A 72,089-nucleotide genomic window follows, 5' to 3' on the forward strand; every position below is an offset into this window, starting at 1 on the left:
TCAATGAAGAAAATACAAGTGACTAAAAAGCAGTGCAAAACATAAAATAATCAAAATGCAGACAAATATTTATGTTCAACTATTTACATACAGCTGGAAATTGAAAAGTTATTTGCCAGAATCATTTGTCTGGAGGGGATCATAACATGAGTCCTGCTACTGTCCGGACCATTCGCACTGAATTTCACCAGTGCACCTCTTCTTGAGGGGTACAGATATGAGAAGTGGTTGGGGAGGTATAAGAAAAGGGCTGCAGAAACCAGGCATCTGCAGTATAATATAGCAGGAGATAATATTGTGAGGGGAGGAGAGAGGTAAGGCAGAGGTCTCCTCACTGTCTGAACCAGCTCTTTTATCATCTGCCTTAGCTTCTGCTCTTCCTCCCACTCTTCAGTTGGTACACGCAAGCAGCACAGACTGCCAGTGCTGCTTGGCTTCACTCCACAGCTGCCTGGAATGATCTCCCCACTCCCAAATAGCATGTGTTCGCTTTGCTGTAGCATCCCACATGACTGTAGCTTACTATTCATTACTCCTACATGCTGGCTTCCATGATGGTTTAGCCATCCTTTTAAAGGTAGTGTTGTGGCAGTGTGTGCACTCATCCACGAGTGTCACGACCCTTCAGTCAAGAGTGGGGAAATTGCTACTGTTCTGTTCCCAGCTAAATGCACATGAAGGCCTTCTTCTACCAGGAATAACTTTCCTTACATGATCACATGCTACTGTCTTGACCAGTGCTAATGACTGCTGGGCTCTATATGCATGCTTATATTTACCCTTGCTGCCTGTGTGATGGGAGACGGGCAGACAAGTTCAGTCTGGGGAAAAAATGAAGACAACTTGCTGCTGACAGCTATGCTGTGCCTGCATGCTCCTAAAATACAGGCAGCTCTGGCTGTGGGATCAGGGCTCTACTCCTTGGATGAAGACCAGTAACTGGTCCACGGGGAAAAGAATGAGAGAGAACGATGGTTTTCTGATGACCTACTCTTCGTAGATTCCCAGGACAGATGGAGCAGAATAGGACTACAGGGACTATGAAAAGCAGTAGAGACTAATGGCTCCATTGGGGACAGCTTTTACTTTTAATATCTAATCTTTGTTTTAAATGACATGACATTGAGCAATGTCATTCTAGGTCAGAAAAACATTCTTTGATCAAGCCAAGAATGACCCATTTTGGTTTTACACATCATGTCCTTAGAGGACCTGGCCTTTAGTGAAATCAGTAGTCCAAGTAGGAAATATGCGATGTTGGTTCTCTGTTGTGAGCTCAAGTTCAGTTCTAATTCCCCTGAAGGGCATGAGGAACACGAAGTGGCTGGATGCACACATCCTTTCATCAGTTCAGGCCTGAGGTAGAGCACACACTGCAGGTCAGTCACAGCAAAAGGGTTGGTTAGACCATGGGCAGGCAGGCACAAGATCACTGCTAGTACTGTGCTGACCTTTGGCAAAATGACCATAACCTGGATACCCTCCAGTAACCTGCTCCATGCTGCAATTCAGCTATTGCCCTGGGACTTCTTGTACCTCCAAAGAGGTCAGCTGTCCATAGGGAAGAATGCCAAATATCCTGCTATAGTTCTAGAATACAATGGGAAAATCAAAGTGTGGGGCTTTGGAAAGTAGTCATGGTTCTCATAAAAAAGGCAAGATGCTCACCAGCCTATGAGTATTCACTGTTGCACACGTTAGGTGACCCCTAAAATTTGGCTTGCTCACACAGCACCTCCTGTAAGCTGGCTAAGCTGGTTCCGCTCAGAAAAGGGTACAAGTGTACCTGCTGACAGAAGAACTGGCAAAGCTTCCCCACACCCAGGAAAAGACTAAAGCTTCCTGTTCAGACTATTTAAAACAAGTATATATTAGCTCGACACTTTGCATGATGGAAACACAAAGTCTCTGATTCAGCAATCAATATATTTAAGCTGGATTGATTATCTAGTGGAATTGGGACTGCACTGATTGTGGGGAACATTGCAGCTCACGGTCTTCTTATACTGAAAGGCCTGTTTATCACACTTCCCTTTCTCCTAAGTTAAATTTTTTTCTACATCATTTTGTAAGTAAAACTCTCTGCTGTAAAACCTAGAAAAAGGTTCTTCCTGTTTGAAGTTGTTCCAAGAGGTGATGTTGAGTAACTCTTAGGGCAAAGTTTACCTAACAGACTAGATGTCTTCTGCCTAAGCTTTCAGCAAGACTTCAAAATTGTTACAGGATCTAATCTGCAACTTGCACTTACCCTACCATAGAGTTCTCTTACTACTACATGAGTTTCTAGCATTTCTTCAGTCTTCTGTGTTGCTCATTTTGCACAGCTTCTCCATCCTTGCTTTCTTCTAAGTTACACTTGCATTTAATCCTGCATAGACTACTCCATTTCATGAAAGGAAACACTTACTGACAAGTGTGTCTGGGGCTTATTTGTTACAGCTTGGTTTTATTTTGAGGGTCCATCCTCCATGAAACTGTGATCTGTTTTATTGGGATCAATAAATATAACTTGTCTACTCAGCATTCAAACACTTTGGATTGAAAAAAACCTGACGGATTTTCTGAGCACAGGTCATCACCACCTGACATCTGCATAAACATTGTAAATTCCACAAGTGATACAAAATTGAGACAACCAGGACTTGAAGGAATAATACCAAGTCAGTTCCTTACACAAGAGTTCTTAAACACAAGTACAGTACACACACACACAAAGTTCAAATATATGTTTCTGAAGTTTAAACTTTTCTAAGAAAATGGCCAATTCAGATTGAGATAATTTTCTTTGCTAAGAAGACAACTATTTCAGAATTATTGAAAACCACTGAATGAAAACAGTTCCAGAAGACTAGGAATTTTTTGTTGACAGATATTCTTATCTAAATAATGTCACCCATTCTCTACTAGAACTTATTTTTCAAATTAAAAATCAAGTCAATGCATTTATGAGCTACATCTTGGACCAGCATTAGAAACAGTTAATTGCAAGTAGGTAACTCTTACAAAAAAATTAAATTCTACTTTTTGTAAAGCACTGTGTAGATAGGACTTAATGCAGTTTCATTATTGCCTTGAAACTCATACAAGAACACAGATTATTCCCTTTTAACTGTGCACAAATTATTACCAGAGAAGTGTCACAATGCCCATGAAGAATCAGCAAACACATAGGAAAAGATATTATTTTCAGCCAAACCTTCATTTGTGCATGCATTCATTCATTCATGTCCAGCTCAAAGAGGTGCAAATATGCAGTTGCCAATGCACGCAGCTTTTGAACTATCAACACAACTGAGCTATGATATATTGAACCATGGGTGAATATTGGAAAACAACATGATTTAGTTTGCTGTCACCATCAGTGATCTGTATGAATGATCATGACTAATACTGTAATGTACTTTTGTTGATCACACAACAGCTGCCTTTGTGTTTTTTTGAACTATGAAGTATTTTACACTTCATAGCAACAAAAAAGTTGAAAGTGTTTTGTTTAGAAGCCATGCTTTTATGATTTGTCCCATTTGCATACCATCATATCTGACAGTCCTTCACAAATAATTGAGAAACTTCTGCATAAATTAGAGCAAACCTTGAAGCAATTATTGCTTTCTTTACTGATCCATGCAAAATCAATTCTTGTATACACACAGGATTTTTCCTGACTTGTTGACAGAATACCACCATTGTAATGACTGCCAGTGTTGGTATGAGGATATGTGTAAAGCCATTAAAATACATAAAAGTGTTAGCATTCTACCTCAGCCTTCAAAAAAACTCTGGACAGTGTGCCCCACACCCACTATATAAATACTCATGGGGAAAAAAGATCACATTTGAATACCAAAAAGCTATATGGCCAGTTTTATTCTCACAGCAACTTCTTTTAATCTGACCTGCCTCAACCTTTTTTATATCTTTTTTCTTTTGATTAATTTAAATGAAAGCTTAATTTATTTAGAAAGCATGTAAAGAAGTTCAGGATCCACTGCTTTTAAAAGTGTTGCATCAATGCAGACTGATATCCTGCATATGGGATTTCAGGGTTCAACCATGCCTCTGCAACAAAGGTTCTTCAAACAGCTGCTCCCATTTATTTGCATAATTTGGATTGGGTTCTTCAAACTGAAGTGTCAGCATTTCTGAGGAAGTATTTGAAAAGTCTTTTCAACAGTTCAAAATGGTTGAAAACTTTCAGGAAGCCCTTTTAATTGTGTTCACCCATGGAAGCAGGATTTGGTAACCATGGTTTAGAGCCACATCCTACACACAGCCCTTGTTAAACTTTTATGCAGGATACCTGAGAAGCCATACACTTGGCAAGGGATGTATCTTGCCAACATGTGAAGGGAGTAAGGGAGTAAAGTCGTGTTTTTTCTGGGCTGAGCCCAGCCTGGCTGTGGCTGTCCCCTCCCTGGCAGTGCTCAAGCCCAGGTTGGGTGGGGCTTTGGGCAGCCTGGTCTAGTGGAGGGTGTCCCTGCCCATGGCAGGGGGGTTGGAACTAGACGATTTCAAGGACTTTTCCAACGCAACCCAATCTATCACTCTGAATTTAGGGAACTGAAAGGCATGGGAGCTAAACAGGCCTCAAATTTGAAGGCTTTGTTACCTTCACATACACATTTCACCTTCCAGACAAGACCGGCTGCGCTGACCCTCTGGGCTGGCGCAGCGGTTGAGAGACGAGAGGCCAGGCGTCTCCTCCTCTGGGTACGCAGCACCCCCAACATACGGTTACCAAACGGGGGCGGCCCTTGTCCGAGCTGCCGTCTCGCAGCTGCCGGGCCGGGATGCCCGTCTCTCAGGGGACGCACCCTGCTCCCGCCATGGCTGCTGGCACCGTTCGCACGCCCTTTCCACCTGCCGCGCCAGCCTTGCCACGGGCAGAGAACACCAACACCTCCTTCCTCACAGCTCCTGGTGGGGGCTGGTGCTGGTAAGGGAGGGTGGTGGGACAGACCGCCCCCATCAGCCACGGCGGAGATGTGCACCCCGTGAATGGGCTCTCCCAGCCCGCCTCCCTCCCCGCCCCAGGAATGGGCTCTCCCGTGCCCCACTCCCGCCCCGGGAACGGGCGCTCCCCCTCCTTTCCAGGGCTGTCCCGCCCCGTAACCTCATTTCCGGGGCGGCCATTTTGGGAGGTCGGCGCTCCGTGGCTGGACGGTGGTGGAGGAGGGGGCGGGCTCGGGCCCGGGCCGCATCTGCTGGTGTAGCGCGGCGGCGGGGAGGGGGCGGGCAGCCCGCGAACCGGCGAGCGTCGGGGGCGCCGCGGGGGAAGCAGTCGTCAGCCGGTGATCGCAGTGCCCACCTGCCCCAGCCATGTCAGACTTCGACAGCAACCCCTTCGCCGACCCGGACCTCAACAATCCCTTCAAGGTGAGGCTAGGGACGGCGGGCGGCCGTCAGCCTTCCTCGGTGTGGCGGTGGGGGGGGAGCCGGCTGCGTGGAGCCGGGGAGAGGGAGGGACCGGCCCTGTCCCTTCTCTCGCTGTCGGCGAGGGAAGCCGCTCCCCGCGGCGGGGGGCGGGGAAGGGCCGGCGCTTCGGGGCAACGCTGGCCTCGGCGGGGGCTGGCGGGCCGGAGGTCGATGACCGGTAGCGCCGGAGGGGCCTGCCCTCGGCGTGGCTGGGGGTATGACGGCTCGGGGGTGGCTCCTGGGGTAGGTGGCATGTTCGGAAGCCCGAGAAACGGGCGCTGCTGTTTCCCAAGTTCAGATTTGCGTGTTTCCTTCTGCTGCTAAAATAACACAAACAGCCTTTCCCGGCCGTTATTTTCAAGGGGGACAGAATTCTTGATTTTGGCGGCAGTTTTGTGTGTGTATAATAATACTACAGCCTGTTTTTTTTCCCTTCCGTTTGACCCAGATACGTAAGGTTAGTTAATTTACCCTCTTCTCTTTCTCCATAGCCTCTTCCCAGCCCCCATCAAGGTACCTGCTCCATGCTATTTCTGAAGCACGCAGGATACACTGATGTCTAGGCATGAGTTATGCCCTGCATCTCACAATGCATTCTAAAGCTTTTTATCTTTTGTGCTGTTGACTTGTCATATAGTTGAGAATTGTTTCTTTAATTGCTGTTCTGGCTTAAACTCTCAGGATCAACTGACCTCCTTGACTGCTTCTCCTCCTTTCCTTTCTTCGCCATTGGAAGGCACTTAAACTAATTTCATGTGCTACTTACTTTAATAATCTTACAAAACTCCTTTTTTTTTTTTACCTCACTTTTATTTCACGCTGACATTTTAAAACATGCACATAATAAATATGTGGCTGTGAGTTTTGAATACCAGCTGGAATAATTAGGCCTTTTTCAAAATTGAGCTGTCACATCTCAAGCATATTTCCGTACAGGTAGCTGCTGGAAGGATAGTGTTACAGGCATTTATTCACTGGAGTCTGAATCATTAGTTTGGTTTTTAGGGCCATAAAATTTAGTTGATAGAATTCCTTAGGCAGGACACTGTGTCTTTACATAATGTTTTACACAGTGTGGTGACCTTCGCAGCTCTGCCATTGAGGTTGCAGCTAACAATAGTTTGGACTGATACCAATGACAACAAACACAGTTTTTTAAAATACATTTTGGCACCATGCACTGAGAAATTGTCATTGTTCTAGAATATGCCTTCAGCAATGAAAACATATGATGCTTTTCCTCGCTCTTTCTAATAGTTGGAAAAATAAAATCTAGCAGAATTTAGTGTATAGTGATGCCCTGAGTGGTTAGGGGTATTGAAAATATTACAGTTGCCCCTGCATGGCTTATGAGTCCAGGTAACTTGTCTAACGTAGTGTGTCTGAGACCTTAGCTAGGGACTTACCTCAGTCACACTTACAGTTTGGAGACTGCTTGAAGTGCAATAGTTCATAACAATCCCTCTTCAAAGGGGGACAGCTGCCAGGTGGAATCCGTGCTCTATGTCTCCTCTGTGTGGATCATGATAAAAGGACTTCATAAAACCTACTACTTGAAGCTCACCCTTAAATGTGCTTCTGGGTTTCTTTTACTTGCGGAAGTGTTTTAGGAAAGCTGTATACTTTTACTTTTTTCAGAGGCTTCTTCCAATTCTTTCAGTCTTTGCTGACTTCCATCACATTCCAGTACCCACACGAGGTAATTTTGCATAACTTTACTCATCCATACATCTACTTGAAGGGGCAGAAGGCCTCATGATAAGCCAAACCTTGATTGCCATCTCGCTGACAAAACAACTTTTAAATTAGTAGGTATTAATGCATGTTTGCATTCAAGTTTTGTCTGACTGTGTTTTAAAATACTTTGCACATAGAACCAGTATTTCCAGATAGACCCTAACAACCTAACTCAAGTCGATTGACTACCTTATTCATATGTATTCATTTTCATTTGGTTTTGCTTGATAATTTTATGTATGATATGATTAGTTGTTTTCCTTACTCTTGAAGCCACTTCCTGTGCTTGTGTAAAATCACAAAGTAGGATGGCAAAGAAAAGCAGGGGAGCCTCATGTGGAAGTGTTCTTGCCAAAGTCTAAAGCTAAATCCTTTTTCTTAAATATTTTGGGTTTATCAGTTGTCTGTGATCTACTTGTGAGGCTTCCTATAAATATTTTCATGCCTTTCAATAAGAGAATTTCAGCACAGATTCTTACTTGAAGTTGAATCAAATAAATATGTTCTCTGGGGTGATAAAAGTAAGGCAGAAACATCTAGTTTATGCAGTATTTGGGGTAGTTAATTATTTCAGAAACTTAAAATTAAATTGTGTTTCTGATTTGGTATCTTCTGGAAGTAATGAAATTTAGATTGTAAGAGGGAATATCTTGTTTCACATATTAGCTAGCTTGGAAAATGTTGTTGACTGAGACAGTGGCTGCTTAATCTCTGGAAGATTCTTTTGAAGAGGAAAAAACTGGAAAGGCTGGTACACTTTTAAAGTAGTAGTATTCCTCTGTGAGTATCAGTCGTCTGGATGCTGTACCAACAAACCCAAGAGATGTTTTGATTTGAGAGACAAGAGGCAATAAAACAGATAAGCAACAGTAATGTTAAAAAGCGTTAGATCAGTTAAAGTTACGCAGAAGAAAAAGCATCCATGTACCATACGACTGACGGCGTAATAATCCTGCTGTAATTTGGTGTAGCAGCGTTGTGAAGAAATAAGCATTTGGTAGAGTCTCAGGTATCGTAAGTGAAAGCAGACTGTTGGTGAAAGCTATTTAATGGCTTTCACTGAGAAACCCTTGTCACAGCTTGTGAGCATGAGTTCACACTTGGTAGAGACAAATGTTGCAGTCCTGCAGCATCCAAAGAGGGTGAGCAGAGCAGGTCCAGCGATGGTAACTGCATTCAGCCAAGTAACTGGACTACCAGCCAAGTCCATGGAGGGAAGGCAGATCTGAGCCCAACTTAGAAAGTCAGGTTGGGGTCAGGATCAGGTCTAGCAAAAGTAACCAGGGTTGGCCAGCAGTCTGATGGTGACTAAGCAAATCTTAGTGATGAAGGCAGGTTTGGGCATCCTCCAGGCCTTGACAGTTTATTCTTGAGTAGATTAGAACAGCATGAAATACATTGTGTATGGGTAAACAATGGCAAATTTCTAGTGCATCTGTGGTGTGTGTGGTTTTCGTTTGGGTTTTTTTTTTTTTTTTTAATGCCATAGAATAGGGGATCTTCTAGGCTTCTATATTGAGGGATGGTATGGTGTGGTGGTTTGACCCTGGCTGGAAGCCAGATGTCTGCCAAAAGTGGCTCTATCCACTCCCCTTCTCAGCTGGACAGGAGAGAAAATACACATCGAGAGGCTCAGGAGTCGAGATAAGGATGGGGAGAGATCACTCAGCAATTAGTGTCACAGGCAAAACAGACTCAAGATGGAATAAAAAAAATGCATCTAATTTACTACCAACACCCTCGCCAAGAAAGTACCCCATGAAAATCTTAAAACACCTTCCCCATTCCTCCCTTATTCCCAGGCTCAACTTGATTCATGATTTCTCTCCCTTCCTCCCCTCCAGGTGTCACAAGGGGAGATAAGGAATGGGGGTTTCTGTCAGTTCATCACAAGTTGATGCTGCTGGCCCTTCCTTCTTAGGGGGAGTATTCATTACACTCTTCCCCTCCATGGGAGTCCCACCCACAGGACACAGTCCTCCACAAACTTCTCCAACATGAGTCCTTTTCCACAGAGGTTCAGCTCTTTATCAACTGCCCCTGCATGGGTCCCTTCTATGGGGCGCAGTCCCTCAGGCCCAGATAGCTCCACCCTGTTCTCCCCCAAAGTCACAAGTCCCACCTAGCAAACCTGCTCTGGTGTGGTCCTCTCCATGTGCTGCAAGTCCTGCCACAAGCTTGTTCCAGCGCTGGCTTGCCACCGGGTCAGACTGTGTTTCTGCCTGCTCCAGTGTGGGATCCTCCATGGGTTGCAGATGGAGTCTCTGCTCCCTGTCATCTTCTGTGGGCTGCAGGGGACAACCTGCACCACCATGGTCTTTTCCACAGGTTGTAGGGGGTTCTCTCCGCTGGCACGTGGAGCACCTTCTCCCCCCACTTCACTGACCTTGGTGTCTGCAAAGTTTCTTACATCATCTTACTCCCTTCTCTGGCAGCAAAAAGTGTCTGCTTCTGGTTTTTTCTCCCCTCTTAAATACAATTCACGGAGGCACTGTGACTGCTGCTGATGGCTCAGCCTTGATTAGTGGCAGATCTGTCCTGGAGATGGCTGGTATTTGCTCTGTCAGACCTAGGGGAAGCTTCTGACTGCTTCTTTTAGAAGCTGTCTCTGCATGTCTGCCCTGCCCCTGCCAAACCTTGCCATGTAAACTAACAACTGAAGTCTGACTACAGTGTCTTCAAATCCGATGTACAGTTTAATTTACTGTGAAACAATTCAGCTCTTCATCCACAGTAACAATGTGTTGTGATTTGTTTGGGTTTTTTTTTTCTTTCAAACAAGAGCTGTGAATTTTGTAGGTCTGTGTGGCTTGGCTGACAAACTGTAGAAGGTTTGAGAGGAGGCTGTTAGAGTCATCCAGACATATGAAAGGGTTACTTCGAAGTGCATGGAATCGATACCTTAAAAACTGGCTTCTGTTACGCATTCTGTTGAGTCAATTCATCCGATGTGTTAAAAGCTGGTTGCAGGTACTACACTGTAGAAATGATGGTAGGACTGAAAACAAAGAGATTTCTGCTTAAATGTGAATGGTAACCTTCAGGTAAAAGCCAAACCAGTAAATGATAATGAAGATGTGAACAGACAGCCCAGTAACTTGTTCAGTTATAGTGTGGAAGAACAGAGTCTTGAAAGCCCTCAAATGTATGTAATGCTAACTACAAGAGTAGTTTCTTTGGGTGATTAAACTGTGGTTAGCAGTGAGTTGTTGCTCCAAAAAGACATGGATTTCTTACAGGTTTGTCATGTTTGTCATGATGGTCATTCTTTGTAAAGGATGGATGAGGTGCTCTGAAGTACCTAAATTTGGCACTAGACACCTTGAATTGCTTCCACAAAGGTCACAGGATTACTTGAGTGACTAGGGTTAAATAAAGCTAGATCTTAAATTCCTGCAGAGGTAATTCCAGTGTATAATTTGGATATTATACTTAATCTGACTCACGTGACCACAAATTAATTTTATATCTGGTTTGGCAGGATGTACAAGCTGTAGATGTAGTGCTGAAGCCAATAGTGCAGATAACTGCTGCCTTCTGTGGCAGAAGAAGCTTTGCAATTTACACATAGGTTGCCCAAGTGATGCTAAAGTGATAGAAATTTGCTGGAAGAAAGGGTAGTCTTACTTATATTTGAAGTATCAGGACCCTAACTAGCTGAAGTGTTGGTGTAGTGGTTTTGTGTTTTAGTACACAAAGGTTTTGTATGTGTCTATGTGCATAATGGAGGTTTTAATTTTGTATGACTATTAAATAAGACAAATTAAGTTGCCTACCATTAAATTAATAAATGATGTAAAAAGTTTCTTCTGACTTAATTACCTGATTTCCCCTCATGACTTCAAGGTTTATAAATTCTTCATAATCTTGCATAATTTAATGCTGAGTGTCATGGTATGGGAAGGCCTTTAGCAGTTCTAGATGGTAGTTAGATCTCAAGAGTACACTTCATTGGTTGTGTGACGGCACTGTAATCTCAAACTGTGAAGTATTTTAGTAGATATTCAGTATCAGTTACAGCTGCATTTTCTCCCAGGTTTTCAGTGAATTTTTACCACATAGTACGTTATTATTATTATATATTGAGGTTTAATATAACATAGTGGAACCCAACACACCTGTCAGAGCTGAGGGAGGAGGGCGATTTAAGAACTGCTATGAGATGGAGATTATGCTTTGTTAGGCATCTGACACTCCATGGCAAGATGGGACCAGTGTGGGCTTGAGAATGAATTTGGCCCTGTGAGCCTGTGAGTTTCTGTTCAGTTTCTGATGTGGGAAATTCGTCTTGCTTAGTAGCTCAGAACCTTTCATGGCTCCATCAGATAATGTGGTGAATAATGGGGCACTGCTTAAGAGCCAAGTGTAAGAAACTTTAGTTGGCTACTTTTGTGTTATCCTTTTGAATATCATTTTGTGAGGTGAGTGGGGAATGAGATGTTCAATTTGAAGTTGTGAAAGAACTGTTCTAGTGGTTACTAAGATTTTTAATTTTTTTTCTTTTTTATTGGAAGTACAGAAACAGTCTATGTTGTTGCAAAGTCATTAATTTTACCAGGTGTTACAGGTGTAACCTTTGAGGACAGCCCTTGTACTAAGTAGGTTTTAATCACAGGTTAAAATATATTACTGTAGGTGCAGGATACTAAGACTTCCTTAGTACTGTTAGATGGAAACTTTTCATACTGCTAATTCTCTGTTAGGATAGTGAAACATGAAATACCAAGTTACTGTTTCTGTAACTTTACTTGTTATTGAGTGCAGAATGATGAAGGAAAACAACATGAAGAAACAGCAACATTTGACATGGAATCAAACATTAATAACTTTTTAAAACTTATTTTCCATGTGCAGATGCTTATAGCATCAACATGAAGTCTTCGAGGTGTTTAGATGTCTGATTTATACCAAATGTTTACCAAATGCATGCAGATTGCAATTTCAGAGGCCTAATCTGGCTGAATGTAGAGTGTTATGGGATGGAAAAAAATTCTTCCTGGGCAGCCCTTCTTTTCAAAGTGTCAGGGCCCAATTTAAAAACTGAAACACAGGAGGAAAAACGTTTTGATATCTGTTGCTGGTTTAATATTTTTTTCCTCTTAATTTTGTTCTTAAGAGCTAAGCTTTGTCAGAAATCCCTGCCAGAAATGCTCATGAGGCCATACTGAAAGCAAAGTGTGTCACATGGAGAGTTTCAACTAAACCAGCAATAGCTGTGCTCTCCAGACCTCATGTATGAAAAGTGGGATGACCTTTTTCATCAAGAAATCAAAAAAACCCAATAAACATAGTTTTTTGTATTTTTCATTGCACCTTTGCTTAATTTTCTAAGTGAGTGGTATGATTTTAGTGAGTATGCAACAGAGCTGGAAGTACAACTGCTAGTATAAAACTACTCCCAAAACTCAGGATGAATTCTCACTGAAAAGTGTGCAATTAGTATTACTCATATTTAGAAAGGGGTAGTATGAGGTCCACATAGGGAGTAACTTGTGGTAATCAGTCTTGAAATGAGAAGAGCTTAACCTTTTTGCATAGCAAAACAAAGCCTTTCAGTAGGCATGGTAGGGATGGTAAATCCTAATTGATCAAGATTGACATGGCTAGGTTTGTGAATCTTACTTTATGATTTCCCCAGGGTGGAGTCACTTGTTTGGATTCAGACCTGATAGGACTCTGTCTTCTGTTCAGTATATGCCTAGGGTTTTTTGAAGGTCTAGTACCTTTGCTGAGCATGTTGAGTAGTATGGAGGATAAAATGGGGGCTGTGCCTCTCTTGCTTTCTGGGAACTTACAAGTGCAAAAAGGAACGGGGGAATAGTGGTAAATGCTGAAAAAGTCAGCAGAATGAAGGCTGATAGATGTCAGTTACTGGTAGAACAGTTAGGTTTGTTCAAGTTATTTGTGGGGGTATTGAAGTAAAAGACAAAAAGTGTATGGTGGCAGAGCTGGAGGGTAGTCCAGTGAGTGTTACCTGGTGATGGATGAAGGAGGTGCAGGATAGATACTATGAACTATGAGTATTATAAAGGGTCTACTTCTAAGAGATTTGTGATAAGGACTGTTTTCTTGGCTTGTATTGAAACTGCTCCAGTCATTATGTGATCATGCTTGAACTTAATGTAAAACTAAGATCAGAAGTGAAGGTAAATTCTGTCAGTTCTTCATGCAGCGTTAGTTTTATGCTTTTTCCAAGCAATATTATTGTTACATTCTTTTCATCTGCATACTGCTGGTATTGGTCTTGGAAGAAGTAAGCTTAGCTGATGGTATTTCTCAGAGTATTGTTGAGTTTTGTGTGCTATATCAAAGCATCTTACTCATGGTGAAACAATTCTGGACTCATTCCCAGTGAACAGTAATACAGAGAATCATTACAGATGTATCTACTTCTTCGGTCTTTAATTTGCTAATCTCTTCTGTACTAATGAAACATGGTAGTTGATGACTAGTTTTGGTCTCCTAGACAACAGAGGTCTATGTTCCTTTTGAATTCATTTTTAAAAAGCTCTAAAAACTTGTATAGGCTGGATTATTCTCACCTGTAATTAACTGAGTTTCTACATTCTCTCTGTTAACTGGGTATTCAGAGTGGGGTTTTTCAATGTATAGCTGAGTGATTTGACCATAAAACTTGTAATAGTTCTGTATACTCCCTAGCAAGTGTGAGATATAAATGTATCATGTTTTCTGTTTGTGTTGGTTTTGAATTTTTTCTGACATCCATTCTTGATGTAAATACTGTGGTGCTTCTTGTACCTGACTCCTAATAATTCAGTGTGATGCTAATGTTTATTTCTGAGGTTGACAGTATAGGAGAGAGATTATAAAAAGCAAGTAAAATAAAATATTAGATGGTAAATAGATTGTGCTGGTTTCATGAAACTTGAAAATGTCATCTGAAATGAGTGTGTGTGATTTGAGTGCACCAATACTTCCAGTAGCTTTGTGTGAAAAATGGCCTGTTCTTGCATTGTGTTCAGTGGTTGGTATTGCTTATGCTTAAATAAAGAGATCAGAAACTCAGGGGGCTGACCTAGCAGGATTTGGGGTGAGATAAGGCTGGAGAAGGAAGTGTGAATTGGAAAGAGGAAACAAGGAGTTATGCAAGACAAGAGTTATGGGGATCAGCACTTAAAGGACGAGGGACTGGGGCTGTCTGGGTGGCCAAGGAAGGTCAGGTTGTGTTCAAGGAGTTAGGGCAAGTGGCAGTGACTTAGTGCAAGGGCAGGTCCAGTTCTGGCAGAAACACTGGTCCATGAGGACAGCTTTTTCAGTCTGAGATTAGACCAAAATTTTATAGTTGTTGCATTCAGTGGCTGACATCAGATATTTAAAGTCTGTCCCAGAAATTTCCTGTATCTGCAGAAGTTAACCCAATTTCAGTTAAAGCAGGCAGCAGGTTGGGATTTCTGGATATTTCATGGTTCCAACAATGTTGCTGCTCTTTGCGTTGGTGTCTGTGTATTATCACACATTGTAACGGTAGACCTATTGTTTCACCTTGTGGCTTTCTTCTATTTCTTCGTATTAGAAAAATAACACATTTTATTTTTATTATCTGGGTAGAATGTCAAACATAGAAAAATCACAGAATCACAGAATCACAGAATCTTAGGGGTTGGAAGGGACCTCAAGAGATCATCGGGTCCAACCCCCCTGCCAAAGCAGGCTCCCTATCTCATATTACACAGATAGGCATCCAGACGAGACTTGAATATCTCCAGAGAAGGAGACTCAACCACCTCCCTGGGCAGCCTATTCCACTGCTCCGTCACCCTCACTGTGAAAAAGTTCTTCCGCATGTTGGTGCGGAATTTCCTATGCTCTAGCTTACAGCCATTGCCCCTAGTCCTGTCCCCACAGGGGGGATGCGAGCATAGATTTAGTTATTCCAGAAGAATATTTGAGTTTATAGAATATACATGTCATGCAACATAGAAATTTAATAGCGTTCATAAATGCCATTTTTCTTTGAGTATATGGTCCTGCCCAGCATTTATTGTTTGTGCTCATTATTCAGACCCAGATTAAGTCCTAAATTCAGTGCTTTATTATTCTGCAGCAGTGAGTGTGAGTGCTTCATGTTTTTTCTTGCTGTATTTAGACGAGTTGGCATTTGCTCTATTTTTAAGATGAGATGCAGTGAGTGTAAGGTAAATGATTCAAAGTAATTCTTCATGTTCCTTGGGATGTCAGGTCTAATCTTTTCAGAAATATTGTAAGTAGTGTTTTGAAATGTGAAGTGCAGCTCCTGTTGGCATCAGTTGTTCTGTGCACTGTAGGTGTTCAGAACAATTTGAAGTCTAGCAGCAAACCACCTGGGCACCCAGACTATGAAGAGTTTAATTTCTTTCCATGCTGAGGATAGTTGTAGCATTAGAGAAGATTGCAGTGAAGAAATATGGGAGAGAGATGGTTCTCCAGGCTAGTACTTGCCTCCTTCAACTATGAAGTTATTCTTCTTGTGATCTCTGATTTACTTCTCCTTGAGTATTCCTGCTTGTGAAAGAAATCAGGGCCTTAACATCTGTTCAAACCCAGATTCTGTAACTGAGGTTTTCCTGAGAGCAGAATTTGAATGCTGCTTGCCACATTGGGGTTCAACTTGTGCATTTCAATACAAAATTTCTTTCTTTAAAGTAGGTAATGGAACTTTTCTTATATAGAGCTGATATTAAATGTCTTCTGAGTCACTGAGTTTGTTTCCAGAGCTGCTGCCACTTATGCAAGTAGTAGCAATATTGGAGGGCTTCTTGCTCTACTCACTATGTGTACTTAAGCATACAACTTCGTTCTACTACTAAGACTTTTGATGTAGTAAGTTTGTTTGGCTCAGCATACACTTCCCATTTGTCAGTATTGGCATGTCACAGGAGCTCTGTGAAGAGATCTGGGAAGCTTCTACCCGTCTTCCCTAAAAGGCTCAGAGAAAAAAGGCTTTCTTTTAATCAGATATTTATTATTTTTTGCATATTGTATTTCTAAAGACAGATTACTCTTCTGAATTTGACTTGGTAACTCTTTCCTGCTTTTTGGAAATCTGTCCCTGTTCAGTGGCTGCCTCATAAGTCTGATATTGTAGTTCCTCAAAGAATTGCAGTTATTTTCCTTCATGGGCACAACTGGAGTGAGGTATTTGTTAGGGATACACTCCTTAAGCACAGTAGTTTAGTGTTGAAGTGTTCTTTTCCACCAGCTAATTTAACTTAAAGTACTGAAAGCTATTTGAATTTTAACAATGTAGGCACACTGTTTCACTATGTGTCTGATGGTTAGCTATCACTAGTTTCCTAAGTGTCTATGCGTGGAAGTTTTTCTCTGGAAGAGGGAATGATAGCAGAAGAATACAGGGATCTAGTCAGGTTGTGCAGAGATAAAATTAGAAAGGCAAAAGCCCACCTAGAACTCAGTCAGTCCACTGTTGTAGGGGATAACAGAAAATGGTTTTTATAGCTACATTAACAACAAAGAGAACTAAGGAGAATCTCCATCCATTATTGGATGAGTGGAACATAGCCACCAAGGTGAGGTACTTAATGCCTTCTTTGCCTCAGTCCTTATTAGCTGGACCAGGTGTCCCCAGGTCATTCAGTCCTCTGAGGGGAAAGACAGGGATGAAGAGCAGAAGAAACTGCTCATAATTGAAGAGCAAACAGTTAAAGACTTTTGAAGCCACCTGGACACAAGTCCATGGGTCTGGACAGGATCCACCCCTGAGTACTGAGGGAGCTGGTGGAGGAGGTTGCCAAGTCACTCTCCATCATTTAACAACAGTCATGGTTAACAGGGGAGATGCAAAATGACTGGAGGCTTGCCAAAGTGACGCCTCAGCTGGAAGGAAGATCCAGGGAACCAGAGGCCTTTCATCCTGACCTCAGTACCAGGGAAGGTGGTGGAGCCATTCATCTGGAGTGTGCTCACATGGCATGTCCAGGATAGGCAGGGGATCAGGCCCAGCCAGTGTGGGTTCATGAAAAGCTGGTCCTGCTTGACCAATCTGACTTGCTTTTATAACCAGGTGACCTGCTTAGTGGATGAGGGAAAGGCTGTAGATGTTGTCTGCCTGGACTTGAGCAAAGCCTTTTATACCATCTGCCACAGCATTCTCCTGGAGAAGCTGGTGGCTCTTGGCTTGGACAGGTGCACTGTCCTTTGGGTAAAAACCTGTCTGGAAGGCTGGATCCAGAGCGTTGTAGTGAATGGAGTTAAATCTGGTTGGTGGCTGGTCACAAGTGGTGTTCTCCAGGGCTTGGTCTTGTTTAATATCTTTATCATTGATCTGGATGAGGGGATTGAGTGTGGCTTCAGTATGTTTGCAGACAGCACCAAGCTGGGCAGGAGTATTGATGTGCTGGAGGGAGGAAGGCTCTACAGAGGGAACCCAGACAGGCTGGATTGATGGGCTGCGGCCAATTGTATGAAGTTCAACAAGGCTGAGTGCCAGGTCCTGCACTTGGGTCACAGCAACCCCGTGCAATGCTACTGCTTTGGGGCAGAATGGCTGGAAGGCAGCCTGGCAGAAAAGGACTGGGGGTGTTGGTTGGCATCAGGCTGAACATGAGACCGGTGTCCTCATGTGGCCAAGAAGACCAACAGCATCCTGGGTTGTATCAGGAATGATGTGGGCAGCAGGATTAGGGAAGTGATTGTACCCCTATGCTTGGCTCTGTTGAGGCTGCATCCTGAGTGCTGTGTTAAGTTTTGTGCCCCCACTATGAAGAGGCCATTCAGGTGCTGGAGCGCGTCCAAACATGGGCAACAAAGCTGGTGAAAGGTCTTCTAACACAAGCGTTACGAGAAGCAGCTGAAGGAACTGGGGTTCTTTAGCTTGGAGAAGAGGCTGAGGAGAGACTTCACCCCTCTGTAGATGTACCAGACAGGATGCTGTAGTGAGGTGTATGTTGGTCTCTTCTCCCAAGGGACAAGTGATAGGACAAGAGGAAGTGTTTGCAAGTTGTAGCAGAAAGGTTTAGATTGGATACTAGGGGGACAAAAGTGTTTCATGGTTTCCTAACTCATGTTAATGTGTAAAGGCTAGAATAAACGTACAATGTGTGTGTAGGGTGACATTAATTTTTACTCAGATTGTAAGGCACTCTATTTCACATTCCCGACCCACAACAGTGCTGGGTAAGGGACCAGTGTTTTCAGCTGCTACAGAACAGTGCTTGCACAGTATCATGGCCATGTCTGTTTTGCACTGTACTTCCATCTTGGAGTAGGCTAGGGATGAGCATAAGGTAGTGAGGGGACATAGGCAAAACAGCTTAGGATCATAGAATCTTTAAGGTTGGTTAAAAGATCATAAAAAATCCAGCTGATCAAAGATCTCCATACCATATACCGTTGTGATTGGCAGTGACATTGGTGGTGCTGATAGTGGTGGTGGGCATACTCTAAAGTAAAAATTGCTCAGCAGCTGGCTTGGCATCTCTGGGAGGTTGTGAATGACTGCCTTTGCATTACTTGTGGTTTTTCGTTGCTTTTTTCTTTTTTTTTTTTTCTCCTCTCTACCACTTCTCTTCCACTTAGAAAACTGTCTCAATGCCCACAAGTTTTGCCCTTCAGACTATCTCCCACTGTGGAGGTCACTGCAAAGAATGGGGCTTAGCAGATAGCTTGGGTAGACTGCCACAGTAAGTTAAGTTTTCAGCTGTACACAACTTTCTACCATCTATATAGAATTATGAAATTGTCTTTGGTTTATGGTCATATTTTTTGATCTTGTACTGACAAGTCTAGTAAACTAAAGCCTAATTCTAATTTCAGATTTAATTCTTCTCTTATTTTTTATGATTGTTTGAAATAATTTGTAATTGACTTTTGACAGCAAATATTCTCCACACACAATTTCCCTTGCTTTTATTGTTCATCTGCATGATACTTTGTGCCCTTCATTTGATTGAAAAAAAAATATTCAAAATGAAATAATCCCTTGATGTATGCAAGACCTGATGAGATTTTAGCTGGAACAGAGCATTGAAGTCTAGGATGGTAGCTAAAAATATGGCAGGCTTGTGGGAGGAGATTGTCACTAAGGTGGCTTTATTGAATCACTGGTTGAGGGATATGTCAAGTGTAGGGAAGCTGATTTTTGAATTGCATGTAGCATTTTTTGTATACATATATAGAAAGGGTTATTCTTGTTCAGTCACCATTAAAATAGCAGCTAAATGGATGCTTTAGCCAAAAGCTAATTTTGCAAAAAAACCCCTTCCTTTCATCCATTCATATGTTCTGAAGATGCAAAAAAAAAAAAAAAACAAACCCTTAAAGCACACAAACAATTTAGTGGGACCAGGCGTCACATGGAATAAGTACAATTTTTCTTCATATGATGTGAATGTGGTTTATGCTAGTAGACACTTCAGCTCTTCTGCAGATCCAAGCCTGCCTGTCTCTAGCACGAAAAAATATTTCATTTCTGAAATAGTTTTCTCAAGCTTAACCTCAAGCAGTGTTTCTTACTGTAATAGTTCATTGGAAGAAAAAAATCACGCTCTTTTAAAATTAATTTTACTAGTTCAGGTAGAAGCTGAACCAGGGGTACTTTTTTGCACTAATGGGACACTGTTTGCTCAGCTTCAGTTTTGCAAAATGCTTTTCATATTCCTATTCTGGGTAGGGAAAAACAGGAATTTAGAAAGCTTTTTTCTTTTGTTGTACCTTTTGGATTTATAGTTGTGGAGTCCAGTGGCCGGTGTAGCAGGATACAATTTTCTTACTCTGAGAGCTTCTTTTTTATATATCAAATGTATGACAAGTGGAGTTTCTTTTGGACTGTGTTAACATGGTTTATAAGAAGCTCAGAAGTAAGTAATGTCATTTTGGAAACAGTGGAATGGGTGGATGTTTACAGGCTTTCTTTTTGAAAACAAACCTTTTGTAAATTGAAACAAAAGCAAAGTTTTGTATGATACCAGTTTTGGCTTGTTGCTTATGTACCTGTACACAGATTTACAGAACTGTTTTCTTTTCTAGGATCCTTCTGTAACACAAGTGACAAGAAATGTTCCTCCGGGACTAGATGAGTACAATCCTTTCTCTGATTCAAGAACAGTAAGCACATTTTATTTCCTAATCATGCTGCTAATCTTATAGGTAAGATTTGTGAGGTAGTGCTGTCAGATTTTGGGACTTATATTGTAAAATGTGGTGGGCTACCCAGAGATAATGGAAGATGTTTAAGAATAGATGGACCCATGAAGTATATGGAGAATTCAGTGGATGGCTTAAGTGAGCTTTGACCTAGTAAGAAAGAGTGGCTCTCTGAAAGGGGTTGGAAACAGAACTGAGTTTCTCCCCTGTTCAGTAAGACTTCTGGTAGTATGTCCTTAGGCTTTTCTGAATTTTACTTGCTTTAAAGCTGGCTCCATTGTCTTGCTTTGGATTTCCATTTCACTTAATGGATGTGCTGCTCAGAACAAGAAAACTGGTCACAAAAAAAAAAGTAGCATTACTTTTAATTAGTAGTCTAGAGGCTGTGAGTAGTTGTGCTGTAGGAAAAGGAATAATTTATGCCCCAGAATGAGTTGTCATCTGCCTCTAATAGGTACAGTTTTAATTTACACTGCCCTTATTTTCACCCATTGTTGGGGGGAGGGAAATACAAGGAATGGAGTAGTAAATTCATACCATAACAGCATTTTTCATTGGTTACTTTTGATAGTGATGATAGGAAAATGTATGGATGATTACTGTTGCTAATTATAATTTATAAACATTAAAATACTGTACTTTTCAAATGTAGACTTATTTCTTATGTCAAATCTGGTAGTGCTGTCAGGGAGTGTTGGTGTTTCGATCTCTTGCTGCAACAGTAAGTTTTCACACAGTGCTACAGTGATAGACTGGAGGAAGCTTGGTTTTGAGTATATCTTGGGTCAGCATATTAACAACAATATTAAGTAAGTCTTCAGTTGGTTTTTTTTTCTAGCACACACTATCACAAACCATGCTTCATTTATCTTTCTGAAGCTTCAAGGTTTTCAAATTTGCTTTGTATTAACCATAAGCTATAAAGACGTTATGTCTTGTTTAAAAAAAAATACAGGGTTGCTCTTTTTCTATTACTTGTATATTTATTTTAACATGCAGCTTTGTGGGGAAAAGGAAAACTGAAGTGGATGCTGAATATACATTTATTCTGTAATTACATGTATTTGCAGGAATGTGCTTATATGTGTTCATAATTCCACATGCTCACCTCTCTTTTCCTACCATTTCTGTGTGCAGGAGAAGGGTATGCTATGTGTGTGATAGGTGTAAGGCAGGAGACACTGGAAGTGAATGCCTTTAAAGATTGAATGAACAGAGGTCATTCTCCATGCTCTGTGAATTTCAGACCTGGAGGGGATTTCAACGTCCATCAAGTTAGGGATAGAAATTAAGCAGTGTACAAAATGCAGCATAAAGCAGAAACAAAGTTTCTGGGTGCTTTAATTTCCTGCTGTTCCTTGTTCTACGTTTTTTGGGAAGCTGAGTCATCCTGAGCAGTTTTGTGTAGGTCATTCCCCTTTTACAATTTGAAAAGCGTGATGGTGGTAGTGAGCAGAAAAGATACAAGCTGGTGGTCTCAAAATATGTCCTAGAGATTTCTGTGCTTTTTAGTTTGAGAATCACTGGTCTATCAGACTTAAAATTATATTTATTTCACTATGAGTGACAATAGGGAGTTACAGTTTTTAAGGAAGCTGGGAATGGTATGCTTTAATTAGAAATACAAATTTCTAGTGGTAGTGGTAAGATGTTGTCCTGCAGTTTATAGCATTAATAAAGCATTAACCTTATTTCCCCTCCCTCCTAATTTAAGTTAATAAAGCATGCCAGACTGCAGAAATATTCATGCATTGCAAATGCAAACAGGGATGTTTCTTCTGTGAAAAAGTGACTTCAAATGAATACTGGCATTACTGTCTTAGCACAGTTATGTTCTTCCTTTGCCAAGGGAGATAGTTTGGTTATCAGGATAGGACAGGGGAAAAAAAATAAAAAAAAAAGGAAATTATACCTTTTCTGGTTTTGTTGTTGCTGTGTTGTTATTGTTAGTATTTTGGTGCCTTCACCTTTTCTTGATCAACGTATATCCACCCCATGTGTAGTAGGAAATTTGATAGGAAAATGGTATGTAAGAAATAATGAGGAATGTGAAAAGGCATCATGGATTTTAGGTCTCAACTGTCACCACCTTGATACCTAACACGAGAAATCAGGAGACTTTAAAAAAGACTCCACATTTTTTTTTCCTTCTTACCAAATTTCAAAGCCTGTCTTATAAACCAAAGTTTTCAGTGAATGATACAAAGGTCAGGTGAAATTTCATTGCCTGTATCTTCAGTGGTTTTGTCTCCAGCTCTAACAGTCGTCATGGAGATGGCTGTGTCTTTTGTCATGTTTCTGAATTCAACAAGGAACAGATGATACTAGAAAATTAGTATGTTTGCTTCATCATTTAATGAAACTAGTGTTAAGGCCTTTAATCTCTTCCTGCATATACTGGTTTTGCTAATTTTGAACTCCTCTGAGCACTGTGTATTTATGTGTAACACATATGGACACAATAATGCATGTAACAATCACTTTCAAATTGTTACATTGAATATTTAGAAAAAATCATTAATAGACTTTGATTTTTGTTTTTTTTAAAGTGTATTGGGTTTTTGTGGCAAGGTTTTTATAGCAGGGGGCTACAGAGGTGACTTCTGTGAGAAGCTGCCAGAAGCTTCCTCTGTGTCCAACAAAGCCAATACCAGCCAGCTCAAGGGTGGAGCCACTTCTGGCCAAGGCTGAGCCCACCAGCCATGGTGGTAGGACCTTTGCGATAGCATACTTAAGGGAGAGGAACCTAACAATGGCAGCTGAAGAGAGGAGTGAGAATGTGAGAGAGGAACAGCACTGCAGACCACCCCAGTGAATGAAGGAGGAGGAGGAGGAGATGCTTCAGGTGCCATCATAGAGATTTCCCTGCAGCCCATGGTGAAGACATTGGCAGGCTGTCTCCCTGCAGCCGACAGAGGTTGATTGTGGAGCAGATATCCACCAGCAGCTGGTGGAGGACCCCACACCAGAGCAGGTGGATGCTTGAAGGGAGGCTGTGAACCTGTAGGAAGCCTGTGATGGGACATGATCCTGGAAGGGCCCGTTGCCCCATGGAGAGAAGAGTCCAGGCTGGAGCAGGTGTGCTAGTATAACTTGTAACCCTGTGGAGGACACATGCTGGAGCAGTCAGTGTCCTGAAGTTCTGCACCCCATAGAAGGGAACCACACTGGAGCAGTTTGTGGAAAAACTGCAGAATGTCTGAAGGACTAACACTGGGAAGTTGGTGGAGGACTGTCTCCTGTGGGAAGGCTCCCATGCTGGAGCAAGGGGAGAGTGTGAGGAGTCCTAACCCTGAGGACCAGAGTGGTGGTGTGGTTTTGCCCCAGCAAGCCGCTAGGCACCACACAGCCACTCACTCGCTTCCCCCACAGCAGGATGGAGGGAAAGAATAGGAAGAAGTGAGAGAACTTGTGACTTGAGGCAAGGACAGTTTAATAGGGAAAGCAAAAGCTACACATGCAAGCAAAGCAAACCAAGGAATTCATTCACCACTTCCCATTGGCAGGCAGCGGTTCAGACATCTCCAGGAAAGCAGGGCTCCGTCATTAAATATGATGTCCTCTCCCAGCTTCTTGTGCACCCCCAGCATCCTTGCTGGTGGGGTTGTGTGAGAAGAAGAAAAGGTCTTGACTGTGTAAACATTGCACAGCAGTAACTAAAACACCCCTGAATTAGCAACACTGTTTTCAGCATGAATCTGAAACATAGCGTCATGCTAGCTACTGTGAAGAAAACTAACTGTGTCTCAGACAAAACTGGCACAAGCAGCGAAGATGTGTGATGAACCAACCACAACCACCATTCTCTGTCTCTCTGCACTGCTGTGTGGAAGGAGGTAGAGAAATTGGTAGTGAAGTTAAGCCTGGCAAGAAGGGACGGGTGGGAGAAGGTGGTTTTAGTATTTGGCTTTATTTCTCATTATTCTACTCTAATTTGATTGGTGATAAATTAAATTAATTTTGTTGAGTCTGATTTGCTCACAATGGTAACTGGCAAGTGATTGCTCTGTCCTTGTGTTGACCCACGATTCTTTCGTTCTTTTTTATCTCCTCCTTCCAGCTGAGGAAGGGTAGTGATAGAGCAGCTTTGGTTGGCACCTTGTGTCCAGCCAGGGTCAACCCGCTACACCAAGGCATATTTCAATGGATTGGTTGTTTCCCCCCCCAGTAAATTCCTTGGCAGCTTCTCTCTTTCTGTTGTACATCCAAACAATGAAATATATATAGGAAACCAGATTGATCATCCATACCTTGCTTCTTTTGGAAGTCTTCTCCCTGCCTCCAGTAAATCAACTCAGCCCACATGGGGAAATCTGTTCAGGATAACTTATTTTGAGCACTTGTCTCTAGCCAACCTCTTTTCTTTAAGAGAGGTCATAATTCTTATCCAGTGCAGCTGTGAGAGCGATGTATGAAGTAAAAAGATCTATCCCAGAAGTGCCAAATGGTAGTAGGAACAAAAGGGTGTTGTGGAGTCTGATAAGGTATTTATAGCTTGAAATTCAACCAATCTCTATGTGTCAGTGAAGGTCAAAGATATGGTTCTGTGAAATAAAGTCTCTGTAAAAACTTCAACATAGTTCCCCTGTCCAAATGTGGGTGGGATATCATCATATGTTATTATCCAGTGATGGCTGGAGGTTAGTGCAGTACTCACAATACAAGTGTGAGTAATTAGTGTTACACCCTTACGACAGAATTGCCAACCATCTGCCTTGCAATGAATGTCTTGTCAATCCTTTGCAGGTAAGTTGGTCAGGTATCTCTTCCTCTGTACCCAAATCCCTAAGCTCCCTGTAGAACTTGGATAGACAACCAGCAGCACATGAATAGACAGGTATGACAACGTAAATGCTGTCATAGTTTGCGAGGCCATGTCTTTCAATCTGCCTTCCTATTCAAAGTGGGTCCCTAAATCACTTTGCTCTGCATTTTGTCCTGGAAGATTTTGAATCTATACAAAGATGGAGATCCTGTGACCTTACTGGGCAACCTGACCTAGTGTTTGGCAGTTCTTACAGTGATGTCTTTGTTTTTCCCATCACAATATCCAATTACTTTGCTGTGTTCTGACGAGTAACATGCTGAGTAAGAAAAGCAGTAGCGTATTTTCTCAACAACCCCAAGTGTATGCTGATCCACAAGGGAGTCAAAATCTGTTTCCTTTTTTTTTATACTTAGTAAAGTATCACTATTAATTACAGCAGAGTTCTACAGCTTTATCCTGATAGGTGAGTAAGCCAGAGTTTGGTCCAGTAAGTATGAAACTGGGAAACGGTAGAATTGTCTCAGGATTCCTGATAGCTCAGGCAGCTAAGACAAACACACAGCCATTTGCTCACTCCCCCCTTTCAGTGGGACGGGGGAAGGAATTGAAAATGGGGAAAGGGAGAAAAAAAACAACTCATGGGTTGGGATAAAAATGATTTAATAGAACAAAACAAAAGAAGATAATAATAATACACACAAATGATGAACAGGATAGTTTTGCATCACCTGAAGTTGATATTCTGCAAGACCCTGAGCTGGCCCACCTCCTGGTCCACCCCACATTTCTAAATGGAACATGATCTGTAGGATATGGAATATCCCTTTGGTCAGTTTGGGTCAGCTGTCCTGGCTGTGTTCCTTCCTAGCTTCTTCAGCACCCCCTGCCTTCTCATTAGTAGGGCAGCATGAGAAGCTGAAAAGTTGTTGACTGCTTGACAACAGCTAAGACACCAGTGTGTTACCAATGTTATTCTCATCCTAAACTCAAAACACAGCACTGTATTAGCTGCTAGAAAGAAAATTAACTCCATCCCTGCAGCCTCAGGACAGTAAGACACACACATTAAGCTTAATTTTCAAATTTTTATTATGCCCAACATGGGGGCAGGTCTTCCAGGTTCCACAAGGGTGGACTGGACTGTTAAATTTGAGAGGGAATGAAAGAAGCGTGACTGTAGCCTTGAAGCCACTTGAGAAGCTTATGTCTACTCATGTACTTCTGAGACAAAGGAAGTCACAGTGTTTTTTATGATGATCTGGTATGAACTGTATAAGATGTTTAAGGTTAATGTTGTTACTTGGCAAGTGCCAGATTCACTGGTTTCCTTCAAACATGCCTCAGCAATTTTTATTCCTAGAACTCCATTGTCAATAAGATCAAAATAACATAGACAAGTCTCTGACAGATGAGAGTTCCTATTCTGCTTAGTCAGTACTTACGCATCTCAGTGTTTTTATGAAATACCCATTAATTTTTGAAACTAGTCACTACAGTTACCTAGTTGGACATCTTCAGGATTTTCATAGTTATTGATCAAGTATGTGTCACCCACTTGCATTGGTTTTGCTGATAAAACATTTGAAGTTACCTTAGGAAGCAGGTGTTTGCTTTGGCTCTAAATAGCCAATCAGTTGCTCATGTAAGTAGCTCAGACCTGACCGGCCAATTGGTAATAGTATTTCCTCATTAAGGTTTACATTTACTGTTTACAGTTTTTGTCTGCTCTAAATGCATGTCCCTTGCCAACTGTGAGCTAGTGCTTTCCAGAATGCCTCCAATTTTAGACTTTATGCCTCTTGTACTTAAGGCATTTCAGACAATTTTTCAATACAGCAGCTTGCAACTACATCTCTGTTTTAGAATGTAAGGAACTTGCTGTATGCTAGCTAACATATCAATATGTGTTTTTACTGGAATTGTTTTGCAGTCTTCTTTGAGGAAGTTAGCTTAATTTTTAATTGACCTAACTTCAGAGATGACAGAGCAAACCTGTGCTTGCTCTAGATTTTGAAATTGATTTGAGACTGAACTTTTACTTTTAATTGTTTTTTAATAAATGTATGAAGAACTGTCTGCTGTACTGTTTTGTCTACAAAGACAATAAATTGTTATTTCTTTGACTTTTGTTAAGTATGTTTTAATTGCATGTATGAAGCAACACTTGTTTTGAGTACCTTGTTTGCATTAAGGCTTAGTGTGCATAACATCTATTCTTCCTTGGTTCTTGTTTGTTTGCTTTGTATGCATTTCTGTTGAACTTCTCTTTTTCCAGTGATTGCTGAATACTGGGAAATATATTTATAGAACAAAATAGAACGTTAAGTGGTTTCTGACAAAATGTTATCACAAATAACATTTTTCTTCTTTGTGTCCTGTACCCTGTACCCTTTCTTTACTACCTACGTCAGTCCAGTAATAGATAATCTTGTACGTTGGCTGAACTTTAAAAAAAGTTCATGCAGTTCTCCAGATCTGCTGTGCAGTGCTAGAGCATGAAGATACACCTGTGCTTGGCAAGGCTTTGGTAGCAGGGGGCTGCAAGTGTGGCTTCCACCAGAGCCTGCTGGAAGCTTCCCCCGGGTCCACCAGAGCCAATACCAGTTGGCTCCAAGATCACCTTGCTGCTGGCCAAAGCCAAGCATATGTGATAACATCTTGAAGAAGACAACAAACCCGAGCATCAGCTTTTTCCACCAGAGAATGGAGTGGGAAGATGTAAGAAACTTGGCAGACACAGAGGTCAGTGAAGGAGGGAGAGGAGGTGCTCCAGGCACTGGAGGAGCGATTCCATTGCAGCCCATGAAGAAGAACAAGGTGAGGCAGGCTGTCCCTCACAACTCATGAAAGTTTATGGGGAGTAGAGATCTCACCTGCAGCCTGGGGAGGACCCCACTCTGGAGCAGGTGGAGACACCTGAAGGACCCTGCAAAAAGCTTCTGGTGGGACCTGTACCCATGGAGAAAAGAACCAGGCTGGTGCACATTTGCTGGGGGGACTTGACAGTCTGGAAAGGTGGGCCCAGGTGAACCTAAAGAGGTTCAACACTGCAAAGTGTAAGGTGTTGCACCTGGGCCGGAAGAATCCCAGACACAGATACAGACTGGGAGAAGAGGTCCTTGAGAGTAGCCCTGCTGAGAAGGACTTGGGGATTCTGGTGGATGAGAAACTTAACATGAGCTAGCAGTGTGCTCTTGCAGCTCGCAAGGCCAATGGTATCCTGGGCTCCATTAGAAGAGGGGTGGCCAGCAGGGACAGAGAGGTGATTGTCCCTCTCTACTCTGCCCCATCTGGAGTACTGTGTCCAGGTCTGGGTCCCCCAATACAAGAAAGATTGTAGAACTGTTGGAGAGGGTTCAGAGGAGGCCACAAAGATGATTAGAGGGCTGGAGCACCTCCCTTACAAAGAGAGGCTGAGGGAGCTAGGCTTGTTCAGCTTGGAGAAGAGAAGACTGTGGGGGGACCTCATTGCAGCTTCCAGTAGCTGAAGGGAACATACAAACAGGAGGGGAATCAACTTTTTAAAAGGGTAGATAATGGCAGGACAAGGGGGAGTGGATTAAAACTAGAGGTTTAGATTAGACATTAGGGTGAAGTTTTTTAGAAAGAGAGGGATGAGGTTCTGGAACAGGCTTCTCAGAGAGGTGGTGGATGCCTGGTCCCTTGGAGATGTTCAAGGCCAGGTTGGCTGGGGCCCTGGGCAACCTTGTGTAGATCCAGACTGGATGTTGGTGTCCCTGCCTGTGGCAGGGGGGCTGGAGCTCTATGGTGCTTGGGGTCCCTTCCAACCCATGCTATTCTATGATTCTGTGATCTTGTGGGACTGTGCGAAATGGAGGAAAGAATATTTAGGGGAATAGTGAAAGATGTGGAGCAACTGGGGGCTGAGGAGGAACAAGGACGAGCCAGGAGAAGAGACTAAAAGTGGCTGGTTGCGAGTAAATTGCGCCAAGTCAGTATGCTTGTCTGACAGTGATGTGCCTTATCATAACAGTTACTGTTAAATTCTCTCTTAACTGTCTTTTAGTGACATTTTACTCTTTACTGTACCTCTGCATGCTGCAAGGTCTGAGTGCCAGCAACTGGAAAGACTAGACTGAGTGACAGGTGCCAGCAATGCAGTCAGACCTTAAGCAGTAGTGGTGCATATCCATGTCTGTGGTGTCAACAACTGAGCATCTGGGTTGCAGCAGCTTCCGGGAACTGTGGGTCATGGGGCCATGTTTGAAGTGCCAGCAACTGAAGAGACCAGTGTGTTTTCCTCTTGTGTATATGTGTAGTTCAGTAACAAACTTCAAGCTGGACTACCTTCAGGAGAAAAAAACCTCTCTGGTGATACTCAACATCTGAGCCAAAAGTGATTAAGGAGGTCTGGGCTTGGATATATGTCAAGCTGAGAGCTTGTGCTTACGTTTGAGGGAGCTGTGAGTGTGGTGGTTCCTTGTGACATGAGTGTATGTGTGCATGAATCTTCTAGTGAGTGTCAAGCTGGGCTAACTGGCAAAAAGGACAAAACCTGGAAGAGAGCTCTGCTCTGAGGGATGTGCAGCTGTTGGATTCCTTGAATGAGAAACATGCTTTTAATAGTGAACTTTGGTACTGATTGGCTGTAGAGAAGGAATAGGATATGATGTGATATGATATCTGTACGTATGTTCTGTGTAGTTCTGGTAGCGTCATGGAGGGTGGTGTTAAAGGCAGTGCCCTACCTGTGTCAGCTTGTGTAATGTCCTCAGTAGGTGTGGACGTACATGCAGACATCCTAGTTTCCTTGGCATGTGTGGTGTGTGTATCTGTGTGCATCCCTGGAATACACACTCAATTTGCTATTAGCTGAATGTGGAAACAGGAAAGCAATAGCTCTATCAGCCTGTGGACTGGAGAGCCCTCAGAGGGTCTCAAGGTGCACTGGGATCCAGAAGTAGGAGAAAGGAGAAATCCCAAGGTCTCAGAGTCTGCTGGAAGTGCTAGCCTTTGTGACATTTCTTGCAGGGAGTACTGGCTCTCATGGTGGCACCCAGTGGTCATTATTTACATGGTAAACAGCAAATCTAAAACTATATAGATGTCCAGCTAGCTAATAGTGGAACCTAAACAATGCCAACATCCAAATCAGAAGAATCTTGTACATGTACAGTTAGTGCTTTATATTAAAGCTGTATCTCATATATGCTGTTGGCTATCATCTTCAGTTATTTAGTTCTAGTGAGCTCTGTGATTGGTTCCTGTATTGATAATCATATACGCATGTTCCAGTTGTTAGCAGTGCTGCAGGCTGTTTGGACAAAGCATCTTTCAAAGGGTAAATATTTTTAGGTCATTGTTCCCGTATTTTCTGGCAATCCAACTTTTAGCATTATTACAGGTAATATTACTATTACTTTTTGCAGTATTACGGGAGGTCTACTGGAGTCTTGCTGGAGATTAACAATCTTACTTATTTGTCTAGCAGGCAGCTGCTTATCAGCTATGCATTCAAAGCTATTGTTACGTTAGCCACAGAGCTACAATAATCAGATCTTTTTCTGGCTTTGTGTGATTGCTTTGCACCACAATGCATAATACATAAGAACTTTTGTTCAGTAGCTTTTTGTTAATCTGATGCAGGTGTTTTATCCTATGTTTGAAGCAGAAGACTCTTGATGGTTGACTAGTTTTTGTAGTTCTCACACAGGCTTTTTTCCTTTATTGAAGAATGCTCCAACATAAGGAATACCAGTATTAACTGTCTTTAAACAAGTTCCAAAAAAATTCGTTTGGAAAGGACCATTAAGATCATTGATTCCAACTGTTTACCTAACGTGGCCAAAACCACCACTAAGCCATGTCCGTGGTGCCTCATCTACATGTCTTTTAAATACTTCCGGGGATGGTGACTCAAGCACTTCCCTGGGCAGCCTGTTCCAGTGCTTGACAACCCTTCTCAGTGAAGAAATTTTTCCTAATACGTCATCTAAACCTCCCCTCATACAACTTGAGGCCGTTTCCTCTTGCTCTGTCACTTATGACTTGGGAGAAGAAACCAACACGCAACTGGCTACAACATCCTTTCAAGGTAGTCTTAGAGAGTGACAAGGTCTCCCCTCAGCATCCTTGTTTTAGCCCATGTGTGGGCTAAACACACCCATTTCACTCAGCCACTTCTCATAAGACTTGTGCTCCAGACCCTCAACCAGCTTAGTTGCCCTTGTCTGGACCCACTTCAGCACCTCCAATGGCTGTTTTGTCATGAGGGGCACAAAACTGAACACAGCACTTGAGATGCAGCCTCAGCAGATCTGAGTACAGGGGCACAATCACTTTGCTAGTTCTGCTGGCCACACCATTCCTGATACAAGCCAGGAAGCTGTTGACAACCTTGGCCACCTGGGCACACGGCTGGCTCATGTTCATCCCAATGTCAACCAACACCTCCAGGTCCTTTTCTGCCAGGCTTCTTTCCATCCACTCTTCCCAAAAAAGCTCTAGTGTTACATGGGGCTGTTGTGACCAAGTGCAGGACCCAGCACTCAAGCTTTGGTTGTCTTCGTCCTAAGTAATCGTCCTGAGTAATCTTTCTTAGTATGAAAAGTTTAAATCTGAGCATTTCTGAGAAAGGAGACCTCTGTGATATCTCAGTATTCTGTCAGGAGCTGATGCACAGTGTGGAAAGATAACTTTCAAGTGGTGGAATCAGGTGATGTCACTGACATAGACTGCAATATCACACACAGAGATGTAGTTTACTCAGGCGTGATGTTTTCTCCTCTGCATATAGCATTTTTGCATTTCAAAAGACGGTTAGAAAAGATGCAAGTAATCTGGGCCAAGTCATAATTTGCCAAGTTATTGGTATTTAGTTGATTCCTGCTTTGTTTTAAGGTGTTTTTGTACTGAAAATATTTTTGTTCTTGATTTCCATCTTTCTTGGAGCAAGTGGTTCTCTGTCTGACAAGATCACAGAACAGGGAAATTTTTCATGTTGCAAGCTCCACACAAAGGAAGAATGGTAGTTTCCCCACAAATGTAACATCACAGAGGTGCTATACCAACCTGCTTTGGTAAAATTCAGTTGATAACTTAATCTAGGCAGTAGGCTTTTTTTTCTTGGTTTGATAGCTACTGGTTAAACATTGTGTATGTTAGAGAGGTCGATGATGTCAGAGAATATGGCAAATGGGGACAATGAGAGGACTAAAAAATAATAAAATAACCAAACTACTAAAAAGTTCTTGTAAGCTGTATTATTAAAGGTAATAACCAAGTGAAGGAAATGTCCATGGCACTTGAAACCTGGATACTCTGGTGGAATAGTTAAGCACAGATTATGGATCTGGAATTGGAAAGTTTAATACATAACATAGCTTCTTTAGTTAGCCAGGTGATAAAAGCCTTTGCTAAGTAAAAAGCTCAGGAAGACATTACTGATAAATGGCATCATGTTTCAGAGTATAAATATATCACTGTGAATTCTTGCAGTTCTCTTAAACTGTACCTGTCCTGTCCTATTTATATGTCTGAAGAGAATGAAAATTGTACTTGCTTTCTAGTGATCCCTAAAATTCCATGTGTATGGCAAGTAATGCAGTATAGAAACAAATAAGCAGAACGTTGCACCACAGAATGTAGTTAACTTCTTTTTCCTAAAGGTTATAAATATTGCAGACAGCATATCAGATTTTCTGTTTATCAGCAACACTTCCTCCAAAACAACTAAATTGGTTCTTACAGAATTAATGAAAAGATATTTATTAGGAGACTGCTTCCCTATAATTGTCTCTTGTTTTCTTAGCCTCCTCCAGGAAATGTGAAAATGCCTAATGTACCCAGTACCCAGCCAGCAATAATGAAACCAACAGAAGAACCACCTGCCTACACACAAATTGCAAAGGTTTGTCTATAACTTTCTTTTAATTATAATTATTTAAATTACTTCTGGAATAATGTGTTTTATAAATAAGCATTGCTTTCCTAATGATTTATGAAAATTTAATAACTGCCTTTAAGCAGTTAAAGCATGGATTTGTGCAGTATCTGGTCAGTCTTCAACCAGAACTGTAGATACTTCATTATAGAAAACAGAATTGGAATGTTTATTTTGTTTTCCTACTTTTTGTCAATACCTAACGATGTTTGTTTTGTTCAGGAGCATGCCTTGGCCCAGGCAGAACTGCTCAAGCGTCAGGAAGAACTGGAAAGAAAAGCAGCTGAACTAGATCGCAGAGAAAGGGAAATGCAGAGTCTCAATCAGCAGGGGGGTATGCATGAAAAAAATACTTCCTTAAATTTCTGAAATTTCAGTTTTTCTTAGAAACTGTCTAAGTTTTACAGTGACATTGTGAAACATCAAAGAGGGAGTTTTATAAACTCTTCAGGAAGAGAAGGTTTATCTCCTTTGAGACAGTACATACAGTGAATAGAAACTGGCCTATCTTTTGCAGATTTTCACTGTAAAAAAATTAAATGTGTTTCTCCTATCAGCTGTTTTTACTCTAGGTTAATATCTAAGTGATACTATGGAACAGAAATGGAGCATTTTGAGAAGTCAAAGTAACTTCATAACTAACATCTCTGATTTCTCCTGTCAGAATTTATAGCTGTAGGAGAACTTTCTTGTTTTGAAACATTTTCTTATCTTTTGCTGTGTATTACAGACATACTATTCTATGCAAATAACAGAACAATCTATTCTATTATTAATATTTTATTAATTTTTCATATGATACTTTAAAACCCACAGTCAAGATCATTATCTCATTTTGCCACAGACTAAGTGTGCTGTGCAAAACATCAGTGTATGTACAGTAATTCAAAAATGAGAAGATACACATCCTCTTAACTGAAGATATTTTGCTAGAAGTACATCTATGGGAATATTCCTTTTAAAAAGGAAGAACTTCAGATTGCAGCTAAGGAAAAGACCAAAAGAAAACACTGTGTAGTGTTGACTTCTTGCAGACCTTTCACTTGTATGTAGAATTCTCACTGATTTATTTCCACATAGGCTTTTTTTTTTCATACGTAGTGGTCTGGATAGCATGATTTTTTATTAATACAGATTCTCAGGGAATTTTGTAGAATAGAATAGAGTTGAAGCTTTTTAGTTGGAAGGGACCTACAAGGATCATCTAGCTCAACTGCCTGAGCACTTCAGGGCTGACCAGGAGTAGAAGAATGTTATTACAGGCATTGTCCAAATGCCTCTTAAACACTGACAGGCTTGGAGCATTGACCACCTCTCCAGGAATCCTGTTCCAGTGTTTCACGACCTTCTTGTTAAAGAAATGCTTCTTAATATCCAGTCTAAACCCCCTGATACAGCTTTGAGCCATTCCCACGTGTCCTATCACTGGATCCCAGGGAGAAGAGTCATACGCCAATCCTGCGCTACACCTGGGAGAGGGGAATTGCTGTTCATCTAAAGAAAAGAGTCGTGGGGTTACTGTCCCTTCATTAATCCATTTTTATTTTCTCAGTATTTGTTCTTTTATATCTCTATTAAATCTCTGTACCTCTTCTCCCAGATAAAGATCTTTTCGTTGTTTTTTAATTTCCTTCTCTATATATTTTCCTTTGTCTAGTTTCACTAACTTGTATTGGTTGTCTGGATTGATTACTTGTCTATTCCAGTTTTATGGGACATTTTCATTTGTCCATATCTTACAGAATTCAACTCTGATGCACTATGCATGTTTCAAGATATTTCTAAAATGGGTATTTGTTATTAGGCTGCAGTTCTTCACATCAGAGTCCTTGAAGAATCTGAAGGGTTCTTTGAAGAAGTTGAACAGGAAATAGAAAGCTTTTAAAGCTTTGAAGAAGATACTAGTTTTGTGCCAAATGACTCTGTAAAAGATGCTGCTAATTGGGAATTGTGTATTGTGACTGAGAAGAGCAATAGTATTTTCCTTTAAATTTTCATTTATTTATTTATTTATTTAATCTTTTGTCCACTCCTTTGAACTCCTTTGGAAACACTGTGGAGTTGTATTCACTGGGGGACATGGTCTTTTGGAATACTCTAGCTGTTTGTATTCAATTTAAGATGCTCGCTACACATGCAACTGACTACAGTGCAAAGATCTTCAAGCTAGTGGGTCAGCTCAGCTTGATGCTTTCAGCCTTCTCTGCTCCGATCCTGTGCAGCATTACATTTGAGCTAATTAAAGCCTATTGCTTCCTATTTCAGCTCGTTCATCAGGGCATGACAGAAAATCCCTTTCTATGCTTGCATGGAACTAATTTGGGGGTGTTTGCATTCACAGTGTGGGCATGCCATTGCAGTTACCCTGATAGGCCTTGAGGTGGTAACTTGTGTTGAGTGAAGTAACTCTGAGGCAGCTCTTTGTTTATCAAGACACAGTCCTGGAATACAAGTGTCCAAAGTGCATTTAGAAAAAGGCCACTTGTTCTCTTTTTTGTCTCAAACCGTCTCACCAAGCTGTCTATCAGTCTTCATTGAAAATTTTGAAACCTCCACAACAGCAATGGGAAAGCACATGAAATACAATTCTTAAAGAATAACTTGAATTCTTATAAGATATCTGAATGCTTCCATAACTCAATCATGGGAGAAATAACTATATGCTACGAATGAAGATCTGAATTATCATTTGATGTTTTTCACGTAAGAAATCCCAAAGTAGTTCTTAATATGGATGGGAATATTACTTGATTACTTGATTGCCTTCTCATTGTCTCTGTCTGCCAATTCCCTGCTGTAAAAGGCTTAGAAAAAATTCCAGTAGAAAAGGCAGCAAACTTAACAGGTACTCAGTGCTTTGAAAGTTTTTGGGCAGACCTGACAGCTCCATCTTGTCTTCAGTGGAAGTAAGAACTAATGCAAGTATGTAAGCTTTCCAGGTTTTCTATTCTTATCAGATTAACTGGTTAGTAAAAATAAGATTGAAAATAAAAAATGCAAGCAAAACCTTGTCAGAATTTAAAATAAAGGTGCCATTATACTGAAATGGTCTCTAGTTTAGCTCCACTTTTGGATTCATGTCTCTTGCATCCAGAATTTGAAATGCGAGTTGTAAATGTTTGTTGCTGTTATAACCTCCATCGAATCTCTTAATTCTCTGTTTGCTATGAGTTGTGTTTGGGAGAGTATATACTCCAGCCTTGGAGCAGATCAGCATACAGGAAATCAAAGTGTCTGCTACTGTGTGCTTTATGATGTCCTCAAAATGATGCAATGATGCTGTAGGGCATCTTTTGGTAAGATAAAAGAAGGACTTTATACCATTTCAGTAGCTGCCTTTCTTGAGGCTTATGGGCTTTTACTTAAAACTTTGGCTGTAAACTATATTGTGAAATTGGTCAAAGTGTTAGACATAGCCTGGTGTTAAAACTGTCAAGATTCTGCAAATGAAGAATGCTTTTCAGTCTCCAGTCTGTGTTCAACAAAGTATGGGAGTATGGTGGCACTTTAGGGGAACATGCATTGAAAAGTCAAGGAACTTTTCTGTTGATATCTGCCTGTTTTGTGAAAAATAAAATAATTTTTTCCTCATTACTTTAGAGGAGCAGTCAGATGCCTGCTTAGTCTTTTTGTAGATAAAGTTATGTACTTTACTTGGTGTGTCTGCACTTCATTGTGTTGCTAATAAAACACTTGGGTTTTGGTAGCCCAAGTTATCCATGGTCTTGTGAAACCCGTGTATAAAACAATATGAGCAAGTCCAAATGCGTATCTCTTTCTAGTATACAGACATTGGAAACTTATTATAAAGCTCTCCCCTTCTCTCTTTTGCAGGTAGAAAAAATAACTGGCCACCTCTTCCTGAGAATTTTCCAGTAGGTCCTTGTTTCTACCAGGACTTTTCTGTAGACATTCCTGTAGAATTTCAGAAGACAGTAAAGATTATGTACTATTTGTGGATGTGTAAGTATTTTTTTTTAAAGAAAAAACAAAATGCATATTCACTTTTAATACATACCTGCTATTTTGGCTTTTGCATCATCTGTAATGAGAAATCCAGAGGTCAGATGTTGAAGTGAAGTCTTCTTGTTAGCTTCAACTTCAAAAGAATCGAATCTTTCATAAACACTTCCACAGAAACAAAGGAGGAAGATTATGCTAAGGCAGTTTGGTTTAACTATCTCCGTTGCTGTAAAATGAGCTTTGACCGTTTCTTAATTTAGAAATAATGTAACTTTTTTTAAAGCTGATATAAATTAAGAAATATAATTCACAATCAGTATTAATAGACTTGTGAGTCTAAGACCTTTCCATTTGCTTTAATATACATAGCTTTATATAGTTTAGTGTAGTTTACAGTGGAGACACAATCTAATTTTGTTCTATTAAAAAGTACTGTAAATTAGCTGAAAAAACAGTCCAGGTTAAAATGGTCCTTTGTACACCAAGATTACTCTGCACCATCTTTGTGGCATTAATTTCGCCCTCACTCAGGTGCTGTGTTTTGACCAGGGAAGTGCTGGATGAAACAAATGTACAAGTACCCAAACATTTGTTTCTTCTGCCTTCTCTAGTGTGACAAGAGCCGAGACTGAGGAAATGCTGAAGATTTAGGTTCTTTAATGCCGTTAATATAGTTTTAGCATACAAAAGGACTGTAAATTTCAGAACGTTTCTGGGTTTTTTGTGATTTAGTTAGCAAATCTCTGTAATTTTAACAGTTAATCTGATAATCTTATTACTGTGATTGAGCCATGTAATTGAAATACATAGAATGAGCAATCAGCATAGAATCAATTCCACTTCATCATTATCCACAGCTTTCTATATTCATTGCTAGGTTATTAATCTTCAAATAAGCAACTAAATCCACAGTAGGATGTGTTACTCTCATAAGGAAGACAGACACTTAAGATTCATATGAAGTCTAAGATCAAGTAGTCCAGAATCTTAGCGTAGTTACTAGTTCTGGGCATTTGCAGGAGTGAATTCTGAAAGTGCTGTATGTTTCAAACACAAGGTGAAGTTGCACAGTGAAACTTGGAATATTAATACTGTTTTTCTTGTTCCTTCTTATTGCAGTAAATAAAGGAAGAAGCAATGATACAGTATTTCATATACTATATTTTCATACTGACATGACAGATTTTCCTCTAGGTAGAATGAGAAGACCAAGTCCTCTTGCTTTTTTTTGTCTGTTTCTTCTTTATCTTACTAATCTGATTCAGGGATTACTGAGGAAAGGAGGGGGAGGGAAGGGAAGGGGAAGGAAGGGAAGGGAAAGGGAAGGGGGAGGAAAGGAAAAGGAGAGGGAGTGAGCATGATTATAATAAAGGAAAGAAAGACAAAATCTATTTCAGGCGTAAAAAACTCCCAAGGATTTAGTACAGAACTCTGTCCTTTAGGGCTGACTGTTGAATTGTATCTATGTGGTTTGGCTCATTTTTTGTTCGAGTGCCTGTGCCTCCTCAACGGAGGTACTTACTATCATAGCAAACCATACAGCTTCTGCTCGACCTTACATTTTATTTCCTCTTCCAGAACTTCCTGGGTCTTGTAAAGCCTGGGGGCTCTGTGATCATAATCACATTTGGATAAATCTAGTTCTGCATGCTCAGCAATTTGTAAAGTAGGTTTCCTCTTCCTTTTTAGCAGTCCTCAAAACAAACCTTTCTGTTTCAGTTTCCAGTGTGTTTCTGTGGTTAGTAGCATTTTTTATATCCTTATTATTAGTCCTTATGTATCTAAGAAAATACTGTTACCTGTTTCAGATCTATATGATCGTCAGTACATGAGAAAACAGGTCTTTTGTTTTTTCTTTCAACTGAGTGTTCCAATGTAGTTTTTGTCAACTACAGCAATCAGTTAGCAGTGGCTTCTGTCAGCTGCCGGTAGAGCTCCTTTATTCTGTCTTGGTTTTGTGACTAGTGCTGTTTCCCAGCCTTGCAAGTAGAACACACATTTTCCTGTCTCTTCAGCTTTGAGCACTACTTTTTACATCTTTCTGCCTTGTTGAGAGTGAAATGTCCCATGTCTCTTGACCCATATCTAACACCAGAAATATTTTGGCTCAAAAGCCTGTGTTTTCCAGCTACTTTGCCCACAGGCTGATAGCATGTACAAAATGAACAGGACTGATTTTCAAAGAATGTTTCTTACTTGAAGTTACCAACCAAAGAGCTGCTTAATCTCAAGGAAAGCCTTTGTGATGTTTGGGTTTGTTACTTTATATCAGTTGTGAATGTTTCAATCTTCTGTGAACAAGACTTTTAAAGGTTTTCAGAGACCAATACATAAACTAGCTTCTGGTAGAAAAATTATACCCTAAAGTGCTAACCTCTCTGGTATTTTTTCTGTTCATGAGAGTTTAATCTCATCCATCCTTCTGTCTGAGGATACCATCAATAGTGCATACATCAGTATGTGTTGATGTTGTTCTGCCTGTTCTGGGAACCTCCGAGGATGGACACTTTATAAACTCTCTCTGAGGCTGTTCTAGTTTGTTGTTTATCATTAGAAGATGCTTCCAAGTGTGTAATTTAATTCTCCCTTCCTGTGATTGATCTTCCCTGTTCAGTCCTCTGTTAGGGAGAACACATTTATCCCTATTAGCCATCTTCTTTTGGCTAAATTAGCATAGTTACTGAGCCTTTCTTTGTAGGTTATGTTTTCTAGAGGTCTAATTGTTTAGTTGCTGCCTTACAGATTTGCAGCTTGTTCCACTTCACATTATTCTGGTGGTTTTTAGTGTGTAACATTAAGAATTCTGAAATATGTCAGTTGGACTGTGTCCAGTATTTTAGCTGAACTGCTAATGTGTAGAGAAAAAAACCCAACAAACCATCGCATTTTTGGTAGCATGTGCTTATGTGATGATTTAATTCTCTTTTAGAATATATTTTTTCTTATGGAAAATATTTCTGCTGTTTGTAAGGCATATTTGCACATGTCTCCCTCTCTCCAAAGGAAGCACAGCACACAAGGAACAAAAGCCTAAACTACATTTGAAGCCACTCTGTGCTCTAGGGTTGTGTGTGATCAGACACCGGCTTTGTCCTCACTTGTCAGGTGCTTTGGGGCTTCAAAACCCTCTCTTCTGTAGGCATCTCATTTCCCTTGAGGTCTTTATCTACAATGCACTTTCCAACATTAAAGGATAATAAAGTGTAGTTAATTAAGACAGGAAATATGTATCTAAGCAGGATTCTTCTCTACAAGGAGACACTAATAAAAATAAAGTTGAATCTCAGAATTTATTAAGCTAATGTAATTTATCAGTGTTCACTTATGGCATGAATGCTTTTTTTTTCTTGTTTTTTAAACATCAGTTGTTTCTGCAGCTAAACCAGGAGAAGGCTCTCTTAGATCATTTCACATTGTATACGGTGTTGGTATGGCTGTGGGGTTAACAGTCCTACAGACACTGCATGTTGCGGACTTCGGCCAAGGCTTTAGGTCATTTCAGCCCCAGGGTGGTCATTATCTTCTAATAACTTAGGTCGTGGTTTAATTTGAAGAAGGAAATAGGTTCAAGATACTTAAAACTGTTACCCTGAAGATAAAAACACCTGCTTGTTCATACAACAGCAAAGCTTATCTAGGTCACTTAGTGAAGGTGCTGGCTCAGAGAACAAATTACACCTTTCTGTAGCTTGCAGCAGGCAGAGAGAAGGGTGAGTGGAGGTGAGGGAGGCTTGACAGTGAACTCTCATGTTTTCATAGCTAGCTAATACTTGGGTTTTTTTGCAGCTGAGATTCTGTGTGACAGCAGTGAAGCAGACCCCTCTGTTGCTGGTTTTATTGTGGTACTCAGTAGTGGGTGTGATGTTTTTACTGTCTTCTGCACTCTTGTAAAACTTGTTCTGTTACTGTAATTGCAGTTACCGAAAAAAGAGTAGTTATTTCAGAAAGTTCTAACTCCACCAGAATGTGGATGTTTCTAGTAATCTAGGGCGTCTCCCTGTTTTCCAGTATTGACTAGAAAAAGAAATACCACTTAGTAAGCATTCTCATGCTTATCAAAGGCAGGCAGTATTTGTACCCTTTGTTGTACTTTGTGAGACAAACACACACAAATTCTGAGATGAATTACTTAGTAAAGATATGTAGATGCATGAAGGGCTTTTTGTTTAAAGTACCATGTGTTCTGTTTCTGGTGACTCCTAGGGGGAATATGGTTTGTCTGAGGGAAACATTTTGAGTTTCATCAGCCTTTCATGCAATGATGTGAGCATTTTACTTCAAGATTTTTTTTGCCCATTAAGTTGATTTAGGGCTTATTTAAGTACTTATTAAGCCCTTAGCAAACAGTTTTAGGAGACTTTCTTTACAGAATCCGTATTATCTTACCAGTTCTTCAATTAACCCTGCCTTCCAGTAGAATGACCAAAATGTTTCTCTTAATTTAAATAAAAAAATTACTGCTGCAAGGAGCAGTCTGTGCGCTCTCAGTTACAAATACTCGACTTTATCCTGGTCCACAAGGACAGAAACTGTCCTCTGAGACAGCAAAATCACTCCCGAGTCGCTGGTTGTTACCGAACAAAGACAGAAATTCATGTTCATCTTTTACATCTGGCAGAAGTAATGGCTGCCTGATAGCGTGGAGGAACCAGTTGTAGTATTTCTTAATAGTGCTGTAACTTTTTCTGATTACTTATTATATCCGAAATAAACCGTCAAGTCATAATGCCAGTGCATTTAAAGACCAGTGTTACATGAAATACTTGAATATGCAGTACTAAAGCATCTAGAAGAGCATCTTGCAGATCTTGTTCTACTCAGATATGTTTTGACTAAGTGGGTTTTTTTGCTTTATTATGTGGAAGAGAAAGAGCTTTTTGTTGGAGGATTACTTTTTTTTACACTTCCATTTTCAAATCAGAATGTGTACAGTGCTAAGCTTATGATGCATTTTATATCACGCCTTCTCTCAAAAAATACTCAGTAGTCTGTTACATATCTGTGTTCAGTTATTACAGTAGAAAAAGTACCAATTACTGCAGCTGTAGAAACCTATTTTTTCATGTTTTTATGACAGGAATTCTTTTCCTTCATCATATGCCTGATAGTACTTGAATTTTTCTGTTCAGTATTTCCACTTGTGAATACAGAATCAGAAAACGATAAAAATCAGCTTATTGCTGAAGGTATTGAGAGGGTATTGCTTTACTGTCAGCATGCTGATGATTTGTTTAAAATTGCTCAGTGTGGGTATTACTTTAACAGTTGTAATAATTTATTGTATAAACATAACTTAATTAAGATTATTTTGCTTTTGCTCCTACAGTCCATACAGTGACACTGTTTCTTAATATCTTTGGATGTTTGGCCTGGTTTTACGTTGATGCTACGCGAGGGGTTGATTTTGGATTGAGTATTCTCTGGTTCTTGCTTTTTACCCCTTGTTCTTTTGTCTGCTGGTACAGACCACTTTATGGAGCTTTCAGGTAACAACTTCAGCTTGACTTAGGATATGTAAAAACTTGTCGAAATGCATTAAAATTCCAGAATTTGCTTGATTATCATTACGATAATCCTTTGATGTGCTTTCATTAGAAACAAGTAGTGTATATGCCATTGATTCATTTTTTTGTGTTTGAAACAGAGATGGCAATAGTTAGGAATATCTTGGACTGTCCTTTAAAGTATTTGTTGCTTCTACCATTGAAAAAATATTTGGAGTACATATTTAACTTTGTATTGGGCTGATAATAATTTTAAGGAAAATTCTCATTAAATCTCTATCCCTTCATGCCAAGAATATGAGTAGGTTATTAGTTAAGTGTCTTAAATTTTTGGCTTCCTGAATGAATGTAACAAAACTCTGCACTTGAAAATCTTACACTGTTAAGTGACCTACAGTGTCTATAATTGAAGTAGATTGAAATTCTTAGAAGTGAGAAGAACTGGTATATAGTAATCAAAGTAGTATTTTTCCTAGCTTTTAGTAAACTCTTCAGACTTCACAAGCATGAGGTGGGTAGCTTTGTGTTTAAGAACAGAATGGTTGTTTTCCAGAAGAATGGAGCTTTTTTTTGGGGTGCCATATCAGCATGTAGAGTTTCTAAACCCTATTCTCCTACAGTATTTCTTGGGATTTCTTTTTACTTTTTTTTTCCCCCTGAAATTGCAATTAAGCATAAAGTAGACTAAATGAGATGTTTCCTTTTGCTAACCAAGGAGGTATTGCTATACCCACACATCTTGGAGGAATCATGTAGTTCAACTTGGGTTTGCTTTTTAGTAAATCCAAAGCTTTTCTTGGTGAATGCTGATGGTTTGGAAAAGTACTACATGCATATTCAGTTTTCAGTCAGTCGCTATTACGAAAATGAAGTACTTAATTGAACTGAATTGATTGAATAAATGGATACGAAGAAACTCCCTTCTGCAGGAAGAGCTATTAATGGCAAAATCTGGTTCTGTGACTTAACTAAGTGATTTCTGCTTCCTTTAGAACTCTGGTTGCAAGCATATGATATGATAAATATGATAATTTGTTTTGCTGATTTAAGGTCTTTGTTGAGATTTTGCCTGTACTTTTGGGGGTTTTTTCCTTTTTTTTCCCCACTTTCAGTCTTCATCAGGCTGGCATTTTAGTAATTTGAACAACAAACCCACTTTGTATATTTAAATTGCCTTTAAGGAACAGCTGCTTCGGCATTCTGGTCTGCACTGTGTTTCGGTAATTCCAGTTAGGTTTTATTTCCTTTGACGAGGACAGTACTCTCTTCCTATCCTGCCAGCACTGTGAACTTGAGTCTGAAAGTGAAGCAGAATTCTGTTCTTCATGCCTTATAACAAAGCTTCCGTGTTCAGTCTAAGAAGCCCTGCTGTGTGCTGAACAGAACACTAAGGAATTGTATCCTCCTGCTAGTCTCACCTCTGCTGGAGGTGCAGGTGGCAAAAACACTACATTAAGGAAGGAGCAGCAGCTCTTCTAAACAAATACTCTACAAGCCCACAGAGTTACTGGTACTTCAAGCTGTTGTCAATAAATGAAAGTACTTTTCCTCTAGTTAATGCATAAAAACATTTAGATTAATACTACAGTATTTGCAAAAAGTCATTGATTTCCTGGCTGCTTTAATCTTTTTCCCCCTTTCTTTCAGGAGTGACAGTTCATTCAGGTTCTTTGTGTTCTTCTTTGTGTATATCTGTCAGTTTGCTGTACACGTGCTTCAAGCTGCGGGATTTCAAAGATGGGGAAACTGGTGAGTATTCTGTTTGCTGTAGCATTGTACTGAGTATACAAACACTCCTATTTGAAACAGCAACTGCAATACTGTCTGGGTTGGGTTTTTACTCAAAAGTATCATCTTTTCACTGGAGTTTTTATATTTAGCAAAAAACATGCTTTGACATGTTTTAACTAGAAGTGGATGAAATGTATCCCAAGATTTTTTGTCATTTGGCTAGTGAAAATTCTATCCTTCTGTGTAAAGCACTTTGAACTATTCTTTCACACATTGCCTCCTTTGTTTTGGTGGTACATGGGGATGTTATTTACTCTATTTAAGATAAAGATGTAATCAGAACATAGCGAAAATTAGAATTATTTAGACAGTAATAGTAGGCTGTTTGCTGTTATTTTTGTATCATTAATTAGTCTAGTTACAGTAATATGCTTACTACTTCCTAAGGAAATTTGTGGCCAAAATTTGAAGAATGTGACAACAGTGTATTCAGGTGAATAGATACTGTTTGAAAACCTCAGTTGTTTGAGCCAGCTCCTTATCCTGTAATAGTTGACTTTTCTTTTTGATGCTGGTAAGTATATAAGCTTTTGCGTGCAGCTTTTATATCCATTTTATTTGAGTCCTTGAGGTCTAATATTCAGGCTTTACAAGGAAAAGCTGAGAATCGGTCACCGTCCTTGGGAAAAAAGCACAAGAAGCTTGAATTAACTTAAAAGCGTGATTGTAGTAGCCAGCTGATAGCATGGGGAGCTGCGCCTGGCCTCGCTGTAACTGGGTAATGACATTCTCTGCATCAGCACCTTTGATACTAACGTCCAAACATACGTAAGGCAGGCAGAGCAGCATTGCTTTAGAGCTGCAGTGTAAAGAAAGGCCCTATTTTATGACTTTTGCTCTCAAACCTAGTATTTTTTTGTAGATTCATAGATTGACATTAACAAAACCAAAAAAGTATTTTAGAGGGTCAACTTTCCCAAGTATGTGGACTGTGCTTTTAAGTATACTTGGGGAAGAGGTATGAAAAGTAGCCAGATCATCAGAAAATGCCAATTACAGTTTGCATTTTGGAGTTTGTGCTAGAATCTAGTTGGATATAGGGGATAACAAAGCAATTAAAAACATGTAGAGGAGAGTTGTAAGGTTGTTTGGGTTTTCACAAATTTTTTCTTTTTCCATGGAAGAATCTTTTCTGTACCCATGTTGTATTTTTCTTAGGGCAGTGTGCTTTTTGTGGTTTCAGATTTGATACTATATTTTTCTGTTGGTGTGTCAGTTTTGAAGAATGGGGAAATGTTTGAAGTAGATAGCAATAGAGCAGTCGGTTCTATTAGTTATTGTTATGCTATCTTCTTCAAAAAAATCATGGTATTAACCTCAGTTGAGAAAGGATCATTGTGTGGATGCAATTAAATGAGTCTTCCCACACATAAGCTGTCTGTGTGTGGCATGCTTTATATTTAAAGAAGTTAGAAACTCAAGGATAATCATCTCTGCTACTTTTCTTTCTTCTTTTTTTTCTTTTTGTTTTAATACTTTCATTGCATGCATTGCGAAAAATGGAAACTTAAGCTCTGAAAGCTTATTGTAGGGACAAAATGGGCTTATGTAAAATTCCCACGACTTTTTCTTCAAAAATACTCAAAAGTTGATCAGATCCACGAGGTTACAGAGCTTCTCTTGATGTGTATAGCTGTGTTTGAATGGTTCATGAGCTGTGCTAGTAAAACTTGTTCTTTCTTTTTCTTCAGTGGGTGGATTTCATCTCTTACTGGTCTTAATAAGAGTATTCCTGTTGGCATTATGATGATAATCATAGCTGCACTCTTCACAGCATCTGCTGTTATCTCATTAGTTATGTTTAAAAAGGTAAGTTTCATATTATTCCCCTCTTCTGTTTGATATATTTGATCTAGATTTTGGTTTCCTGCTTGAGAGAGGTACTTTCTCACAAGTAGTGGGAATTCAGTTCTATTCTTGGATGTGTGTCTTACCTATTAACCCCTGTACCTCTTTGCTTATACTGCTGTGGAATTTTAAAATGCTGTTTGTACAGTGCACTTACTTTCTGCATCCTAAAATGGGGAAGGGTAGCTCTGGATAAGAGAAATTGGGAGGTCAGATGACCATGAATGGGCAGGTGATGAATGCAGGGGATGTCATGATTGTACCTGTAGATGCCAGGTGGTAATTTTTGAATCTGTGTTGATTCATCAGGCTGAGTGAAGTGTGATTCAGGTGATTGCTAAGTTTCAGCTCTTACCGAATCATCCTCATTAAAATCAATAGAAGAGGGAGACACCTGACATCTCAGAAAAGGAGTTTGGTTTCTCTACTTTTCTAATATTGTAAAATTTTGTTGTCAGCTAATGATTGTGTAGCATGAAGGCCTAGAGAAAGATGCTTTTTCACCTTTTTCACCAGAAGAAATAAGTTTAGATGCTCATGTGCTATTAAGGTTTTGGTGTTGTTTGGACAAATTGTAACTCAAGATGACAAAATGTAACTGAAAATTCTGCTGACCACCTGCTGGCAGTTCTAATAATTCACCCTCAGTTGCAGTCGTACTTAAAGCTTTTCACATATCCAAACTTCTATGGACTGCTCACAGTAAGGTAGAAATTGTAAGCATTGCCTGAAGATGTCCCTTCTCCTGATTTGTTTTTCCTGTGTAAATAGCTGGATACAGGAGAAGGAAACAGGCAATGAAAATGTACAGTGGAGCATTTTTATTTTTTTTTTTTACACCTTTCCTACCACATGGATCTGGATGCTTTTCAAAAACCTTCACACTCTGATGTGACCTGATATGTCTTTATGGATGAGAAGTACACATATAACAATGAAAACTGTTAATAAAATTAGTTTTCCTGCTACACTTGAATCATAGAATCATAGAATGGCATGGGTTGGAAGGGACCCCAATGATCATAGAGCTCCTGCCCCCCTGCCACAGCCAGGGACACCAACCTCCAGGCCTGGAGCTACACAAGGTTGCCCAGGGCCCCAGCCAACCTGGCCTTGAACACCTCCAGGGACCAGGCATCCACCACCTCTCTGGGCAGCCTGTTCCAGCACCTCACCCCTTTATCTGTAAAAAAACTTCCCCCTAATATCTAATCTAAACCTTCCTTCCTTTAGTTTTAATCCATTCCCCCTTGTCCTGCCATTATCTACCCTTTTAAAAAGTTGATTCCCCTCCTGTTTGTATGTTTCCTTCAGCTACTGGAAGCTGCAATGAGGTCCCCCCACAGTCTTCTCTTCTCCAGGCTGAACAAGCCCAGCTCCCCAAGCCTCTCTTTGTAAGGGAGGTGCTCCAGCCCTCTAATCATCCTTGTGGCCTCCTCTGAACCCTCTCCAACAGTTCTACATCTTTCTTGTATTGTGGGCCCCAGACCTGGACACAGAACTCCAGATGGGGCCTCACGAGGGCAGACTAGAGAGGGACAATCACCTCCCTGTCCCCGCTGGCCACCCCTCTTCTAATGGAGCCCAGGATACCATTGGCCTTGCGAGCTGCAAGGGCACACTGCTGGCTCGTGTCAAGCTTCTCATCCAGCAGAATCCCCAAGTCCTTCTCAGCAGGGCTACTCTCAAGAAGCTCTTCTCCCAGTCTGTATCTATGTCTGGGATTCTTCCAGCCCAAGTGCTACACCTTACACTTTGCAGTGTTGAACCTCATTAGGTTCACCCAGGCCCACGTTTCCAGCCTGTCAAGATCCCTCTGAATGGCTTCCTTTCCTTCTGTTTTGTCAACCACACCACTCAGCTTGGTGTCATCCACAAACTTGCTGAGGGTGCACTCAATTCCATCATCGATGTCATTGATAAGGCTGTTAAAGAGCACCGGTCCCAAGACAGACCCCTGGGGGACACCGCTTGTCACCGGCCTCCACCTGGACATAGACCCATCGACCACCACCTTTTGTCTACGTTCTGTCAACCAGTTTTTTATCCACTGGATGGTCCACCCATCAAATCCACATCTCTCCAATTTAGAGATAAGGATGTGGTGGGGCACTGTGTCAAAGGCCTTGCACAAGTCCAGGTAGATGACATCAGTTGCCTTCCCTTTATCTACTGATGATGTCACTCCAGAAGGTCACCAGATTGGTGAGGCACAACCTTGCCTTGGTGAAGCCGTGCTGGCTGTCCTGGATCACTCGCTCATGCCTCATGTCCTTCAACATGTCATCCAGGAGGATCTGTTCCATGATCTTCCCAGGCACAGAGGTGAGGCTCACCAGCCTGTAATTCCCTGTCTCTTCTTTGCTCCCTTTCTTATAAATGGGAGTGATGTGACCTTTTTTCCAGTCCCCAGGGACCTCGCCCGACAGCCACGACCTTTCAAATATGATGGAGAGTGACTCAGCAACCACATCAGCAGCTCCTCCAGGACCCTGGGATGCATGTCATCAGGCCCCATAGACTTGTAGACATTCAGTCTCATGAGGCGGTCTCAGACTTGCTCTGCTCTTACAGTGGGGGGGATTTACTCCACCAGTTCCCATCTAAAGGTCCAGGGATGCAAGGTTCTGGGACTTGAGAATTATGAGAAATCCTGGCTGCCAGAGAAGACCGAGGCAAAGAACTCATTCAGTACCTCAGCCTTCTCCACATCAGTTGCAGCCAGTTCTCCTTTCTCATTTACCAAGGGGGGTACGTTCTCTTTGGCCGGTACGTTCTCTTTGGCCTGTCTCTTCTGGCCAGTGTACCTGTAAAATCCCTTCTTGTTGTTTTTAACATCCCTTGCCAAGTTCAGTTCCATCTGCACCTTGACTTTCCTGATCCCATCTCTGCAAGTCCGAACAGCATCCCTGTATTCTTTCCAGGGAACATATCCTCGTATTTGCCTTTCTTTTCCCTCAGTTTGGCCAGCAGATCCATGCCTAGCCATGGTGGTCTCCTGCCCTTCCTGCCCACTCTTGAGCTCTCAGAAAGGCATCCTTAAAGAGGAGCCAACTTTCCTCAATATTTCTGTCTCTAAGGCCCACCTCCCAGGAGATCTTGGCCAACAAGTCCTTTGACAGCCTAAAGTTTGCTCTCGTAAAGTTCAGGGTCCTGATCCCACTCTTTGTCAGGCCCACATTCCTTGAGATCGCTAACTTAACCAGGGCATGGTCACTGCAGCTCAGGCTGTCTCCAACCCTAACACCTTTAATGATCTCCCCCACATTGGTGAGCACCAGGTCCGGCAATGCATCACCTCTGGTCAGTCTGTCCAAAACCTGAACGAGAAAGTTGTCATCTACACACTCCAGGAGTCTCCTGGATCTCTTGAAGCTTGAATGAAATGTCTTCGCAATGTTTTTTGACAACTTTTCTGTGATTGGATTGAAAACATCTCAGAAATAGAATTTAAATTTTAGTTTTAATAGTTGGAAAATTGGGAGCTACCTAACTTTCATTTTTTTGTTGTACTAGAGTTCATACACCTTATTTACACCTCTTTAGAGTGTTTGCAAGTCATATTCTTTAATACCTCTGCTTATTATTCAGAGCTGTTGGTCATCACACTAGTTTGTAGATGCCTATCTGCATTATTATGATATTTTATACTTTCTAATGTTCAGTCACAGCCTAGGTTGTTTTCGTAACCGTTTCAGTCAGAGAAATGTGTCTGTTGATAAAAAATTGGCGTAGAAAAAAGTTGTGCAAAACGTTACTGACACAGTGGATTCAAACCTACTTTCTTGGTTTGTCTCCTGCAGGGTTCCTTTACTGTGCAGGCTGACTAGCTGTTTGAAAGAGCCTGACAGGCTGTGCACAGACTGAGAGGGGAGGCGAGCTGTGAGCCCTGTGTTAGGCTGAGGGTGCAGCCCGGGTGTGCAGGCATCAGTAATAAAGACCTGTGAGACCCCTCTGAATTTGCCCCACCATGCAGCTCTGCTTCGTGTTTGAGACTTTGCTGTTGGTTTACTGAGAAAGGGAAGGCTCATCATCCCCTGTCACTGCTCTTCCACCCCCCAGGTGCACGGGCTGTACCGCACGACTGGCGCGAGTTTCGAGAAGGCGCAGCAGGAGTTTGCGACTGGCGTGATGTCCAACAAAACCGTACAGACTGCCGCAGCCAACGCCGCCTCGACAGCCGCGACCAGCGCCGCTCAGAACGCCTTCAAGGGCAGCCGCATGTAGGGGAACGCAGGAGGTCGTTGCGGTTCCCTTAATCAAAGATTCTACTTTGTTTTGCAGTCACTTGTTTTAGTCCCTAAAAGCCTAGATCAAAATCCACACAGCATGTTTGTCTCTTCTGCAGCTGTGCACGGGTAAAATGGGAAATAGTTGGTTTGTTGGAAATCTAATTTAATTTAAAATGATAACCATCTGTTGCCCTTCTTTAAGGTGTTGCATTCTAGAATGTAAAGCCTTCAATATTTTATGGAGGATAAATAATTTCAACAATTGGCCTGAGAATAAATTGTGGTATATACACGTATATATTTCAACAATTGGCCTGAGAATAAATTGTTGTATATAATACACTAAAATAAGTGTATTAAGTATTGGGAAGGGTTCTTTAGTGGTTCACTCTGTCGTGGGTTTCTCTAAACTTCAGGAAAGCACTTTGGATCAATTACTTTTATTTGTAAGAACTGTTTTCCCTGTTTCTACAGTAAGAAGTGGGGTAGCCAGGGGGATGTAGAAAGTTAGGTTTGGCTTTCAATATTTCAGCAGCTGTTGGAGGACAAGTACAAGTAGGGTAGGTATATAAATTCTTTTATTGGGTCTTTTTTTTAGGATAAGTCTTTTGATATAAACCTGTAAGTTTGCACGAATACTGTTGAGTTACCTGATCTTGTTTAAATAGCGTTTTGGTCCCGAATTTACCTGCACCACTTTATAGCGTTTGTATCTTATTTTCATGGAGGATTCTCTACTGGTGAGAAAGGACTGTGGTGCACATACATTCTCTGTAACAGAATCTGTAATGCAGTGCACAGTTTAAGGAAGGTTAACCGGTGATTTCAATCACAGAGGTAAATGATTATATATTTGCTAATTTTAATTTCAGTATTCATGTATTGGGGTGATAATTTTGCTGGAAAAGAAACCAGTAATGACTTTTAGAACACTAGTGTCTTGCCCTCTTCCCCTCTTCTAAGTGCAGTGGTATTTTTGTTGTATTTGGAAATTTTTGGTTTGTTTGGTTTATTTAGGTGTAGATTTGTAATTAACAGTGGTACTAAACCTCTAGTGTAGTCAGTCACTCTGTTTACTGCTTGTCCAAAAACCTAAATATACTGTATTTAATTTTCTAACAGGAATATCGTCTAAAACTAAGATTTTGTAAGCAATGGCATTTAACAGATACTTGAACTCATTTTAACATTAACTCAGACATCTCTATGATGTGATTTATGCTGGGGATAAAAAAGCTTTTAAGCTGTTTTTAGTTGTAAAAGTGATAAGTCTTCATCTTTAACAAAGTTTAATTTCAACTCCTTGAACTGGAGACCTAAGAGTTTAAATCAGTGCTGTGGCACTGAGCGATTCATAATGGCACATACCATCGTAATGTTCCAGAATGTAATCAGGTCTTCGTACAATGTCATGTTTCTCTCCTTGGAAGACTTTATATTCTTGGGTTGCCTCATGAGTATTATGCACGACACTTGGGCTGTTTTCTTCTAACTTCACAAAATGAAGAAAGGGAAGGACCAGATCCCACACACAGCCTGTACAAGTATACGCCGTAGCTGAAATGAATTCAGTCCTTACGATGAGTCACCTGCAGTTGAGGTAGAATAAAATTCTGAGGCCCCTCTGTGCCGTGAACGTGGACTGCCTTTTATAGATTCTTTTTCACTACACCATATTCATAATAACAGAAGAACATTATGAAAAATAAAACCCCTAGCTTAATCCCTGGGGGTCAGTATTGTACTGTTAGCATGAAGTCCATATTAGTCTCCTTTCTTTTGCTAATGTATTTAAATCCAACTTGAATTTGGATGAGTGCCGTAGTTTCAACTATGCTGAAGTTAATATTAATGAGTATACTTGCTTCTAAATGTTCTCTGCGTCACAAAGTTAAAAGCAATTCAAATATTCTGTGTAATAGAGGCTCTAAAATTTCATACTAGTGGACACGCTAGCGTTGGGCTTAAATTTGTGTGGAATGTTAAAAGCTTTTCAGACAAACGCCACCATTTTTAGTTGAAATCGGTATCGCCCATCTAGCAGCTGTATATCAATCAAGATTGTTCTTTTCATAATCTTTTGAACGTAACTTCAGGGCTGTGTCCAGGAACTCTAGTTACAAATTACTTTTAAATCTAAATTTTAGCAGTTCTCTTGGTATCTCTTGGATAGGAATCCCAGGGACATCATCCTTGCGATTTAAGTTAAGCTGAAGATTGCATAGAAACACACATAGCCAGAATATATTATGGGGAAAAAAATAATATTAGGGATAAAACATGAATGTGGCAGGTAATTTTTTCCCCCCAGTTGTTTAAAGGCTCTTTGAGAAAACATATTTAGTGTTCTATGTACAGGGAGCATTGATTTGTGATGTCATGGCTTGATTGTACGGATTTAAACCTCCTAAGTGAAACTCAAGGTTCGGTTACACGTGAATTGTTTGAGCTGGAAATCTCTGACACTTTGCGGTCCAGAAGGGAGGGAGAAGTTTGAGTTTAGCTCTGACAAGAGAAGGATGATATTTGTTAAAGTATTTTGTACCTAACGAAAATAGATTTCACAGTCTCTTATTAGAGTATGATGCCCACTTAAGTTGTCATTTTGTAGTATTGTGGCAAATTGAGTGCAAAGTTTAAACACTGGAATGTCAGTAGTCATTGATCTGTAATTTAGGAGTTGGTTTTATTTATCTGAGGGATGTTTGTATATTTTGTAAATTACTAACAATGCTCTGCCATCCTGGTGAATGTCATGGTTCTGTACAAATGCACTTCTGTCCCTCTGTTGCATGTCTGAGTAGTTCAGCGGTTTTGTATATTTATTGTATTAACACAGTGTCATAGAATAAAAAAAGACTTTTTTTCCTGGATGTTTGCTCTGTATAGTTTTGACCAATATAGAAATTTTTCTTGAAATGGTCAGAAAATGTGCAGGGCAGCTGATCTGTGTACAAGTCTCAGTCGGTTTTTATAATTACGTATATAAGTGCTGTAATTCTTCTGAAATGGGGAAGCGAAATGTCCACTGTCAAAATAAAGGTCATTGGGACATTGGCAGTTAGCCAACCAAACTGTTACGCAGAGAATTCTGAAGCGCTTGTAGCCCACCTTGTGCTGTAACCTTACGAGGGGTAAAACCTAAACATGTTCTGTCATACCTGGATGAAGCTCTACAGGTCTTACGTGAATCCTGAAACACTATTGAAGTAAAACAAAGTTGCTGACAACAGCATTGCTTTGGCAGTGTTTATTTTCCTAATTTTCCACTTTTCCACCCCTCTCCCCCACTTCTTTTTTCCTTCCCCACCAGAGTGTTGATTTTTTTCCATGTAGTAACCGTAACACCTGCTCTGGAGCACTGGATTCACTTTGAAGAGCAAGAAGACTTCATCTCAGCCATGGGGATGTAGTTACGTTTGCAACTGCACAGTACAGAGAACAGTGTGCTGAGGTACAGGCGGGGTTATTCTGGGAGTGAGCAGGTGTGACATGTGCAGGCATCATTTAGTAGTGAAACTCGTCATCATTGTGATCCTTTTCTTCCTAACTTATGCCCTGGGACAAGCATGACAGCGGACAAAGGAACCAGAGTTGTACTTCCCAAGAGCGGCACGAGCGTCACCCAGGCGCGTGGCGTGATGAGAATCACTGCAGAGTTTCAGTGATGCTTCCCCTCCCTGGCTGGCAGGGCCAGCCTTTCTGAGGGAGCTGTGAGCACCATGGTGGGAAGGCACGTACACGCAGAGACGACAGCGCACAGGGAAGAGAACTGTGGTGGAAAGTGCTCACTGATGCTTCTGGGCGGGTGTTTCTTTAAGGGACAAGGCACACACGCAGAGAGACGCCTGGTTGCGAATCAGAAGGGGATCAGGTAATTTAAACAAATGTGTTAGGTTTCACCTGGCTGCGTTAAAGTTTGTAAGCATTAATTTGTATTACAGTTAATTTCCCCTACAGATCAATTTCATGTCTGAAAGTAGCTTTTATTCTTGTCAGTAGAAAACATCAGGCAGACTTACAAAGGAAGACTTACCTCAGCAACAGAATACTAATTTAATAACTTTTTTGATAGGACTAAAGTAGATACCATGTCACACACTGGTAAAGGAGAGCCAAGCGTCTTCAATGGGATGTATGACACATGGAGCTCACCGCCATGTGTAGTGTTCAGGAAAAAGATAAATCAGTTGTCCAGCTGCTTGATGGGAACAGGTAAAACTCCTCTGAAACGGGCGTTTTGCTGGATGGATAGTGATTACACCAATCAGCAGTGCTTTTATTTTAATTCATTTATCTTCTCTCAATACACTTGGTGCTGCTCAGTAATGTGTGTGTATATGTGCAAATGTATCTAATCTTTTTATATATCTCTGATGATGAGGTCAGCAGCTGCGTGCTTGGAACAGGGAAACACAGGCCTGGAAGTTACCTGTGGCCAGTCACTCGGGCTTTCTGCTGTTCCTATGTGCATGCCTCGAGCAGGGCTGAATATCCAGGCTGGCATGTGGGCCAGTTTACAAACCAGCTGCCTGGGACAACTGGTGTCTCTGTGACATCTGCTCTGCCGCTGCTTCAGCTGCAGGTGGATTTCACAGTGCTTACAGCTGTATGGAGTTGTTTGCACGCCTGACAGAACACGTGTTGCTGTTTGCAGCCTGGGTTGTTGTCTCTGTGGTGAAACTCGAGTTTTAGAGAACAGGGTGGCTGTGCCTGTGTGGCCAGTGGGGCGGTACTTCAGCCAAAGACAGACAGTGGTTGGAATAGTGTGAATAAATCTTGGATTATTTTTTTCTTTACCTTCCTCAGCTGGACCAAATTCCCGACCTCAGTGCATCCCAGTGATACCTAAAACCGGCTAGGGCACAGATTCCTACTGCATCAGACTTTCACCCATGTGAAGATATTGCAAATCAAATAAAAGGCATCTGTTTGACATCAAGCTTTCAGTGAAGCAGGGGACCACAACATCACCTTCACGGTCATGTCCATCTGACAGTAACAACACACACTTTCTCACTGCATCATCTCTCTAAACTGAGCTGGAGCATGAGGAAGGAATTACTGGCATACAGAAATCTGAAATAGCCCACACCATTAGGAGAATTCTCTGCTCCCTACTGCCAACTCCACTGACCTTACTGAGGAAGGGAGGTAGTGCTTTTATCTATAAAAAGCAGTACTTAATTTGTATTTATTTTTTCCCAGCAGTATTTGGTATTCGTAGAGTAAGGGCCGTGCCTGTACCTGCTTTGAAACACGTGAGATGGCCAGTGGGGGGCTGCACTGGGCAGCACCGATCACAAAACTTCTTCAGGACTTTAGATTTTGAAATGTTTCAAGTTTTGACCAAAAGCTACTTCTTTAGAGTTAACAGGATGTTAGAAGTGTAATCAAATTTAAGTGCAGTTAATAGTATGTAAATTTAATACAAGTGCACCGTAGGAACTCAGACCAAAGTGACATCCCAACTTCTCTTTCAGCTGCTCCAAGTTCTGCCATAAATACACTTGGAGACGTGTGTCACTGCCCTCTTGTGTTAGCCAGTCACAGCTGGGACATGAACCACAGCGTGCCATGTGCCATCTAAAAGCCTCTGTGGTTCAGCCCTGCTGGTTTGTAGCCTTCACTGCCCCTTCAGCAGGGAACTGCCATGCTTCAGCTGTACAATGAGAAGCACTTGTCAGGCATAAATTCGGTTATAAAGTTTCTTTAATGCAACTGTATCACATATTGCTCCGGTTTCAAATCCTTGTTGATGAGTGAGTGCTGGTAATTGCTAAATTGGGGTGGGTATCATCTGAAACACAAGGTCAGCAGTCTGGGATCTCAAACGCTGCTACAGCTACAATTCCAGCTACCCTCCATGTGTCCGGTGGGTTTGAATTAAGGTAGTCACACTCCTGTTTGTTACAAGTTTGAAAACTCACATTTTAATTGAAATTTAGATTAAAAATAACACATCAGGTACATCGTTCATGCTAACAAATGTACATAGTGGTGACTCAGGAACAGAAAAACAGTACCACAAATAAACCATGGCTCAAAATCTACTCTAGCCTGTTTCCCACAGCCGCTCTTCGTACACAAAGCAGCTGTGGTGTGTATGTTGCTGCTACACTCCACCTCTGTCATGCTTCTCAGGTGGGCACCAGCGCCCACTGCTTTCAAGGAAGCCTTGAGCTCCTCTCCATTTTCCAGTGGGATGCGAGATACTCTGGTGCAGGATAACAATGCAAAATGGAAATGATTTGGCTGAAAAAAAAGTATCTCAGAATTCCGGGAACTTTATTGAGCAAGACAGACATAAAAAGCAATACAGACAAGCCAGAAACAGCTCGACAGCGATGTTTTCTGCGGTGCCCCATCATAAAGCACGTCAAGAAGCCTCGCTGAGCCTCTTCAGCTTCTAGATTGTGCGTTGTCAGAGACGGACACAGCTTCACATGGAACTGTCTGTGCTGTATTGGTCTGAGTACTGCAAGTCGAGACTTCTTGTTAAATGTCTAAGCTGCTGCTGTATTAATCTTCAAAATCAGCCATTCTATTGCATCACTCGATGCTTTAGTTTGTCCACACCACCAAAACTCCAGCCACATCTTCCCTGGGACGTCCCTTTTCAAATACCTTGTTTAAAAACAAAAACTACGAAAAATCCCCCAAAGAACAAAACCCATTCCTGGTATTGCACATCTCACACAAGTTTGTGTATGTATATATATATATATATATTTAAATATGCTAATTTTTTTTTTTTTTAAGTCTATGGCACTTTACAGAATATAAGTTTACAAAGTTGATCAAACCACAGATATTTGAAGAATTCTTCAATACCACAAAAAGTTAAACTGAAGTAATTGGCACACAGGTTTTAAAGAATCCACAGCAAGTTATTCTAGATCCTACGCAGTGCATGTATGTTAAGCAGTTACGCTCCGCAACCCCCTTGTGACAGTAATTAAATTAGCTTTAAGCTCAATTTTTAAAATGTATTTTCTCCCCCCCTCCAAATTATCTCTGAAAACTACTGCAGAGGTGAACTTCAGGAACAACTGTAAAGAGCTGTCAGCTTTAATGAGCGTGCCCTACATCTGAAAACCTCATCCAGGAGGAGAAGGGAAAAAAATAATAAATCTGCAATATATACCATCTTATCACTTGCTAGAAAAACAGAACCCTGAGAAAAGAAATTCCGGTTGTTTTTTGCCTTCTGTATTTCTTCCCAGCCTGTCTTCTATCTGTGCTGTGATGAACATGGATATTCTTGCAAGTCAGTTGATTACCTTGTTGCAGAGCAAACTGATACGAGACCAGCGGCAAGCAGAAAAGCTGAATCCTTGTGGTTACAAATGCAACAAAAAGCAAAACATGCCACTGAAAATACCTCCTTTGTACTTAAAAAAACCCCACACTACTAAAATTCTTATGCATTCCGTAGATCACTGCAGAGGTCAGCTCATAAGGTAAATGAAGGCTGTAAGTGAAGGTTGGTCATCGTTTACCTCTAAGCCAAAGCGGTACATGTGTCCCTTACACCTTTCGGAAGAACTGACCCTACTCTGGTGAGGCAAGTGCTGGAGCATTTGTCACCCTGATAGGTGACAAGATTCGCTGGCAGTGGTGACGCGGCCATCGGATGGCTACCCACCTAAGAAAAATCTGAAATTGTAAATCTGTGCTGTAGTTAATTCATTTTTTTGCTGATTTATTATGCTACTCTTGCCCTTCCCAGACACAGAGCCTGCCAGGGCAGAGCTGAGCTGGTGGCCCAGCCTGGAGCCATGGGCTCCAGCAGAGGGCTCAGGAGGAGCGCCCGAGGGACAGAAGGACGTGCGAGGCGCATTCGAAGTGCTCCCCTGAGGGACAAGCCAAGGGCATGCTCGTCTGGCAGCAGGAACAGAGAGAAAAACACAGGCTTGCTGGCTGTGACTCTGGTCCACGGGCACCACTTCGTGCTGGCAATCCTGGACTGCAAGAGTCGGGCTTCGTGCCGGCAGTTGGCAGAAACGATTCCAGACTGCGACTCCGGGGCTTTTAAACTAATGGTTTACAGGGAACGTGAACCGCCCATTTTAAACTGGAATAACGTGGATGTGGGTTGCAGGAGCAGGTGAGTACACAAGGAGAGGCTAGACTAAAACAATGCCTGGTTGTTGCCCAGCGGCAATGAGGTCACCTCCGTAGCCACATGGCTTGAAGGTGCATCGGATGCAGGCAGACTGGGAGCTGGGCCTGGCCGGCTCCGTGGACGGGCCGAGCCTAGGCCATGCCAGGCCATGTCCGTGCTGCACATTGCTCCAAAGCTGCAGGGGCGAGTGCTCACCCCTGCTGGAAGCTGGCCCTGGGCTTGCGGCTGTGACTGCTGAACAGCTCTTGTGCTGTGAGCAAGCCAAGCAGCACACTGAGACTAGCTACCTGCCTGTACAGGAACAACAACAAATAGCTAACAGCATACTTTCAGGGACTGGCCAGGTATAAACAACAGTCTCTGCTCCATATTGTTCAGTGAAGTGATTGAGAGAACACTCACTGGAAGATGTTAAACTAGATCAGGTGAGGAGTCTAACATTCAGTTAGCATTTCATTAGAACTACTTCTCAGACAAAGTATCCCCAATGCTCCTATGGCTCAGTTGCATCTTTCCTTTGTTTTTTAAAATGCTTTATTGTTTTCAGAAGTAGTTCTAGCAAATGATGCAACACCACAAGTAACACAACCAAATGCCTTTGAGAAAGGAATGTCATTTGTGGCAAGGTCTGCTTTATTTCTGCTGAGTTTAGTTGGAAAAGGGTCCATACTACATGCGGTTAAAAAAAAAAAAAAGGAAAAAAAGGGAAAATATTTTCCTAGCCATGTAAAATTTGGCAAGACTTCCTAAAAAATTTAAATTTCTTAAGGACTCATGTGGCTCTGGGTCATAAGACTGATCTGTGGATGAGGAATGAGGTTTCACTGGCAAGAGAAAGAATAACACTGTTGAAGTCCAATGTGTGATCTCCGTTTTCAGGAGAGGTTACATCCCAGACCAGGCTGATGGCATTCACAAGGTAACGCCCAGCTGTGCTGCAGGGAGTTGGCGTCGGCTTGGGATGGGATTTCAGGGGTTTTAATAAAGGCTGTAGAAATATTTCTAACAGTGATTATTGCAAACGATTTTATCAAATTCAGGTGAAAGCCAGTGTAGTAACAGCTCCTCTGTCTAGGCACTGAAACAAAAAATAATTTGCCTGCTAATTAACAAGCAGCCCTCACCTCGCACTATAGTTTCAAGATAAAACAACCTGGCAGGAACTCAGCTCTTTAATGCTTAAGGACTGGTGTAAACCGCATCACGTCAGCTTTGCCCCCTCCAACAGGTACTTTCTATCTGAGAAGGCACTGCACTTTGAAGAAGTTCAGTATCAAAAAGCACCTCAGTGGAAAGAATGATACCAAACCAGGTGGTGGTGAAATACTCGCAGGTGAGGGGAGCCCTTGGAAACAAAGCCTGATTAAAGCAGGCTTCTCTTTAGTGTAAGGAAATAAATGTGCTGGCTTTTATTATTCTCAATCCAAATTCTTCAAAGACACCAAGGTGGCTAAGGCGATTCGATCTATCAGAATTTGTCAGTTATAACAACAACATTCCCGCTATATACACGATTCCTCACCTCCCCAGCCAGAGTAATATATTTCATTGTGTCCTGATCATAGGCTGACACTAAGAAAAAAAAATAAAATAACAAAAAAAATCCCCAAGTATTTACATTCTGCTTTCTTGGGAATCCCCTCTCAGATCCTCATTGCCCAGCAAGGAAGAAAGACCATTTTGTCTCAGTAGCTCGGAGTTGGAACGCACGGGGCTCAATCACACAGATGGCAGACACAGGTAAGCGGATCTGCTTGTCCTGTCAGTGGAAAGCAGATTAAGATCCAGGTGCTGATATTTTTCCCCACTGGAGTTAAAGGAGGCAGATAAGGTTCTTTCCTTCTTCTATTTCTTCTTGCACTTTGTCACTGGATGTGGCTATTTCTGCTTGTGCTGAGAAGACTGCACAGATGAAGGTCAGCACAGTGCCACCAATCGCTGTGTAGAAAGCCCAGCCCAAGGAGCAATCTCCGAGTTTGTAAGCAGAAGCGTAAGGTCCACAATAGCTTATTGCTTTCTGGCACCCCCAACCCGCAGGGTAAAGTATCAAGCCTAAGATAAGGAAGAGGCCTAGAAATAAAAAGAGAGAGATGGCATTAATCATGAGCAGTTTAATACCACCACACGTAGTATCAGCTACCATAGTCTCTAATCACAGGACTGGGAGAACTCTTCCATCCAACTTCCCTTTATTGACCATTCCCAACACACGTGGCTGGCATTTTATCTAAACATGGAGCTATCCCATGTTTTTTCTTCTGAAAGGTTTTCTTCATATAATAATGGCCTAATGTTCCTAATTTTAAGCTTGGTATTTTTTCTTCTACATCCTTTGTTTTCATACATTTTTGCTAGGTATAGAGATGGAAAAACCTTTTTCCCTTCCAACCTCACGCATTCTATGGTTCTTTGAGCAATTCCACCTACTGTTTATAGTAGCACTTTTCAAATAGAAGTGCATCTTGAAGTGAGTTTGCCTTTAGGTAGCCCTCATTCAGCTTTATTTAGTCATTCATCATAAACACTTTTGCCTTTTTCCACCTGGATTTTCCTCACTTTTTTTTTTTTTTTCCCAGGCCAGAAAATCACTCTCTCACACTGCATCTGCTCATTAGGCCACGTTAGGACACAGTGATAAAAATACTGTCAGCTCATCCAGCTGCTTCTGTAATGAAGGAATTCTGGAGTCAGACCCAAACAAACGCATCCAAGTACCCACAGCCACTGCGTAGGTAACACTGGGGTCCTCCAAACAGGCGACTGCTGCAGAAGGGAAGCGTATTTCCAGCAATGCTGGAGCAAACACACCAACTCCCCGGCTTGCCAAACTGTCGGAACACCCTGCTATGCCTCAGGCTGGAAGTTAACGCCCAGACTGGATGTTCTGCATGTGTGATACTCTCTCATATTCCTAAGTTTCCTCTCTTGTCAGGACCAGTCTTTATCTAAGCAGTAAAGGGCTTCACTGAGGAAATTAAAAGTCACCTGCACACACAATGTGTCTTTGCACAAAGATGGTTTAATAGAAATGCCTAATATATGCTGGTGGCTACAGTGAGCTCTTACAAGCCCTGCTAAAAGAACCACAGTGAGCTAAAAACAGATCTCCCTCCTATGAGGTATGTAATGCAGGGAAGAGCTAAACGTCAGGATAGATCACAGGCATCAAAATTTTACTTTGCACTTCCTCTAAAACTTTGCTTACAACAGGAAGAATTATGGAAAATAGTTTTTGCTTAGACAGATTGTCCAGAAAACGAATATGGCCTTCCTGATCCCATAAGTATTATGGACTGTACTATCCATCCTGCACCTTAAAGCCCTTCGTTCAACCTGGTGCCTTGATGAAAACCGAAGTGGGCTGAAAGTTGTGCTTTTCATGTAGGGCACTGGTTTGCCCATTAGATCTCATTAATCTCAAAACTTCTACCAAGTTAATAAAATAGAAAACAGCCCTCTCTCCTCCCCTACCCTAACTGTAAAGAACAGCTGCATCTCCTTCAAAGCAGTCAGACCAGCCCATTCTGCAGGGCCTCAGGTTTCCTTAATGGTTTGCTTAAAGAAATTAGTCCAGAAGCAGGAAAGCTTCCTCACCGAGAAAGAAAAGCTGGGTCCTGGCTAGTAAGCAGTTAATACACACAACACTCAGAAACCATCATCCAACTGTCTAAAATTAACGTCTATGAATGCCAGACATTTCACAAAGGAAAGTCCTTGCTCCATCGTTTTTCTAACGATGACAAAACACCACGGGCATGAATGAACTAAATGACATTATTCTTTGGCAAAACCCATTAGTGGGTGATACCCATTCTCTGTGAAGGGATTTCATCACTGCTCTACATTCAAGAACCAGTGACAAATTTTACGCAGCATTTCCTGGCCGATTGGCCAAACTACATTAAGTGCAAAGCATTGCTTTATCTTGGACAGAACTGGATAAGCTGTGCTTTCATCCTGCTGAGCCCTGCAGCCGTTTCAGACTAAACACAGGCAGTTTCTTCCCCTCTGTTCATCACTGGCTTCCTGTTCTGTGGAACCAGCGTGACCACAGTATGTATTTTTCTCACTCTACATTGGTATGGGTTTCTCTAATGTTCACAAGCCCTATGGTAGTTAAAACCCACCATCACAGAATTAAGAATCTGGATCTGAAACGTCAGTGTAGCAGCTGCCAACAAGTTCTTACAAGCTTACCGCTCCATCACTCACAGACCTGGGGAGCCTGCTTTTAGCAGCAAACCTGGCTTACAGCTGGGTCACAAGCAGTACCGAGGAGCCACGTCCATCTCTCTACTAAAACTAGAGCACTGAACAGCTCCTGAAAGCGACTGGCTTGTGGTAGGTATGCCCTGGGCTGAAAAGTCATGACCCAGAACTCAGCTCCCCTTGCCAAATGGCTGCAGCGCCTCTGTCAGTTGTGGCTGTCAGGATTTCACTGAATTAAAACTACAAGACTACAGAAAATTCCTGGAGAATTAGTGACTACAGCCCATAATTTGATAAACTACAGCTGTTTACACACAGATGAAAACAAATTTGGAGAAAAGTCTTAACCACGGGCTTGAATATAGCCAGTCCCTCCTGACCATTCCCTCAGCCAGCCAACGTCGTGAATCCTGTACTGGCCCAGCATACAGAAAGGAGGAAAAAGAGTTTTCACTACTGAACCTGCCTTCTACTACTCCACTGTTGTGCAGCCAGAACGCTTCTCACAACCTGCACCACTTCATCACTAATATTTCTCATTTCTTTAATACCTAGTTCCTACTTGCGAAGAAAAGCGAATGAAGACGACTCAGGTAAGCCAATTCAACATGCCCACCACAGAAACAGCCCTCCTGGATTTCACGCTGACTAACAGCAAGCTGAGAGGCACAGGCTTCTCATCATGTATTCAGCTCAAAGCTCCAAATCCCAGAGTGACGGCTGAGTGGCGTGGGGTGCGGAGATCCCTTCCTGACTCTCCCCACCTTCCCAAAAAGGGGTGATCAAGTAACAAGACCAAGAGAAGCTTTGCCTCCTGGTTGCCAGTAATTACAAAGAGATGGTCACAGGCTACAGAATAGAGTGGAGCTGTATTACTGCCCACCAGTAAGGCAAACCATGGGCTAAAGCAGAAGCCAGCAATGCACAGCGTCACAACAACCACAGCACTAACTTACAGACCTAAAAAAACCCCCAAAAAACAGCCAACCAAACAAAAACACTCCACCTCTGTGATGAATGTGGATGCTTAGGGTAATGAAGGAAATACACCCATGTGAAAAGAAAGAGTTAAGATACAGTAGGGGTAGCAGGGACAGGAGAGGTTATGATGCTGCTTGGAAAGTCATGGCCAGGTGAAACAGTCCAAAGCAACATGAAGAGCTTGGCAGCCTCTGTGCTCTTCCACCCTGACCTAAGGAGCACTGCACAACCATTAGATGCAGCAGGAAAAAGCCAGAGGGCTGTTTCTGCAGCAAACAGCGCAGCCTTGATCTCTATCTAACACATGTGCAAGCAGCTGTGCTTGAGCAAAAACCACTGACAGACCAGTCTGTGGCAAGATGATCCACACAGGGAGAAAACATGGTGAACCTTCAGCGCTGGCTCCTCATATCAGTGTCCACACGGCAGAGCCTGGCCGAGCCCCTTACATCTCTTTGCTGCTCTGGCGGAGGTTTAAGTGTAACTGGCAGTAACTCCGCCCGCTCTGCAGCTGCCGCTCAGTCCCCGGGGCTCGCCTGCCTGCAGCTCTCTCGCTAGGGTTATTTATTTGTGTTACCACAGAACCTGGTAGCTCTGCTCAGTTTCTGCCTCCCAACAGCCGGCAGTCTGCACTTCGGACAGACACACAGAGCTGGAGCCCAAGGCACAAGTGAGATAACCTCCTGCAGCACGCCAGCAGCAGCTTTGTGAGATCCACGGCCGGCAGCAAAAACAGTTTCCCTTTCACAGCCTCTGCAAAATGTTGAAGGAAGGGAAAGGGGGTTTCAGCAGCTTGTAGACAGCACTGAGCAGCCTGGGGACCCCCAGATTTGTTTTCTGGAGATGCACTGGGGCAGGGAGAAGGTGGAGGAGGGTGCTGGATGGGCTGCCTGGAGTCAGGAACAAAGTATCTTTGGCAGAGAGCTTGCCCTGGAGAAGTGGGAGCCAAGCTCATTATCCCTGGCATTCATTAACACTCACGGCACACAGGAACACAAGAGCAGCTCCTAATACTATCTACAGATTTGTGTACAAAAGTCGCTCTCTCAATTGACTGACTGTTAGAATTCTCAGGTTTCTTGAATATGATTCAGTTACTTTTTACACTTGACTTATTAAAATATCACTTCTGCATTTAATCTGTACTGTGCAACTTTCTAAACCATTCAGTGCTGCAAATTAAGATTAAAGCACTTAAGCTTTATTAGCCATTGAAGTACAAAACTCAGTTCTCTGTGGCGTAATTTTATAGTCAGCATAACATGATAAAGCAACAACTATCTCCTGTCAACAGTCTGCCTTGAAACAAGACAGGAGAACGGTAAATATTAATGATAGATATTTCTTTTTCTTAATAAATCGGTATTTGCTCTTTCCCCAGTGTCTCTGAAGAGAAGCCAATCTTAAAGAACAGAGAACAAAACCAGAATGTTCTGAGAAAAAGTTTTATGCAAGGAGTCCTTTCAGTTCTTTGTGCCGATGTGCAGTAAATTAGCTTTAATTCACAGCCATTCTACCTGTGAAATTATTGCTGCTTCTTCCCCCTGCTGAGAGGAACAAACTCATTTTGAAAACATCACAAGCTGTTTTCCACTGGGCTTCTCTTCAGCCTCAGGAAGCTCAGGTTTGCCCTGCTCTAGATTTAACATCCTCTCTAAGCACAGATACTGTACACATACACTCACCCCTACTTAATTAGCTCTATCCCACTTCTTTAAATCAGTATATGATTTTCCATCACTCCATTTTCCTTTTTGTTAGTTGTTGCCAGTTATAAGTTACCTTTCCTCTTAGGATTCCTTAAAACAGAGGTCTGAAAGAATGCTACACAATGCTGCCAGAAGCCTAGGAATGACGGCAGAAAAACATTAAACTGACTTTTTTATCCAGAGATCTCATCTAAAACTCTTTGGTGTAAGTCTGTCAGCGGAGAATGTTTTCCCACCTTTCACTGACGGCAGTTTGCCCACGCAACATTTTATTATCAATTCCTTAAATACCTACTCTCAAAAAGAAGCTTTAAGAAATAGGGAATTTAGATGAGGTTTAGGTTTTACTGGGTTAGACTAAAGTTTGTATCTTGACTACAACACAGACAACCTATTAAACTTTAGTCCTTTTATATTGAAACAATGTGAAAGCGACCCTTTTCTCCTAAAACACTGCAGCAAGACGCCATGGGTGTACTGTGAATTACCCACAGAAACAGTGGCGTGTGCTGCTGTGCAGCGGCATTTCTGAGGGCGGTGTGGGAACGCTTTCTTTAACAGGAGAAGCCTTTCTGTATCTGTGCACCAAGAACATCTCCCCCTCTTAAGGGCCTGGAACTGCAGCGAGGAATCGCCCCGCCCGGTTTTTGTGCACTGCAGGGGGGCTGCCAGGCTCGCACCAGGGAAAACCACAGCCCAGCCTATGGTTACGGGCATCCCTACGTCACCTTATGTACGGGGGTCAGACCTGAGTAAAAGCTTTTTCATTCCACCTTGAAAGCAAGCCTCCAGATGGGGGTTAGGCAGATGCTTGTTTAGCTAAGTGAAGGCACGCTTCTTACTTCTGACAGTCTCCTGTGCAGCTGCTGTTGTGCCATACTAAACAAGAGCATGTACTAACAAAGCCAATTTCCATTGCAAAGCCTGAAACTATCTTCTCATTTCCTACCAAAATAGAGAAAAAGCTTTTAAATGCTGCTGAAGAAACAGGAAATTAAGCAGCTGCGATCAATGAGGTGGCACTGCAACAGGCTCCCAAGGAGCCCTGTGACCGAACAACAGCATTTTAAGAGAGGAAAGGGGTAAAGGCAGGGAGGGCTTAGCCTTGTGCATTGCCATGCAGGCAGGGCAGGCGGGTCGCTTCCTCAGTGGCAGCCATCCCGACGGTGCTCATCTTCGGTGTAACTGTAAGAGATCAACGCTCAGTCCAAGGGCACTGCACCAGCCAGGGAAAACAGCCCTGCTTGAATTCCTGAGTGTGTCAATAGGCTACCTGGACACCCAAACAATTTTGTGTGTAACATACTTATACAAATGTACTATGCTGGTTTAGCCCAGAGAGGCTTTCACCTACACAGACCTTCCCTGACAGACTCCTACCCAGCAGGAATGCTACCAGGTTGCCATTTGCATGCTTTCAACGGCTTCATCCACTGACAGACAACTGAAGCGACAGCCTCCTACTCAGCAGCTGTGTAACAGACACCTTCAGCCCTGTGAAATGGTTCAGTAATCCCATTTTAATCAAACAAGAGCTAACGAGCCAGGCTCAGGCCAGCTGACATGGTGGTCTCAGGATGCCACACTGGCTGTAGGAAAAGGGTGAGACTAGTGCTGAGATGCTGAAGGGAGAGTTGGTTAAGGTACCGACAGCAGAGGGACCCAGACCTGACTTTGTAGCTGGTCTCCATCCCTCTGGATGACTGCCAGACCCAGACAATGCAAGCAGCCAATGACAAGCAAGGTAGTCTTTGCTTAAAAAGAAAGGGGAGACTGCAAGCCATAATGCCTTGGAGATGGCCTCTGGTCCACTTGGAAATGCTGTACAACAAAAGAAAAACTCCTAACAATGACAAGATCAATGCTTTAAAAAGCTACCCAGACACCACACTTAATGCAGGTTGGCACAAGCAGAAGGGATTTGGGCTAAATTGGAGGCATGGCTGTGGAGGGTGGGGAGGGCTGTTGGTGGGCAAGGCCCCAAGGCAAGGTCCATGCCTCCATGCCTACAGTCACTGCAGCTGTGCACAGATTTCGGTGTACCTGGGGTACCCTAAGACGAGGCAGGAGAATTAACTGGTTTTGACTATAACCAAGGGATGGCTCAAAAACCTGCCAGGTATTTTTTTGTCCCCTTTAAAACTGTTTCAGGGTCACGTAAAGGTAAGCAGTTCCAGACGAAAAAGCAGTTCCCTAGCCTCTGTCTTCTCCAAGCTGAGAAAGAGATGGGTAAGAACCCATCTCTCTTCAACTGTAAAGTAACTATATTGTTTGCTCACTAGTCTTTTCCCATTTATTAAGCAACTCAAAGTTGTTAATTGATAACCAAAGCTTTTAATAAGCTTTTCTATATGGGGTGAGATTCTGCATTAGTTGGGAGGGAAGGAGATGCAGAGACTCAATGTAAAATCAGTCCTGAGCCCTGAAATGACAGCAACGGCTCTCTGGTGGCCATCAGCCCTGTGGAGTCACATCACCACACTCCAGGGGCTGGTGGGTGCTAACCCTGCAATGAAGTCAAGGTAAAGCACCTCGTAGGCCAAAAGAAATGCTTACAAGTTTTCAGCAACTCAGAGACGCAACCAGAGACCCTGTGCTGGTTACTGCCCCCATTTTATCTTAAAAGCCAATAAAGTATCGAGTGTTTTTAACCTAGGATGGCCCAATAAAAGCCTTGAAGCTGCTAACTGAGAAACTTAATTATGGATGGTAAATTCAGAAGGTTCCCAAGTCAGGGCAGGAAATACCAAGCCATGTCAATATTCCTGTCCATGAAAGACACAGATGAGAATACCCAGTATGTTTCACACCATTCACCATAGCCTTTTCCACTGCTGTTTGACCAGTGAGTGCCATGCCCTCCAAACCCATCACATGCTCATACTGACTCATCAGTTGAAAGGGAATGAAAATCACCACCTCTCAACCAGAGGCTATAGGGGAGGGTGAAGGAACAACCTACCTCAGCATAAGCAAAGAGGTAAAAGGGCTACAGGACACCTTTTTCCTCAATTACATTTTCTCATTACTCATCCCACAGCACAAAAAAGCGTTTGGAGCCTTTGGAGGGGGAGGAACTGCAGAGGCACTAAAGCTCAGCGAGAGAAAAAGGTGAAGGAGTACACAGGAAGGGGGACATTTCAGGTGGCTCCATGGCTGGTACAGCAGCAGAGTACAGGTCAATCTGCGTTGGGGAAGGATGCAAAATCCAACCCACTGATTTCTTTCACTACCACAGCAGGCACGCCAATGGCAGGAGATAAGCATAAGTTAGCCCCCTGTCCTCAATGAGTCACCTTTATCTTTTTTCTTGTGTACGAGTGAAAGTACCACATTTGTTGAGTTTGAGTGTTTGCTTAGTGTTTGTATCCTATATACAGACAGCACCAACAGTCTTGGCTTTGAGTCCTGGAAGCAAAAATACAACGGAAAGGGAGCCTTACCTACCCTCAGCTATTCCCCTGTCCTCTTGGGGGGCAGCCAGCGCTCTCTTAACCCCTCATCGCCAGGGTAGGGGTGTAAAGAAGTTCTTGGTATCTCACACTGGCAGAGGTAAGGGATCTCCATGTGCACATGTGCTACAGTAAAATATTTCTTAGAGGGTAGCGTGAGAGCCTTGCACTGAGCACCGTTTGAGGGAAAAGATTTATGCTTGCTGAGAAAATCAGCTGCCAAACATGATCACCAAAACCTTGAAATTCTTTGTTTTTCTATTCTGTTTACAATCTGCTGGGTGTTTGGTGGTTCCCATGTGCCCACCTTGGTAGCACAGGAGATAAGCCAACCACCAAATCTAACAAAACACTGAATCTTTGCTTTTACTTCTTTCAAGTTACTTATACTCTCCCTCAGGCTCAATAGCGATTTAGCACTTGAACTCAATTTTCCTTCCCAGGCATACTCTAACCCAGCAGTCCCCTTCACTTGAACTTTCAGCAGCCAAGTGTGTATTAGATGTCATGCTGGCATTTGGCCATATAGGTTACAGGAAGCACTATACCGCAGACAGCACAAGCAGTTCAGACTTTCAGGATTTCCATTAGAAATCCCCAACCCCCCCTTTTTTCTTCTTTCTTCCCACCCCAAGAATTCAGAATTCTGGCATAAGAAAAGAAAACCTCTGAGCTGAATCCAAGAGGAAATATGCTTTTTGAAAAATGCATGCTCTGCATTTTAGAAAGACAAACAAGAAGCTTCCTTGCCCTCGAGGGCAAAACCACTGTCCTCTGCTATTCTATTGCCTGGGCTCCCCAGCCAAGCAACAGCTTCCATCGCCCACAGGCAGCAACATGAGCTCACAAGGTGCTTTCTCCCTTGTTCACCAGCTTGGCCCTTTCTCAGACAAAACAATGCTTCTTTACAGTGCGCTGCTGCTGCCTACAACTGAATATCCTCAAGTACTCTGCAGCTATGATAACCTTTGTGTCACGCTCTGAGCATCAAAGAGTTCTAGCAGCCTCATGCCCCCTCTACAGCAGCTTGCTTCTCCTTCTGCATTTTCTCCCCTCTCCAAGGAAAGTCCTGGCCAAGCTCTCACTTCCTCCTCAGCCTCTTCCTCCACAGCTCCCAACGGCTGCCTTTCCTTTCAGCAGCCAGGAGTGTGCAGCCGCACAGTCCCAAGCACCGCGAGTCCACCCTGCACAGCCAGATTCTACTTCATACACCGGCACAAGCAGCTTCAGATCCTCTTTCCCTTCAAATGGCTTCCAGCACATTCTGCTCAGACTATCTGCCTAATCACCCAGCCTCCCAAATGGATACCATGATCAGTAACTGTAACACACTGAACTATTTCTTCGCGCAAGAAATGTAAACCAAGCTCCTCCAGCAGCAAAGATAGTGTGTTACGAACACTGCTGGCCTCAAACTGTGTTTTACCTCTTCATTTTATAAAATTACAGAGAAATTTTATTGCATTTGAGGGCAAAGCTGCACTCCTAGAATTGAACTGCTGCCCAGGTACTGAAGTAGTTTCTGATGGAGGAACCCTCCCAAGATACCACAGCATGGAACAGAAGATGTGAACAGTAATAAAAAGGAAAACATAAGACATCATGGAAAAGAAATAAGAATGAATGCAGGAAAGCTTCTGAGACACCTGAAAAGGGAAAGAACTGTGGATGAGACTTCACTGCTTGGGTCTGAGCAAGACAAGTGCCAGGAAAAAAAAAACCAGCCTCCCAGGAGAAAGCAGGGGTACAAGAGGAAATGCTGGGCAGGAATGAAGTAAGGTGAAGTGTTAAGGAAACCTCACCCCTGGGTGATGATGGAATACTAAAGTATGACCCAGAAAAGGGGAATCTAGTCATAGCCCAGCAGTGCTGGAGGAGAAACTTCTGGGGTGAAGGACAGAAGCCCAAACCCACAGCATCTGGCCACAAGCAGACCGACTCTGACAAAATGGCCAGGGGAACCTAATGCTCCCAACTTAGCTGCTTCAGTCTGCTAGCCACATGATGGCAAAATGGAGCCATGCATCCACCTGACCAAACCAGAGATGCCCCTCAGCATGCAGCTGGGATGCAGCCTTGCTTCCTGACTGATGCAACTGGATTTTTACAAGCCTTCCCCACCTCGCCCCATGCTTCTGTGAGAAACCCATTTGAGTCATGCCCATTTTGAGCTAGGAGACAGAGGACAGTGAACAGAGAAAGTGGTGAGAAGGGAGTGACCCGTGAGAGGCCTCACAGATGAAGCCATCAGCACTTCAGAGAAAGCAAGTTATTTTAAGATCTTTCAGTAAACCTGCCTGGCAATGCAGACCCGCTTCAGTGGCAAAGCAGGAGAACAGAAACTGAACTCCCAAACCCAGGGAGCTTCTTGACAACACCCTTTCTCCTCTGCTCTACCCAAAGCCTTCTGAGGCACGCGATGGTGTCACTGCCCACAAGGAAGCACACGGGCCTGCTCAGGCCTTGTGGCTGTGACCATGTATGTGCTGCTAACGTAGCTTCCGCCTCCCCGTGCGCAGTCACAGCGTTACCAGCCAGCTGTGGCTCACCTACAAGTCTGGCAGTTGGCCCAGCCATGACACCAGGGGCCAGGTCTGCTTAGCTGTGCCCTTAGAGGTTAAAAAAAGCAAAAAAAAAAAAAGTTGTTGATAAGCTTCATAAAGGAAGCTGTGTCAAAGACGGAAACTGAACCTTCTTTAGGTTCTGTCATGAACTCCCACTCTCCTTAAGAGGTCAGGTTATCTTTAAATTATATTATATAGCACCAAAGGGAAGTGCCCGAGCCCAAATAAGGTATCTTGCATGGATACCAAGGTACTGTCAACAGGGGATCAGCAATTATTTACTTCCTTTAACTAGATGATTACTGTGAAAATTTACTTTGAATTGGTTTTTATCAGCTACCATATGATAGTATGTTTCCTCTTCTAGCATCTGCATTTCAAGTGATTCACAGACTATAGAAATAGAATACTTTTCCTTAAATGACATTCAAATACAAGTCTGCTAGGTCTTCTTGCTGCTGGGTAGTAATTATCTATTTAATTACACAGCTCTATTCTTTGCACTCTGTATTGCAAAGAAAAGTTGCTTTTCCAGATGAAATGGTCCTCAAACAGATTGAAAAACAGGGCCACTTATTACTGTCTCTACAGGTCCAGAATGAAAGGCACTGCAGTCTGAAAATAAGTGGTCAAAGGTCTTGCTCTATAACAAAGGAAATACAGTTTAAATGACAGACATGTTTTCCTCCTTTATGGCTTTTTATTTCTAATTTTCTGCCACAAAAAAACCCCCAAACCTCCACGGACCAGATATGCACATGGCTCCATCCTACTGACCTAAATG

The 72,089-nt window shown here is 42.0% G+C and overlaps 2 protein-coding genes across 3 annotated transcripts in view; one reads left to right on the top strand and one right to left on the bottom strand.

The window, feature by feature from the left end:
• Nucleotides 1-5,319: 5,319 nt before the first annotated feature.
• SCAMP1 (secretory carrier membrane protein 1) lies at nucleotides 5,320-50,392 on the top strand (the record flags this gene model as incomplete). 2 transcript variants are annotated; one of them, XM_084278290.1, is made up of 9 exons in its annotated part: nucleotides 5,320-5,376; nucleotides 20,137-20,214; nucleotides 32,793-32,891; nucleotides 33,147-33,258; nucleotides 36,759-36,887; nucleotides 42,214-42,373; nucleotides 44,039-44,140; nucleotides 45,874-45,991; nucleotides 50,093-50,392. In XM_084278290.1, 9 exons carry the CDS (start codon nucleotides 5,320-5,322, stop codon nucleotides 50,255-50,257), a joined length of 1,020 nt encoding a protein of 339 aa, XP_084134416.1. In that variant the 3' UTR covers nucleotides 50,258-50,392. The 2 variants fall into 2 exon arrangements, with proteins under 2 accessions (XP_084134416.1, XP_084134417.1); XM_084278291.1 differs by lacking the exon at nucleotides 20,137-20,214.
• Nucleotides 50,393-60,058: 9,666 nt separating this feature from the next.
• LHFPL2 (LHFPL tetraspan subfamily member 2) overlaps nucleotides 60,059-72,089 on the bottom strand; it is a gene marked incomplete at its 5' end in the record, with an annotated part of 15,211 nt that continues 3,180 nt past the window's right edge. The window contains one exon of the mRNA XM_084278931.1: nucleotides 60,059-60,460. Within this exon, the coding sequence (XP_084135057.1) occupies nucleotides 60,204-60,460 (257 nt within the window). The 3' untranslated portion in view covers nucleotides 60,059-60,203. The remainder of the gene's footprint in view (nucleotides 60,461-72,089) is intronic.

Source organism: Gallinula chloropus (genome assembly GCF_964237585.1).
Source record: "Gallinula chloropus genome assembly, chromosome: Z".
Taxonomy (NCBI): domain Eukaryota; kingdom Metazoa; phylum Chordata; class Aves; order Gruiformes; family Rallidae; genus Gallinula; species Gallinula chloropus.